Source organism: Phaenicophaeus curvirostris, unplaced genomic scaffold (assembly GCF_032191515.1).
Source record: "Phaenicophaeus curvirostris isolate KB17595 unplaced genomic scaffold, BPBGC_Pcur_1.0 scaffold_259, whole genome shotgun sequence".
In the NCBI taxonomy this organism is placed as follows: domain Eukaryota; kingdom Metazoa; phylum Chordata; class Aves; order Cuculiformes; family Cuculidae; genus Phaenicophaeus; species Phaenicophaeus curvirostris.
Genome location: NW_027206873.1, coordinates 14403 through 86211, shown reverse-complemented (window position 1 = coordinate 86211; position 71809 = coordinate 14403). Strand labels below are relative to the sequence as shown.

Genomic DNA, 71809 nt, shown 5'->3' with positions numbered 1-71809 from the left:
ATCTCCCGCAGGGAAGCTGCTACCATCAAATGTTTGCCCTCATTAGACTCCCCTCTGGAAGCGCTTTCACTGCAAGCTGCAGATTCCCTCCTAACAGCAAGCTTTAGGATAGGGTACTGAATTGTAACTTAACTGCGGCTAATAAGGCGATTTTGGCAAAGAGAGTATCTCCCGCAGGGAAGCTGTTACCATCAAATGTTTGCCATCATTAGACTCCCCTCTGGAAGCGCTTTCACTGCAAGCTGCAGATTCCCTCCTAACAGCAAGCTTTAGGATAGTGTACTGAATTGTATCTTACTTTCGCCTAATAATGCGATTTTGGCAAAGAGAGTATCTCCCGCAGGGAAGCTGCTACCATCAATTGTTTACCCTCGTTAGACTCCCCTCTGGAAGCGCTTTCACTGCAAGCTGCAGATTCCCTCCTAACAGCAAGCTTTAGGATAGGGTACTGAATTGTATCTTAACTGCGGCTAATAAGGCGATTTTGTCAAAGAGAATATCTCCCGCAGGGAAGCTGCTACCATCAAATCTTTCCCCTCATTAGACTCCCCTCTGGAAGCGCTTTCACTGCAAGCTGCAGATTCCCTCCTAACAGCAAGCTTTAGGATAGGGTACTGAATTGTAACTTACTTTCGCCTAATAAGGCGATTTAGTCGAAGAGACTATCTCCGGCAGGGAAGCTGCTACCATCAAATGTTTGCCCTCATTAGACTCCCCTCTGGAAGCGCTTTCACTGCAAGCTGCACATTCCCTCCTAACAGCAAGCTTTAGGATAGTGTACTGAATTGTAACCTACTTCCGCCTAATAATGCGATTTTGGCAAAGAGAGTATCTCCCGCAGGGAAGCTGCTACCATCAAATGTTTGCCTTCATTAGACTCCCCTCTGGAAGCGCTTTCACTGCAAGCTGCAGATTCCCTCCTAACAGCAAGCTTTAGGATAGGGTACTGAATTGTAACTTAACTGCGGCTAATAAGGCGATTTTGTCAAAGAGAGTATCTCCCACAGGGAAGCTGCTACCATCAAATGTTTGCCCTCATTAGACTCCCCTCTGGAAGCGCTTTCACTGCAAGCTGCAGATTCCCTCCTAACAGCAAGCTTTAGGATAGGGTACTGAATTGTAACTTACTTTCGCATAATTATGCGATTTTGGCAAAGAGAGTATCTCCCGCAGGGAAGCTGCTACCATCAAATGTTTGCCCTCATTAGACTCCCCTCTGGAAGCGCTTTCACTGCAAGCTGCAGATTCCCTCCTAACAGCAAGCTTTAGGATAGGGTACTGAATTGTATCTTACTTTCGCCTAATAATGCGATTTTGGCAAAGAGAGTATCTCCCGCAGGGAAGCTGCTACCATCAAATGTTTGCCCTCATTAAACTCCCCTCTGGAAGCGCTTTCACTGCAAGCTGCAGATTCCCTCCTAACAGCAAGCTTTAGGATAGGGTACTGAATTGTAACTTACTTTCGCCTAATAATGCGATTTTGGCAAAGAGAGTATCTCCCGCAGGGAAGCTGCTACCATCAAATGTTTGCCCTCATTAGACTCCCCTCTGGAAGCGCTTTCACTGCAAGCTGCAGATTCCCTCCTAACAGCAAGCTTTAGGATAGGGTACTGAATTGTATCTTACTTTCGCCTAATAATGCGATTTTGGCAAAGAGAGTATCTCCCGCAGGGAAGCTGCTACCATCAAATGTTTGCCCTCATTAGACTCCCCTCTGGAAGCGCTTTCACTGCAAGCTGCAGATTCCCTCCTAACAGCAAGCTTTAGGATAGGGTACTGAATTGTAACTTAACTGCGGCTAATAAGGCGATTTTGTCAAAGAGAGTATCTCCCACAGGGAAGCTGCTACCATCAAATGTTTGCCCTCATTAGACTCCCCTCTGGAAGCGCTTTCACTGCAAGCTGCAGATTCCCTCCTAACAGCAAGCTTTAGGATAGGGTACTGAATTGTAACTTACTTTCGCATAATAATGCGATTTTGTCAAAGAGAGTATCTCCCGCAGGGAAGCTGCTACCATCAAATGTTTGCCCTCATTAGACTCCCCTCTGGAAGCGCTTTCACTGCAAGCTGCAGATTCCCTCCTAACAGCAAGCTTTAGGATAGGGTACTGAATTGTAACTTACTTTCGCCTAATAAGGCGATTTTGGCAAAGAGAGTATCTCCCGCAGGGAAGCTGTTACCATCAAATGTTTGCCATAATTAGACTCCCCTCTGGAAGCGCTTTCACTGCAAGCTGCACATTCCCTCCTAACAGCAAGCTTTAGGATAGGGTACTGAATTGTAACTTACTTTCGCCTAATAATGCGATTTTGTCAAAGAGAGTATCTCCCGCAGGGAAGCTGCTACCATCAAATGTTTGCCCTCATTAGACTCCCCTCTGGAAGCGCTTTCACTGCAAGCTGCAGATTCCCTCCTAACAGCAAGCTTTAGGATAGGGTACTGAATTGTATCTTACTTTCGCCTAATAATGCGATTTTGGCAAAGAGAGTATCTCCCGCAGGGAAGCTGCTACCATCAAATGTTTGCCCTCATTAGACTCCCCTCTGGAAGCGCTTTCACTGCAAGCTGCAGATTCCCTCCTAACAGCAAGCTTTAGGATAGGGTACTGAATTGTAACTTACTTTCGCCTAATAATGCGATTTTGGCAAAGAGAGTATCTCCCGCAGGGAAGCTGCTACCATCAAATGTTTGCCCTCATTAGACTCCCCTCTGGAAGCGCTTTCACTGCAAGCTGCACATTCCCTCCTAACAGCAAGCTTTAGGATAGGGTACTGAATTGTAACTTACTTTCGCCTAATAATGCGATTTTGGCAAAGAGAGTATCTCCCGCAGGGAAGCTGTTACCATCAAATGTTTGCCATAATTAGACTCCCCTCTGGAAGCGCTTTCACTGCAAGCTGCAGATTCCCTCCTAACAGCAAGCTTTAGGATAGGGTACTGAATTGTAACTTACTTTCGCCTAATAAGGCGATTTTGGCAAAGAGAGTATCTCCCGCAGGGAAGCTGCTACCATCAAATGTTTGCCCTCATTAGACTCCCCTCTGGAAGCGATTTCACTGCAAGCTGCACATTCCCTCCTAACAGCAAGCTTTAGGATAGGGTACTGAATTGTAACTTACTTTCGCCTAATAAGGCGATTTTGGCAAAGAGAGTATCTCCCGCAGGGAAGCTGCTACCATCAAATGTTTGCCCTCATTAGACTCCCCTCTGGAAGCGCTTTCACTGCAAGCTGCACATTCCCTCCTAACAGCAAGCTTTAGGATAGGGTACTGAATTGTATCTTACTTTCGCCTAATAAGGCGATTTTGTCAAAGAGAGTATCTCCCGCAGGGAAGCTGCTACCATCAATTGTTTGCCCTCGTTAGACTCCCCTCTGGAAGCGCTTTCACTGCAAGCTGCAGATTCCCTCCTAACAGCAAGCTTTAGGATAGGGTACTGAATTGTATCTTAACTGCGGCTAATAAGGCGAATTTGGCAAAGAGAATATCTCCCGCAGGGAAGCTGCTACCATCAAATGTTTGCCCTCATTAGACTCCCCTCTGGAAGCGCTTTCACTGCAAGCTGCAGATTCCCTCCTAACAGCAAGCTTTAGGATAGGGTACTGAATTGTAACTTACTTTCGCGTAATAATGCGATTTTGTCGAAGAGAGTATCTCCGGCAGGGAGGCTGCTACCATCAAATGTTTGCCCTCATTAGACTCCCCTCTGGAAGCGCTTTCACTGCAAGCTGCAGATTCCCTCCTAACAGCAAGCTTTAGGATAGGGTACTGAATTGTAACCTACTTCCGCCTAATAATGCGATTTTGGCAAAGAGAGTATCTTCCGCAGGAAAGCTGCTACCATCAAATGTTTGCCCTCATTAGACTCCCCTCTGGAAGCGCTTTCACTGCAAGCTGCAGATTCCCTCCTAACAGCAAGCTTTAGGATAGGGTACTGAATTGTAACTTAACTGCGGCTAATAAGACGATTTTGGGAAAGAGAGTATCTCCCGCAGGGAAGCTGCTACCATCAAATGTTTGTCCTCGTTAGACTCCCCTCTGGAAGCGCTTTCACTGCAAGCTGCAGATTCCCTCCTAACAGCAAGCTTTAGGATAGGGTACTGAATTGTAACTTACTTTCACCTAATAATGCGATTTTGGCAAAGAGAGTATCTCCCGCAGGGAAGCTGCTACCATCAAATGTTTGCCCTCATTAGACTCCCCTCTGGAAGCGCTTTCACTGCAAGCTGCAGATTCCCTCCTAACAGCAAGCTTTAGGATAGGGTACTGAATTGTAACTTACCTTCGCCTAATAATGCGATTTTGGCAAAGAGACTATCTCCCGCAGGGAACCTGCTACCATCAAATGTTTGCCCTCATTAGACTCCCCTCTGGAAGCGCTTTCACTGCAAGCTGCAGATTCCCTCCTAACAGCAAGCTTTAGGATAGGGTACTGAATTGTAACTTACTTTCGCCTAATAATGCGATTTTGGCAAAGAGAGTATCTCCCGCAGGGAAGCTGCTACCATCAAATGCTTGCCATCATTAGACTCCCCTCTGGAAGCGCTTTCACTGCAAGCTGCAGATTCCCTCCTAACAGCAAGCTTTAGGATAGGGTACTGAATTGTAACTTACTTTCGCCTAATAATTCGATTTTGTCAAAGAGAGTATCTCCCGCAGGGAAGCTGCTACCATCAAATGTTTGCCCTCATTAGACTCCCCTCTGGAAGCGCTTTCACTGCAAGCTGCAGATTCCCTCCTAACAGCAAGCTTTAGGATAGGGTACTGAATTGTTACTTACTTTCGCCTAATAATGGGATTTTGTCAAAGAGAGTATCTCCCGCAGGGAAGCTGCTACCATCAAATGTTTGCCCTCATTAGACTCCCCTCTGGAAGCGCTTTCACTGCAAGCTGCAGATTCCCTCCTAACAGCAAGCTTTAGGATAGGGTACTGAATTGTAACTTACTTTCGCCTAATAATGCGATTTTGGCAAAGAGAGTATCTCCCGCAGGGAAGCTGATACCATCAAATGTTTGCCCTCATTAGACTCCCCTCTGGAAGCGCTTTCACTGCAAGCTGCAGATTCCCTCCTAACAGCAAGCTTTAGGATAGGGTACTGAATTGTAACTTACTTTCGCCTAATAATGCGATTTTGGCAAAGAGAGTATCTCCCGCAGGGAAGCTGCTACCATCAAATGTTTGCCCTCATTAGACTCCCCTCTGGAAGCGCTTTCACTGCAAGCTGCAGATTCCCTCCTAACAGCAAGCTTTAGGATAGGGTACTGAATTGTAACTTACTTTCGCCTAATAATGCGATTTTGGCAAAGAGAGTATCTCCCGCAGGGAAGCTGCTACCATCAAATGTTTGCCCTCATTAGACTCCCCTCTGGAAGCGCTTTCACTGCAAGCTGCAGATTCCCTCCTAACAGCAAGCTTTAGGATAGGGTACTGAATTGTAACTTACTTTCGCCTAATAAGGCGATTTTGGCAAAGAGAGTATCTCCCGCAGGGAAGCTGCTACCATCAAATGTTTGCCCTCATTAGACTCCCCTCTGGAAGCGCTTTCACTGCAAGCTGCACATTCCCTCCTAACAGCAAGCTTTAGGATAGGGTACTGAATTGTATCTTACTTTCGCCTAATAATGCGATTTTGGCAAAGAGAATATCTCCCGCAGGGAAGCTGCTACGATCAAATATTTGCCCTCATTAGACTCCCCTCTGGAAGCGCTTTCACTGCAAGCTGCAGATTCCCTCCTAACAGCAAGCTTTAGGATAGGGTACTGAATTGTAACTTAACTGCGGCTAATAAGACGATTTTGGGAAAGAGAGTATCTCCCGCAGGGAAGCTGCTACCATCAAATGTTTGTCCTCTTTAGACTCCCCTCTGGAAGCGCTTTCACTGCAAGCTGCAGATTCCCTCCTAACAGCAAGCTTTAGGATAGGGTACTGAATTGTAACTTACTTTCACCTAATAATGCGATTTTGGCAAAGAGAGTATCTCCCGCAGGGAAGCTGCTACCATCAAATGTTTGCCCTCATTAGACTCCCCTCTGGAAGCGCTTTCACTGCAAGCTGCAGATTCCCTCCTAACAGCAAGCTTTAGGATAGGGTACTGAATTGTAACTTACCTTCGCCTAATAATGCGATTTTGGCAAAGAGACTATCTCCCGCAGGGAAGCTGCTACCATCAAATGTTTGCCCTCATTAGACTCCCCTCTGGAAGCGCTTTCACTGCAAGCTGCAGATTCCCTCCTAACAGCAAGCTTTAGGATAGGGTACTGAATTGTAACTTACTTTCGCCTAATAAGGCGATTTTGTCAAAGAGAGTATCTCCCGCAGGGAAGCTGCTACCATCAATTGTTTGCCCTCGTTAGACTCCCCTCTGGAAGCGCTTTCACTGCAAGCTGCAGATTCCCTCCTAACAGCAAGCTTTAGGATAGGGTACTGAATTGTATCTTAACTGCGGCTAATAAGGCGAATTTGGCAAAGAGAATATCTCCCGCAGGGAAGCTGCTACCATCAAATGTTTGCCCTCATTAGACTCCCCTCTGGAAGCGCTTTCACTGCAAGCTGCAGATTCCCTCCTAACAGCAAGCTTTAGGATAGGGTACTGAATTGTAACTTACTTTCGCGTAATAATGCGATTTTGTCGAAGAGAGTATCTCCGGCAGGGAGGCTGCTACCATCAAATGTTTGCCCTCATTAGACTCCCCTCTGGAAGCGCTTTCACTGCAAGCTGCAGATTCCCTCCTAACAGCAAGCTTTAGGATAGGGTACTGAATTGTAACCTACTTCCGCCTAATAATGCGATTTTGGCAAAGAGAGTATCTTCCGCAGGAAAGCTGCTACCATCAAATGTTTGCCCTCATTAGACTCCCCTCTGGAAGCGCTTTCACTGCAAGCTGCAGATTCCCTCCTAACAGCAAGCTTTAGGATAGGGTACTGAATTGTAACTTAACTGCGGCTAATAAGACGATTTTGGGAAAGAGAGTATCTCCCGCAGGGAAGCTGCTACCATCAAATGTTTGTCCTCGTTAGACTCCCCTCTGGAAGCGCTTTCACTGCAAGCTGCAGATTCCCTCCTAACAGCAAGCTTTAGGATAGGGTACTGAATTGTAACTTACTTTCACCTAATAATGCGATTTTGGCAAAGAGAGTATCTCCCGCAGGGAAGCTGCTACCATCAAATGTTTGCCCTCATTAGACTCCCCTCTGGAAGCGCTTTCACTGCAAGCTGCAGATTCCCTCCTAACAGCAAGCTTTAGGATAGGGTACTGAATTGTAACTTACCTTCGCCTAATAATGCGATTTTGGCAAAGAGACTATCTCCCGCAGGGAACCTGCTACCATCAAATGTTTGCCCTCATTAGACTCCCCTCTGGAAGCGCTTTCACTGCAAGCTGCAGATTCCCTCCTAACAGCAAGCTTTAGGATAGGGTACTGAATTGTAACTTACTTTCGCCTAATAATGCGATTATGGCAAAGAGAGTATCTCCCGCAGGGAAGCTGCTACCATCAAATGCTTGCCATCATTAGACTCCCCTCTGGAAGCGCTTTCACTGCAAGCTGCAGATTCCCTCCTAACAGCAAGCTTTAGGATAGGGTACTGAATTGTAACTTACTTTCGCCTAATAATTCGATTTTGTCAAAGAGAGTATCTCCCGCAGGGAAGCTGCTACCATCAAATGTTTGCCCTCATTAGACTCCCCTCTGGAAGCGCTTTCACTGCAAGCTGCAGATTCCCTCCTAACAGCAAGCTTTAGGATAGGGTACTGAATTGTTACTTACTTTCGCCTAATAATGCGATTTTGTCAAAGAGAGTATCTCCCGCAGGGAAGCTGCTACCATCAAATGTTTGCCCTCATTAGACTCCCCTCTGGAAGCGCTTTCACTGCAAGCTGCAGATTCCCTCCTAACAGCAAGCTTTAGGATAGGGTACTGAATTGTAACTTACTTTCGCCTAATAATGCGATTTTGGCAAAGAGAGTATCTCCCGCAGGGAAGCTGATACCATCAAATGTTTGCCCTCATTAGACTCCCCTCTGGAAGCGCTTTCACTGCAAGCTGCAGATTCCCTCCTAACAGCAAGCTTTAGGATAGGGTACTGAATTGTAACTTACTTTCGCCTAATAATGCGATTTTGGCAAAGAGAGTATCTCCCGCAGGGAAGCTGCTACCATCAAATGTTTGCCCTCATTAGACTCCCCTCTGGAAGCGCTTTCACTGCAAGCTGCACATTCCCTCCTAACAGCAAGCTTTAGGATAGGGTACTGAATTGTAACTTACTTTCGCCTAATAATGCGATTTTGGCAAAGAGAGTATCTCCCGCAGGGAAGCTGCTACCATCAAATGTTTGCCCTCATTAGACTCCCCTCTGGAAGCGCTTTCACTGCAAGCTGCAGATTCCCTCCTAACAGCAAGCTTTAGGATAGGGTACTGAATTGTAACTTACTTTCGCCTAATAAGGCGATTTTGGCAAAGAGAGTATCTCCCGCAGGGAAGCTGCTACCATCAAATGTTTGCCCTCATTAGACTCCCCTCTGGAAGCGCTTTCACTGCAAGCTGCACATTCCCTCCTAACAGCAAGCTTTAGGATAGGGTACTGAATTGTATCTTACTTTCGCCTAATAATGCGATTTTGGCAAAGAGAATATCTCCCGCAGGGAAGCTGCTACGATCAAATATTTGCCCTCATTAGACTCCCCTCTGGAAGCGCTTTCACTGCAAGCTGCAGATTCCCTCTTAACAGCAAGCTTTAGGATAGGGTACTGAATTGTAACTTAACTGCGGCTAATAAGACGATTTTGGGAAAGAGAGTATCTCCCGCAGGGAAGCTGCTACCATCAAATGTTTGTCCTCGTTAGACTCCCCTCTGGAAGCGCTTTCACTGCAAGCTGCAGATTCCCTCCTAACAGCAAGCTTTAGGATAGGGTACTGAATTGTAACTTACTTTCACCTAATAATGCGATTTTGGCAAAGAGAGTATCTCCCGCAGGGAAGCTGCTACCATCAAATGTTTGCCCTCATTAGACTCCCCTCTGGAAGCGCTTTCACTGCAAGCTGCAGATTCCCTCCTAACAGCAAGCTTTAGGATAGGGTACTGAATTGTAACTTACCTTCGCCTAATAATGCGATTTTGGCAAAGAGACTATCTCCCGCAGGGAACCTGCTACCATCAAATGTTTGCCCTCATTAGACTCCCCTCTGGAAGCGCTTTCACTGCAAGCTGCAGATTCCCTCCTAACAGCAAGCTTTAGGATAGGGTACTGAATTGTAACTTACTTTCGCCTAATAATGCGATTATGGCAAAGAGAGTATCTCCCGCAGGGAAGCTGCTACCATCAAATGCTTGCCATCATTAGACTCCCCTCTGGAAGCGCTTTCACTGCAAGCTGCAGATTCCCTCCTAACAGCAAGCTTTAGGATAGGGTACTGAATTGTAACTTACTTTCGCCTAATAATTCGATTTTGTCAAAGAGAGTATCTCCCGCAGGGAAGCTGCTACCATCAAATGTTTGCCCTCATTAGACTCCCCTCTGGAAGCGCTTTCACTGCAAGCTGCAGATTCCCTCCTAACAGCAAGCTTTAGGATAGGGTACTGAATTGTTACTTACTTTCGCCTAATAATGCGATTTTGTCAAAGAGAGTATCTCCCGCAGGGAAGCTGCTACCATCAAATGTTTGCCCTCATTAGACTCCCCTCTGGAAGCGCTTTCACTGCAAGCTGCAGATTCCCTCCTAACAGCAAGCTTTAGGATAGGGTACTGAATTGTAACTTACTTTCGCCTAATAATGCGATTTTGGCAAAGAGAGTATCTCCCGCAGGGAAGCTGATACCATCAAATGTTTGCCCTCATTAGACTCCCCTCTGGAAGCGCTTTCACTGCAAGCTGCAGATTCCCTCCTAACAGCAAGCTTTAGGATAGGGTACTGAATTGTAACTTACTTTCGCCTAATAATGCGATTTTGGCAAAGAGAGTATCTCCCGCAGGGAAGCTGCTACCATCAAATGTTTGCCCTCATTAGACTCCCCTCTGGAAGCGCTTTCACTGCAAGCTGCACATTCCCTCCTAACAGCAAGCTTTAGGATAGGGTACTGAATTGTAACTTACTTTCGCCTAATAATGCGATTTTGGCAAAGAGAGTATCTCCCGCAGGGAAGCTGCTACCATCAAATGTTTGCCCTCATTAGACTCCCCTCTGGAAGCGCTTTCACTGCAAGCTGCAGATTCCCTCCTAACAGCAAGCTTTAGGATAGGGTACTGAATTGTATCTTACTTTCGCCTAATAAGGCGATTTTGGCAAAGAGAGTATCTCCCGCAGGGAAGCTGCTACCATCAAATGTTTGCCCTCATTAGACTCCCCTCTGGAAGCGCTTTCACTGCAAGCTGCACATTCCCTCCTAACAGCAAGCTTTAGGATAGGGTACTGAATTGTAACTTACTTTCGCCTAATAAGGCGATTTTGGCAAAGAGAGTATCTCCCGCAGGGAAGCTGCTACCATCAAATGTTTGCCCTCATTAGACTCCCCTCTGGAAGCGCTTTCACTGCAAGCTGCACATTCCCTCCTAACAGCAAGCTTTAGGATAGGGTACTGAATTGTATCTTACTTTCGCCTAATAAGGCGATTTTGGCAAAGAGAGTATCTCCCGCAGGGAAGCTGCTACCATCAATTGTTTGCCCTCGTTAGACTCCCCTCTGGAAGCGCTTTCACTGCAAGCTGCAGATTCCCTCCTAACAGCAAGCTTTAGGATAGGGTACTGAATTGTATCTTAACTGCGGCTAATAAGGCGAATTTGGCAAAGAGAATATCTCCCGCAGGGAAGCTGCTACCATCAAATGTTTGCCCTCATTAGACTCCCCTCTGGAAGCGCTTTCACTGCAAGCTGCAGATTCCCTCCTAACAGCAAGCTTTAGGATAGGGTACTGAATTGTAACTTACTTTCGCCTAATAATGCGATTTTGTCGAAGAGACTATCTCCGGCAGGGAAGCTGCTACCATCAAATGTTTGCCCTCATTAGACTCCCCTCTGGAAGCGCTTTCACTGCAAGCTGCAGATTCCCTCCTAACAGCAAGCTTTAGGATAGTGTACTGAATTGTAACCTACTTCCGCCTAATAATGCGATTTTGGCAAAGAGAGTATCTCCCGCAGGGAAGCTGCTACCATCAAATGTTTGCCCTCATTAGACTCCCCTCTGGAAGCGCTTTCACTGCAAGCTGCAGATTCCCTCCTAACAGCAAGCTTTAGGATAGGGTACTGAATTGTAACTTAACTGCGGCTAATAAGGCGATTTTGTCAAAGAGAGTATCTCCCACAGGGAAGCTGCTACCATCAAATGTTTGCCCTCATTAGACTCCCCTCTGGAAGCGCTTTCACTGCAAGCTGCAGATTCCCTCCTAACAGCAAGCTTTAGGATAGGGTACTGAATTGTAACTTACTTTCGCATAATTATGCGATTTTGGCAAAGAGAGTATCTCCCGCAGGGAAGCTGCTACCATCAAATGTTTGCCCTCATTAGACTCCCCTCTGGAAGCGCTTTCACTGCAAGCTGCAGATTCCCTCCTAACAGCAAGCTTTAGGATAGGGTACTGAATTGTATCTTACTTTCGCCTAATAATGCGATTTTGGCAAAGAGAGTATCTCCCGCAGGGAAGCTGCTACCATCAAATGTTTGCCCTCATTAAACTCCCCTCTGGAAGCGCTTTCACTGCAAGCTGCAGATTCCCTCCTAACAGCAAGCTTTAGGATAGGGTACTGAATTGTAACTTACTTTTGCCTAATAATGCGATTTTGGCAAAGAGAGTATCTCCCGCAGGGAAGCTGCTACCATCAAATGTTTGCCCTCATTAGACTCCCCTCTGGAAGCGCTTTCACTGCAAGCTGCAGATTCCCTCCTAACAGCAAGCTTTAGGATAGGGTACTGAATTGTATCTTACTTTCACCTAATAATGCGATTTTGGCAAAGAGAGTATCTCCCGCAGGGAAGCTGCTACCATCAAATGTTTGCCCTCATTAGACTCCCCTCTGGAAGCGCTTTCACTGCAAGCTGCAGATTCCCTCCTAACAGCAAGCTTTAGGATAGGGTACTGAATTGTAACTTAACTGCGGCTAATAAGGCGATTTTGTCAAAGAGAGTATCTCCCACAGGGAAGCTGCTACCATCAAATGTTTGCCCTCATTAGACTCCCCTCTGGAAGCGCTTTCACTGCAAGCTGCAGATTCCCTCCTAACAGCAAGCTTTAGGATAGGGTACTGAATTGTAACTTACTTTCGCCTAATAATGCGATTTTGGCAAAGAGACTATCTCCCGCAGGGAAGCTGCTACCATCAAATGTTTGCCCTCATTAGACTCCCCTCTGGAAGCGCTTTCACTGCAAGCTGCAGATTCCCTCCTAACAGCAAGCTTTAGGATAGGGTACTGAATTGTAACTTACTTTCGCCTAATAATGCGATTTTGGCAAAGAGAGTATCTCCCGCAGGGAAGCTGTTACCATCAAATGTTTGCCATAATTAGACTCCCCTCTGGAAGCGCTTTCACTGCAAGCTGCACATTCCCTCCTAACAGCAAGCTTTAGGATAGGGTACTGAATTGTAACTTACTTTCGCCTAATAATGCGATTTTGTCAAAGAGAGTATCTCCCGCAGGGAAGCTGCTACCATCAAATGTTTGCCCTCATTAGACTCCCCTCTGGAAGCGCTTTCACTGCAAGCTGCAGATTCCCTCCTAACAGCAAGCTTTAGGATAGGGTACTGAATTGTATCTTACTTTCGCCTAATAATGCGATTTTGGCAAAGAGAGTATCTCCCGCAGGGAAGCTGCTACCATCAAATGTTTGCCCTCATTAGACTCCCCTCTGGAAGCGCTTTCACTGCAAGCTGCAGATTCCCTCCTAACAGCAAGCTTTAGGATAGGGTACTGAATTGTAACTTACTTTCGCCTAATAATGCGATTTTGTCAAAGAGAGTATCTCCCGCAGGGAAGCTGCTACCATCAAATGTTTGCCCTCATTAAACTCCCCTCTGGAAGCGCTTTCACTGCAAGCTGCAGATTCCCTCCTAACAGCAAGCTTTAGGATAGGGTACTGAATTGTAACTTACTTTCGCCTAATAATGCGATTTTGGCAAAGAGAGTATCTCCCGCAGGGAAGCTGTTACCATCAAATGTTTGCCCTCATTAGACTCCCCTCTGGAAGCGCTTTCACTGCAAGCTGCAGATTCCCTCCTAACAGCAAGCTTTAGGATAGGGTACTGAATTGTAACTTACTTTCGCCTAATAATGCGATTTTGGCAAAGAGAGTATCTCCCGCAGGGAACCTGCTACCATCAAATGTTTGCCCTCATTAGACTCCCCTCTGGAAGCGCTTTCACTGCAAGCTGCAGATTCCCTCCTAACAGCAAGCTTTAGGATAGGGTACTGAATTGTAACTTACCTTCGCCTAATAATGCGATTTTGGCAAAGAGACTATCTCCCGCAGGGAACCTGCTACCATCAAATGTTTGCCCTCATTAGACTCCCCTCTGGAAGCGCTTTCACTGCAAGCTGCAGATTCCCTCCTAACAGCAAGCTTTAGGATAGGGTACTGAATTGTAACTTACTTTCGCCTAATAATGCGATTTTGGCAAAGAGAGTATCTCCCGCAGGGAAGCTGCTACCATCAAATGTTTGCCCTCATTAGACTCCCCTCTGGAAGCGCTTTCACTGCAAGCTGCAGATTCCCTCCTAACAGCAAGCTTTAGGATAGGGTACTGAATTGTATCTTACTTTCACCTAATAATGCGATTTTGGCAAAGAGAGTATCTCCCGCAGGGAAGCTGCTACCATCAAATGTTTGCCCTCATTAGACTCCCCTCTGGAAGCGCTTTCACTGCAAGCTGCAGATTCCCTCCTAACAGCAAGCTTTAGGATAGGGTACTGAATTGTAACTTAACTGCGGCTAATAAGGCGATTTTGTCAAAGAGAGTATCTCCCACAGGGAAGCTGCTACCATCAAATGTTTGCCCTCATTAGACTCCCCTCTGGAAGCGCTTTCACTGCAAGCTGCAGATTCCCTCCTAACAGCAAGCTTTAGGATAGGGTACTGAATTGTAACTTACTTTCGCCTAATAATGCGATTTTGGCAAAGAGACTATCTCCCGCAGGGAAGCTGCTACCATCAAATGTTTGCCCTCATTAGACTCCCCTCTGGAAGCGCTTTCACTGCAAGCTGCAGATTCCCTCCTAACAGCAAGCTTTAGGATAGGGTACTGAATTGTAACTTACTTTCGCCTAATAATGCGATTTTGGCAAAGAGAGTATCTCCCGCAGGGAAGCTGTTACCATCAAATGTTTGCCATAATTAGACTCCCCTCTGGAAGCGCTTTCACTGCAAGCTGCACATTCCCTCCTAACAGCAAGCTTTAGGATAGGGTACTGAATTGTAACTTACTTTCGCCTAATAATGCGATTTTGTCAAAGAGAGTATCTCCCGCAGGGAAGCTGCTACCATCAAATGTTTGCCCTCATTAGACTCCCCTCTGGAAGCGCTTTCACTGCAAGCTGCAGATTCCCTCCTAACAGCAAGCTTTAGGATAGGGTACTGAATTGTATCTTACTTTCGCCTAATAATGCGATTTTGGCAAAGAGAGTATCTCCCGCAGGGAAGCTGCTACCATCAAATGTTTGCCCTCATTAGACTCCCCTCTGGAAGCGCTTTCACTGCAAGCTGCAGATTCCCTCCTAACAGCAAGCTTTAGGATAGGGTACTGAATTGTAACTTACTTTCGCCTAATAATGCGATTTTGTCAAAGAGAGTATCTCCCGCAGGGAAGCTGCTACCATCAAATGTTTGCCCTCATTAAACTCCCCTCTGGAAGCGCTTTCACTGCAAGCTGCAGATTCCCTCCTAACAGCAAGCTTTAGGATAGGGTACTGAATTGTAACTTACTTTCGCCTAATAATGCGATTTTGGCAAAGAGAGTATCTCCCGCAGGGAAGCTGTTACCATCAAATGTTTGCCCTCATTAGACTCCCCTCTGGAAGCGCTTTCACTGCAAGCTGCAGATTCCCTCCTAACAGCAAGCTTTAGGATAGGGTACTGAATTGTAACTTACTTTCGCCTAATAATGCGATTTTGGCAAAGAGAGTATCTCCCGCAGGGAAGCTGCTACCATCAAATGTTTGCCCTCATTAGACTCCCCTCTGGAAGCGCTTTCACTGCAAGCTGCAGATTCCCTCCTAACAGCAAGCTTTAGGATAGGGTACTGAATTGTAACTTACCTTCGCCTAATAATGCGATTTTGGCAAAGAGACTATCTCCCGCAGGGAACCTGCTACCATCAAATGTTTGCCCTCATTAGACTCCCCTCTGGAAGCGCTTTCACTGCAAGCTGCAGATTCCCTCCTAACAGCAAGCTTTAGGATAGGGTACTGAATTGTAACTTACTTTCGCCTAATAATGCGATTATGGCAAAGAGAGTATCTCCCGCAGGGAAGCTGCTACCATCAAATGCTTGCCATCATTAGACTCCCCTCTGGAAGCGCTTTCACTGCAAGCTGCAGATTCCCTCCTAACAGCAAGCTTTAGGATAGGGTACTGAATTGTAACTTAACTGCGGCTAATAAGGCGATTTTGTCAAAGAGAGTATCTCCCACAGGGAAGCTGCTACCATCAAATGTTTGCCCTCATTAGACTCCCCTCTGGAAGCGCTTTCACTGCAAGCTGCAGATTCCCTCCTAACAGCAAGCTTTAGGATAGGGTACTGAATTGTAACTTACTTTCGCATAATAATGCGATTTTGTCAAAGAGAGTATCTCCCGCAGGGAAGCTGCTACCATCAAATGTTTGCCCTCATTAGACTCCCCTCTGGAAGCGCTTTCACTGCAAGCTGCAGATTCCCTCCTAACAGCAAGCTTTAGGATAGGGTACTGAATTGTAACTTACTTTCGCCTAATAAGGCGATTTTGGCAAAGAGAGTATCTCCCGCAGGGAAGCTGTTACCATCAAATGTTTGCCATAATTAGACTCCCCTCTGGAAGCGCTTTCACTGCAAGCTGCACATTCCCTCCTAACAGCAAGCTTTAGGATAGGGTACTGAATTGTAACTTACTTTCGCCTAATAATGCGATTTTGGCAAAGAGAGTATCTCCCGCAGGGAAGCTGCTACCATCAAATGTTTGCCCTCATTAGACTCCCCTCTGGAAGCGCTTTCACTGCAAGCTGCAGATTCCCTCCTAACAGCAAGCTTTAGGATAGGGTACTGAATTGTATCTTACTTTCGCCTAATAATGCGATTTTGGCAAAGAGAGTATCTCCCGCAGGGAAGCTGCTACCATCAAATGTTTGCCCTCATTAGACTCCCCTCTGGAAGCGCTTTCACTGCAAGCTGCAGATTCCCTCCTAACAGGAAGCTTTAGGATAGGGTACTGAATTGTAACTTACTTTCGCCTAATAATGCGATTTTGGCAAAGAGAGTATCTCCCGCAGGGAAGCTGCTACCATCAAATGTTTGCCCTCATTAGACTCCCCTCTGGAAGCGCTTTCACTGCAAGCTGCAGATTCCCTCCTAACAGCAAGCTTTAGGATAGGGTACTGAATTGTATCTTACTTTCGCCTAATAATGCGATTTTGGCAAAGAGAATATCTCCCGCAGGGAAGCTGCTACCATCAAATGTTTGCCCTCATTAGACTCCCCTCTGGAAGCGCTTTCACTGCAAGCTGCAGATTCCCTCCTAACAGCAAGCTTTAGGATAGGGTACTGAATTGTAACTTACTTTCGCCTAATAATGCGATTTTGTCAAAGAGAGTATCTCCCGCAGGGAAGCTGCTACCATCAAATGTTTGCCCTCATTAGACTCCCCTCTGGAAGCGCTTTCACTGCAAGCTGCAGATTCCCTCCTAACAGCAAGCTTTAGGATAGGGTACTGAATTGTAACTTACTTTCGCCTAATAATGCGATTTTGGCAAAGAGAGTATCTCCCGCAGGGAAGCTGCTACCATCAAATGTTTGCCCTCATTAGACTCCCCTCTGGAAGCGCTTTCACTGCAAGCTGCAGATTCCCTCCTAACAGCAAGCTTTAGGATAGGGTACTGAATTGTATCTTACTTTCGCCTAATAAAGCGATTTTGGCAAAGAGAGTATCTCCCGCAGGGAAGCTGCTACCATCAAATGTTTGCCCTCATTAGACTCCCCTCTGGAACCGCTTTCACTGCAAGCTGCAGATTCCCTCCTAACAGCAAGCTTTAGGATAGGGTACTGAATTGTAACTTACTTTCGCTTAATAATGCGATTTTGTCAAAGAGACTATCTCCCGCAGGGAAGCTGCTACCATCAAATGTTTGCCCTCATTAGACTCCCCTCTGGAAGCGCTTTCACTGCAAGCTGCAGATTCCCTCCTAACAGCAAGCTTTAGGATAGGGTACTGAATTGTAACTTACTTTCGCCTAATAATGCGATTTTGGCAAAGAGAGTATCTCCCGCAGGGAAGCTGCTACCATCAAATGTTTGCCCTCATTAGACTCCCCTCTGGAAGCGCTTTCACTGCAAGCTGCAGATTCCCTCCTAACAGCAAGCTTTAGGATAGGGTACTGAATTGTATCTTACTTTCGCCTAATAATGCGATTTTGGCAAAGAGACTATCTCCTGCAGGGAAGCTGCTACCATCAAATGTTTGCCCTCATTAGACTCCCCTCTGGAAGCGCTTTCACTGCAAGCTGCAGATGCCCTCCTAACAGCAAGCTTTAGGATAGGGTACTGAATTGTAACTTAACTGAGGCTAATAAGGCGATTTTGGCAAAGAGAATATCTCCCGCAGGGAAGCTGCTACCATCAAATGTTTGCCCTCATTAGACTCCCCTCTGGAAGCGCTTTCACTGCAAGCTGCAGATTCCCTCCTAACAGCAAGCTTTAGGATAGGGTACTGAATTGTATCTTACTTTCGCGTAATAATGCGATTTTGTCGAAGAGAGTATCTCCGGCAGGGAAGCTGCTACCATCAAATGTTTGCCCTCATTAGACTCCCCTCTGGAAGCGCTTTCACTGCAAGCTGCAGATTCCCTCCTAACAGCAAGCTTTAGGATAGTGTACTGAATTGTAACTTAACTGCGGCTAATAAGGCGAAATTTGCAAAGAGAATATCTCCCGCAGGGAAGCAGCTACCATCAAATCTTTGCCCTCATTAGACTCCCCTCTGGAAGCGCTTTCACTGCAAGCTGCAGATTCCCTCCTAACAGCAAGCTTTAGGATAGGGTACTGAATTGTAACTTAACTGCGGCTAATAAGGCGATTTTGGCAAAGAGAGTATCTCCCACAGGGAAGCTGCTACCATCAAATGTTTGCCCTCATTAGACTCCCCTCTGGAAGCGCTTTCACTGCAAGCTGCAGATTCCCTCCTAACAGCAAGCTTTAGGATAGGGTACTGAATTGTAACTTACTTTCGCCTAATAATGCGATTTTGGCAAAGAGAGTATCTCCCGCAGGGAAGCTGCTACCATCAAATATTTGCCCTCGTTAGACTCCCCTCTGGAAGCGCTTTCACTGCAAGCTGCAGATTCCCTCCTAACAGCAAGCTTTAGGATAGGGTACTGAATTGTAACTTACTTTCGCCTAATAATGCGATTTTGGCAAAGAGAGTATCTCCCGCAGGGAAGCTGCTACCATCAAATGTTTGCCCTCATTAGACTCCCCTCTGGAAGCGCTTTCACTGCAACCTGCAGATTCCCTCCTAACAGCAAGCTTTAGGATAGGGTACTGAATTGTATCTTACTTTCGCCTAATAATGCGATTTTGGCAAAGAGAATATCTCCCGCAGGGAAGCTGCTACGATCAAATATTTGCCCTCATTAGACTCCTCTCTGGAAGCGCTTTCACTGCAAGCTGCAGATGCCCTCCTAACAGCAAGCTTTAGGATAGGGTACTGAATTGTAACTTAACTGAGGCTAATAAGGCGATTTTGGCAAAGAGAATATCTCCCGCAGGGAAGCTGCTACCATCAAATCTTTGCCATCGTTAGACTCCCCTCCGGAAGCGCTTTCACTGCAAGCTGCAGATTCCCTCCTAACAACAAGCTTTAGGATAGGGTACTGAATTGTAACTTAACTGAGGCTAATAAGGCGATTTTGGCAAAGAGAATATCTCCCGCAGGGAAGCTGCTACCATCAAATGTTTGCCCTCATTAAACTCCCCTCTGGAAGCGCTTTCACTGCAAGCTGCAGATTCCCTCCTAACAGCAAGCTTTAGGATAGGGTACTGAATTGTAACTTACTTTCGCCTAATAATGCGATTTTGGCAAAGAGAGTATCTCCCGCAGGGAAGCTGCTACCATCAAATGTTTGCCCTCCTTAGACTCCCCTCTGGAAGCGCTTTCACTGCAAGCTGCAGATTCCCTCCTAACAGCAAGCTTTAGGATAGGGTACTGAATTGTAACTTACTTTCGCCTAATAATGCGATTTTGGCAAAGAGAGTATCTCCCGCAGGGAAGCTGCTACCATCAAATGTTTGCCCTCCTTAGACTCCCCTCTGGAAGCGCTTTCACTGCAAGCTGCAGATTCCCTCCTAACAGCAAGCTTTAGGATAGGGTACTGAATTGTTACTTACTTTCGCCTAATAATGCGATTTTGGCAAAGAGACTATCTCCCGCAGGGAAGCTGCTACCATCAAATGTTTGCCCTCATTAGACTCCCCTCTGGAAGCGCTTTCACTGCAAGCTGCAGATTCCCTCTTAACAGCAAGCTTTAGGATAGGGTACTGAATTGTTACTTACTTTCGCCTAATAATGCGATTTTGGCAAAGAGAGTATCTCCCGCAGGGAAGCTGCTACCATCAAATGTTTGCCCTCATTAGACTCCCCTCTGGAAGCGCTTTCACTGCAAGCTGCAGATTCCCTCCTAACAGCAAGCTTTAGGATAGGGTACTGAATTGTAACTTACTTTCGCCTAATAATGCGATTTTGGCAAAGAGAGTATCTCCCGCAGGGAAGCTGCTACCATCAAATGTTTGCCCTCATTAGACTCCCCTCTGGAAGCGCTTTCACTGCAAGCTGCAGATTCCCTCCTAACAGCAAGCTTTAGGATAGGGTACTGAATTGTATCTTACTTTCGCCTAATAATGCGATTTTGGCAAAGAGAATATCTCCCGCAGGGAAGCTGCTACGATCAAATATTTGCCCTCATTAGACTCCCCTCTGGAAGCGCTTTCACTGCAAGCTGCCGATGCCCTCCTAACAGCAAGCTTTAGGATAGGGTACTGAATTGTAACTTAACTGAGGCTAATAAGGCGATTTTGGCAAAGAGAATATCTCCCGCAGGGAAGCTGCTACCATCAAATGTTTTCCCTCATTAGACTCCCCTCTGGAAGCGCTTTCACTGCAAGCTGCAGATTCCCTCCTAACAGCAAGCTTTAGGATAGGGTACTGAATTGTAACTTACTTTCGCCTAATAATGCGATTTTGGCAAAGAGAGTATCTCCCGCAGGGAAGCTGCTACCATCAAATGTTTGCCCTCATTAGACTCCCCTCTGGAAGCGCTTTCACTGCAAGCTGCAGATTCCCTCCTAACAGCAAGCTTTAGGATAGGGTACTGAATTGTAACTTACTTTCGCCTAATAATGCGATTTTGGCAAAGAGAGTATCTCCCGCAGGGAAGCTGCTACCATCAAATGTTTGCCCTCCTTAGACTCCCCTCTGGAAGCGCTTTCACTGCAAGCTGCAGATTCCCTCCTAACAGCAAGCTTTAGGATAGGGTACTGAATTCTAACTTACTTTCGCCTAATAAAGCGATTTTGGCAAAGAGAGTATCTCCCGCAGGGAAGCTGCTACCATCAAATGTTTGCCCTCATTAGACTCCCCTCTGGAAGCGCTTTCACTGCAAGCTGCAGATTCCCTCCTAACAGCAAGCTTTAGGATAGGGTACTGAATTGTAACTTACTTTCGCCTAATAATGCGATTTTGGCAAAGAGAGTATCTCCCGCAGGGAAGCTGCTACCATCAAATGTTTGCCCTCATTAGACTCCCCTCTCGAAGCGCTTTCACTGCAAGCTGCAGATTCCCTCCTAACAGCAAGCTTTAGGATAGGGTACTGAATTGTTACTTACTTTCGCCTAATAATGCGATTTTAGCAAAGAGACTATCTCCCGCAGGGAAGCTGCTACCATCAAATGTTTGCCCTCATTAGACTCCCCTCTGGAAGCGCTTTCACTGCAAGCTGCAGATTCCCTCCTAACAGCAAGCTTTAGGATAGGGTACTGAATTGTATCTTACTTTCGCGTAATAATGCGATTATGTCGAAGAGAGTATCTCCGGTAGGGAAGCTGCTACCATCAAATGTTTGCCCTCATTAGACTCCCCTCTGGAAGCGCTTTCACTGCAAGCTGCAGATTCCCTCCTAACAGCAAGCTTTAGGATAGGGTACTGAATTGTAACTTAACTGCGGCTAATAAGGCGAAATTTGCAAAGAGAATATCTCCCGCAGGGAAGCTGCTACCATCAAATCTTTGCCCTCATTAGACTCCCCTCTGGAAGCGCTTTCACTGCAAGCTGCAGATTCCCTCCTAACAGCAAGCTTTAGGATAGGGTACTGAATTGTAACTTACTTTCGCCTAATAAGGCGATTTTTGCAAAGAGACTATCTCCGGCAGGGAAGCTGCTACCATCAAATGTTTGCCCTCATTAGACTCCCCTCTGGAAGCGCTTTCACTGCAAGCTGCAGATTCCCTCCTAACAGCAAGCTTTAGGATAGTGTACTGAATTGTAACCTACTTCCGCCTAATAATGCGATTTTGGCAAAGAGAGTATCTCCCGCAGGGAAGCTGCTACCATCAAATGTTTGCCCTCATTAGACTCCCCTCTGGAAGCGCTTTCACTGCAAGCTGCAGATTCCCTCCTAACAGCAAGCTTTAGGATAGGGTACTGAATTGTAACTTAACTGCGGCTAATAAGGCGATTTTGGCAAAGAGAGTATCTCCCACAGGGAAGCTGCTACCATCAAATGTTTGCCCTCATTAGACTCCCCTCTGGAAGCGCTTTCACTGCAAGCTGCAGATTCCCTCCTAACAGCAAGCTTTAGGATAGGGTACTGAATTGTAACTTACTTTCGCCTAATAATGCGATTTTGGCAAAGAGAGTATCTCCCGCAGGGAAGCTGCTACCATCAAATGTTTGCCCTCCTTAGACTCCCCTCTGGAAGCGCTTTCACTGCAAGCTGCAGATTCCCTCCTAACAGCAAGCTTTAGGATAGGGTACTGAATTGTATCTTACTTTCGCCTAATAATGCGATTTTGGCAAAGAGAATATCTCCCGCAGGGAAGCTGCTACGATCAAATATTTGCCCTCATTAGACTCCTCTCTGGAAGCGCTTTCACTGCAAGCTGCAGATGCCCTCCTAACAGCAAGCTTTAGGATAGGGTACTGAATTGTAACTTAACTGAGGCTAATAAGGCGATTTTGGCAAAGAGAATATCTCCCGCAGGGAAGCTGCTACCATCAAATCTTTGCCATCGTTAGACTCCCCTCCGGAAGCGCTTTCACTGCAAGCTGCAGATTCCCTCCTAACAACAAGCTTTAGGATAGGGTACTGAATTGTAACTTAACTGAGGCTAATAAGGCGATTTTGGCAAAGAGAATATCTCCCGCAGGGAAGCTGCTACCATCAAATGTTTGACCTCATTAAACTCCCCTCTGGAAGCGCTTTCACTGCAAGCTGCAGATTCCCTCCTAACAGCAAGCTTTAGGATAGGGTACTGAATTGTAACTTACTTTCGCCTAATAATGCGATTTTGGCAAAGAGAGTATCTCCCGCAGGGAAGCTGCTACCATCAAATGTTTGCCCTCCTTAGACTCCCCTCTGGAAGCGCTTTCACTGCAAGCTGCAGATTCCCTCCTAACAGCAAGCTTTAGGATAGGGTACTGAATTGTAACTTACTTTCGCCTAATAATGCGATTTTGGCAAAGAGAGTATCTCCCGCAGGGAAGCTGCTACCATCAAATGTTTGCCCTCCTTAGACTCCCCTCTGGAAGCGCTTTCACTGCAAGCTGCAGATTCCCTCCTAACAGCAAGCTTTAGGATAGGGTACTGAATTGTATCTTACTTTCGCCTAATAATGCGATTTTAGCAAAGAGACTATCTCCCGCAGGGAAGCTGCTACCATCAAATGTTTGCCCTCATTAGACTCCCCTCTGGAAGCGCTTTCACTGCAAGCTGCAGATTCCCTCCTAACAGCAAGCTTTAGGATAGGGTACTGAATTGTTACTTACTTTCGCCTAATAATGCGATTTTGGCAAAGAGAGTATCTCCCGCAGGGAAGCTGCTACCATCAAATGTTTGCCCTCATTAGACTCCCCTCTGGAAGCGCTTTCACTGCAAGCTGCAGATTCCCTCCTAACAGCAAGCTTTAGGATAGGGTACTGAATTGTAACTTACTTTCGCCTAATAATGCGATTTTGGCAAAGAGAGTATCTCCCGCAGGGAAGCTGCTACCATCAAATGTTTGCCCTCATTAGACTCCCCTCTGGAAGCGCTTTCACTGCAAGCTGCAGATTCCCTCCTAACAGCAAGCTTTAGGATAGGGTACTGAATTGTATCTTACTTTCGCCTAATAATGCGATTTTGGCAAAGAGAATATCTCCCGCAGGGAAGCTGCTACGATCAAATATTTGCCCTCATTAGACTCCCCTCTGGAAGCGCTTTCACTGCAAGCTGCAGATGCCCTCCTAACAGCAAGCTTTAGGATAGGGTACTGAATTGTAACTTAACTGAGGCTAATAAGGCGATTTTGGCAAAGAGAATATCTCCCGCAGGGAAGCTGCTACCATCAAATGTTTGCCCTCATTAGACTCCCCTCTGGAAGCGCTTTCACTGCAAGCTGCAGATTCCCTCCTAACAGCAAGCTTTAGGATAGGGTACTGAATTGTAACTTACTTTCGCCTAATAATGCGATTTTGGCAAAGAGAGTATCTCCCGCAGGGAAGCTGCTACCATCAAATGTTTGCCCTCATTAGACTCCCCTCTGGAAGCGCTTTCACTGCAAGCTGCAGATTCCCTCCTAACAGCAAGCTTTAGGATAGGGTACTGAATTGTAACTTACTTTCGCCTAATAATGCGATTTTGGCAAAGAGAGTATCTCCCGCAGGGAAGCTGCTACCATCAAATGTTTGCCCTCATTAGACTCCCCTCTGGAAGCGCTTTCACTGCAAGCTGCAGATTCCCTCCTAACAGCAAGATTTAGGATAGGGTACTGAATTGTTACTTACTTTCGCCTAATAATGCGATTTTAGCAAAGAGACTATCTCCCGCAGGGAAGCTGCTACCATCAAATGTTTGCCCTCATTAGACTCCCCTCTGGAAGCGCTTTCACTGCAAGCTGCAGATTCCCTCCTAACAGCAAGCTTTAGGATAGGGTACTGAATTGTAACTTACTTTCGCCTAATAATGCGATTTTGGCAAAGAGAGTATCTCCCGCAGGGAAGCTGCTACCATCAAATGTTTGCCCTCATTAGACTCCCCTCTGGAAGCGCTTTCACTGCAAGCTGCAGATTCCCTCCTAACAGCAAGCTTTAGGATAGGGTACTGAATTGTAACTTACTTTCGCCTAATAATGCGATTTTGGCAAAGAGAGTATCTCCCGCAGGGAAGCTGCTACCATCAAATGTTTGCCCTCATTAGACTCCCCTCTGGAAGCGCTTTCACTGCAAGCTGCAGATTCCCTCCTAACAGCAAGCTTTAGGATAGGGTACTGAATTGTATCTTACTTTCGCCTAATAATGCGATTTTGGCAAAGAGAATATCTCCCGCAGGGAAGCTACTACCATCAAATGTTTGCCCTCATTAAACTCCCCTCTGGAAGCGCTTTCACTGCAAGCTGCAGATTCCCTCCTAACAGCAAGCTTTAGGATAGGGTACTGAATTGTAACTTACTTTCGCCTAATAATGCGATTTTGTCAAAGAGAGTATCTCCCGCAGGGAAGCTGCTACCATCAAATGTTTGCCCTCCTTAGACTCCCCTCTGGAAGCGCTTTCACTGCAAGCTGCAGATTCCCTTCTAACAGCAAGCTTTAGGATAGGGTACTGAATTGTTACTTACTTTCGCCTAATACTGCGATTTTAGCAAAGAGACTATCTCCCGCAGGGAAGCTGCTACCATCAAATGTTTGCCCTCATTAGACTCCCCTCTGGAAGCGCTTTCACTGCAAGCTGCAGATTCCCTCCTAACAGCAAGCTTTAGGATAGGGTACTGAATTGTTACTTACTTTCGCCTAATAATGCGATTTTGGCAAAGAGAGTATCTCCCGCAGGGAAGCTGCTACCATCAAATGTTTGCCCTCATTAGACTCCCCTCTGGAAGCGCTTTCACTGCAAGCTGCAGATTCCCTCCTAACAGCAAGCTTTAGGATAGGGTACTGAATTGTAACTTACTTTCGCCTAATAATGCGATTTTGGCAAAGAGAGTATCTCCCGCAGGGAAGCTGCTACCATCAAATGTTTGCCCTCATTAGACTCCCCTCTGGAAGCGCTTTCACTGCAAGCTGCAGATTCCCTCCTAACAGCAAGCTTTAGGATAGGGTACTGAATTGTATCTTACTTTCGCCTAATAATGCGATTTTGGCAAAGAGAATATCTCCCGCAGGGAAGCTGCTACGATCAAATATTTGCCCTCATTAGACTCCCCTCTGGAAGCGCTTTCACTGCAAGCTGCAGATGCCCTCCTAACAGCAAGCTTTAGGATAGGGTACTGAATTGTAACTTAACTGAGGCTAATAAGGCGATTTTGGCAAAGAGAATATCTCCCGCAGGGAAGCTGCTACCATCAAATGTTTGCCCTCATTAGACTCCCCTCTGGAAGCGCTTTCACTGCAAGCTGCAGATTCCCTCCTAACAGCAAGCTTTAGGATAGGGTACTGAATTGTAACTTACTTTCGCCTAATAATGCGATTTTGGCAAAGAGAGTATCTCCCGCAGGGAAGCTGCTACCATCAAATGTTTGCCCTCATTAGACTCCCCTCTGGAAGCGCTTTCACTGCAAGCTGCAGATTCCCTCCTAACAGCAAGCTTTAGGATAGGGTACTGAATTGTAACTTACTTTCGCCTAATAATGCGATTTTGGCAAAGAGAGTATCTCCCGCAGGGAAGCTGCTACCATCAAATGTTTGCCCTCATTAGACTCCCCTCTGGAAGCGCTTTCACTGCAAGCTGCAGATTCCCTCCTAACAGCAAGCTTTAGGATAGGGTACTGAATTGTTACTTACTTTCGCCTAATAATGCGATTTTAGCAAAGAGACTATCTCCCGCAGGGAAGCTGCTACCATCAAATGTTTGCCCTCATTAGACTCCCCTCTGGAAGCGCTTTCACTGCAAGCTGCAGATTCCCTCCTAACAGCAAGCTTTAGGATAGGGTACTGAATTGTAACTTACTTTCGCCTAATAATGCGATTTTGGAAAAGAGAGTATCTCCCGCAGGGAAGCTGCTACCATCAAATGTTTGCCCTCATTAGACTCCCCTCTGGAAGCGCTTTCACTGCAAGCTGCAGATTCCCTCCTAACAGCAAGCTTTAGGATAGGGTACTGAATTGTAACTTACTTTCGCCTAATAATGCGATTTTGGCAAAGAGAGTATCTCCCGCAGGGAAGCTGCTACCATCAAATGTTTGCCCTCCTTAGACTCCCCTCTGGAAGCGCTTTCACTGCAAGCTGCAGATTCCCTCCTAACAGCAAGCTTTAGGATAGGGTACTGAATTGTATCTTACTTTCGCCTAATAATGCGATTTTGGCAAAGAGAATATCTCCCGCAGGGAAGCTGCTACCATCAAATGTTTGCCCTCATTAAACTCCCCTCTGGAAGCGCTTTCACTGCAAGCTGCAGATTCCCTCCTAACAGCAAGCTTTAGGATAGGGTACTGAATTGTAACTTACTTTCGCCTAATAATGCGATTTTGTCAAAGAGAGTATCTCCCGCAGGGAAGCTGCTACCATCAAATGTTTGCCCTCCTTAGACTCCCCTCTGGAAGCGCTTTCACTGCAAGCTGCAGATTCCCTTCTAACAGCAAGCTTTAGGATAGGGTACTGAATTGTTACTTACTTTCGCCTAATAATGCGATTTTAGCAAAGAGACTATCTCCCGCAGGGAAGCTGCTACCATCAAATGTTTGCCCTCATTAGACTCCCCTCTGGAAGCGCTTTCACTGCAAGCTGCAGATTCCCTCCTAACAGCAAGCTTTAGGATAGGGTACTGAATTGTTACTTACTTTCGCCTAATAATGCGATTTTGGCAAAGAGAGTATCTCCCGCAGGGAAGCTGCTACCATCAAATGTTTGCCCTCATTAGACTCCCCTCTGGAAGCGCTTTCACTGCAAGCTGCAGATTCCCTCCTAACAGGAAGCTTTAGGATAGGGTACTGAATTGTAACTTACTTTCGCCTAATAATGCGATTTTGGCAAAGAGAGTATCTCCCGCAGGGAAGCTGCTACCATCAAATGTTTGCCCTCATTAGACTCCCCTCTGGAAGCGCTTTCACTGCAAGCTGCAGATTCCCTCCTAACAGCAAGCTTTAGGATAGGGTACTGAATTGTATCTTACTTTCGCCTAATAATGCGATTTTGGCAAAGAGAATATCTCCCGCAGGGAAGCTGCTACGATCAAATATTTGCCCTCATTAGACTCCCCTCTGGAAGCGCTTTCACTGCAAGCTGCAGATGCCCTCCTAACAGCAAGCTTTAGGATAGGGTACTGAATTGTAACTTACTTTCGCCTAATAATGCGATTTTGGCAAAGAGAGTATCTCCCGCAGGGAAGCTGCTACCATCAAATGTTTGCCCTCATTAGACTCCCCTCTGGAAGCGCTTTCACTGCAAGCTGCAGATTCCCTCCTAACAGCAAGCTTTAGGATAGGGTACTGAATTGTAACTTACTTTCGCCTAATAAAGCGATTTTGGCAAAGAGAGTATCTCCCGCAGGGAAGCTGCTACCATCAAATGTTTGCCCTCATTAGACTCCCCTCTGGAAGCGCTTTCACTGCAAGCTGCAGATTCCCTCCTAACAGCAAGCTTTAGGATAGGGTACTGAATTGTAACTTACTTTCGCCTAATAATGCGATTTTGGCAAAGAGACTATCTCCCGCAGGGAAGCTGCTACCATCAAATGTTTGCCCTCATTAGACTCCCCTCTCGAAGCGCTTTCACTGCAAGCTGCAGATTCCCTCCTAACAGCAAGCTTTAGGATAGGGTACTGAATTGTTACTTACTTTCGCCTAATAATGCGATTTTAGCAAAGTGACTATCTCCCGCAGGGAAGCTGCTACCATCAAATGTTTGCCCTCATTAGACTCCCCTCTGGAAGCGCTTTCACTGCAAGCTGCAGATTCCCTCCTAACAGCAAGCTTTAGGATAGGGTACTGAATTGTAACTTACTTTCGCCTAATAATGCGATTTTGGAAAAGAGAGTATCTCCCGCAGGGAAGCTGCTACCATCAAATGTTTGCCCTCATTAGACTCCCCTCTGGAAGCGCTTTCACTGCAAGCTGCAGATTCCCTCCTAACAGCAAGCTTTAGGATAGGGTACTGAATTGTAACTTACTTTCGCCTAATAATGCGATTTTGGCAAAGAGAGTATCTCCCGCAGGGAAGCTGCTACCATCAAATGTTTGCCCTCATTAGACTCCCCTCTGGAAGCGCTTTCACTGCAAGCTGCAGATTCCCTCCTAACAGCAAGCTTTAGGATAGGGTACTGAATTGTATCTTACTTTCGCCTAATAATGCGATTTTGGCAAAGAGAATATCTCCCGCAGGGAAGCTGCTACCATCAAATGTTTGCCCTCATTAAACTCCCCTCTGGAAGCGCTTTCACTGCAAGCTGCAGATTCCCTCCTAACAGCAAGCTTTAGGATAGGGTACTGAATTGTAACTTACTTTCGCCTAATAATGCGATTTTGGCAAAGAGAGTATCTCCCGCAGGGAAGCTGCTACCATCAAATGTTTGCCCTCCTTAGACTCCCCTCTGGAAGCGCTTTCACTGCAAGCTGCAGATTCCCTTCTAACAGCAAGCTTTAGGATAGGGTACTGAATTGTTACTTACTTTCGCCTAATAATGCGATTTTAGCAAAGAGACTATCTCCCGCAGGGAAGCTGCTACCATCAAATGTTTGCCCTCATTAGACTCCCCTCTGGAAGCGCTTTCACTGCAAGCTGCAGATTCCCTCCTAACAGCAAGCTTTAGGATAGGGTACTGAATTGTAACTTACTTTCGCCTAATAATGCGATTTTGGCAAAGAGAGTATCTCCCGCAGGGAAGCTGCTACCATCAAATGTTTGCCCTCATTAGACTCCCCTCTGGAAGCGCTTTCACTGCAAGCTGCAGATTCCCTCCTAACAGCAAGCTTTAGGATAGGGTACTGAATTGTAACTTACTTTCGCCTAGTAATGCGATTTTGGCAAAGAGACTATCTCCCGCAGGGAAGCTGCTACCATCAAATGTTTGCCCTCATTAGACTCCCCTCTGGAAGCGCTTTCACTGCAAGCTGCAGATTCCCTCCTAACAGCAAGCTTTAGGATAGGGTACTGAATTGTATCTTACTTTCGCCTAATAATGCGATTTTGGCAAAGAGAATATCTCCCGCAGGGAAGCTGCTACGATCAAATATTTGCCCTCATTAGACTCCCCTCTGGAAGCGCTTTCACTGCAAGCTGCAGATGCCCTCCTAACAGCAAGCTTTAGGATAGGGTACTGAATTGTAACTTACTTTCGCCTAATAATGCGATTTTGGCAAAGAGAGTATCTCCCGCAGGGAAGCTGCTACCATCAAATGTTTGCCCTCATTAGACTCCCCTCTGGAAGCGCTTTCACTGCAAGCTGCAGATTCCCTCCTAACAGCAAGCTTTAGGATAGGGTACTGAATTGTAACTTACTTTCGCCTAATAAAGCGATTTTGGCAAAGAGAGTATCTCCCGCAGGGAAGCTGCTACCATCAAATGTTTGCCCTCATTAGACTCCCCTCTGGAAGCGCTTTCACTGCAAGCTGCAGATTCCCTCCTAACAGCAAGCTTTAGGATAGGGTACTGAATTGTAACTTACTTTCGCCTAATAATGCGATTTTGGCAAAGAGACTATCTCCCGCAGGGAAGCTGCTACCATCAAATGTTTGCCCTCATTAGACTCCCCTCTCGAAGCGCTTTCACTGCAAGCTGCAGATTCCCTCCTAACAGCAAGCTTTAGGATAGGGTACTGAATTGTTACTTACTTTCGCCTAATAATGCGATTTTAGCAAAGTGACTATCTCCCGCAGGGAAGCTGCTACCATCAAATGTTTGCCCTCATTAGACTCCCCTCTGGAAGCGCTTTCACTGCAAGCTGCAGATTCCCTCCTAACAGCAAGCTTTAGGATAGGGTACTGAATTGTAACTTACTTTCGCCTAATAATGCGATTTTGTAAAAGAGAGTATCTCCCGCAGGGAAGCTGCTACCATCAAATGTTTGCCCTCATTAGACTCCCCTCTGGAAGCGCTTTCACTGCAAGCTGCAGATTCCCTCCTAACAGCAAGCTTTAGGATAGGGTACTGAATTGTAACTTACTTTCGCCTAATAATGCGATTTTGGCAAAGAGAGTATCTCCCGCAGGGAAGCTGCTACCATCAAATGTTTGCCCTCATTAGACTCCCCTCTGGAAGCGCTTTCACTGCAAGCTGCAGATTCCCTCCTAACAGCAAGCTTTAGGATAGGGTACTGAATTGTATCTTACTTTCGCCTAATAATGCGATTTTGGCAAAGAGAATATCTCCCGCAGGGAAGCTGCTACCATCAAATGTTTGCCCTCATTAAACTCCCCTCTGGAAGCGCTTTCACTGCAAGCTGCAGATTCCCTCCTAACAGCAAGCTTTAGGATAGGGTACTGAATTGTAACTTACTTTCGCCTAATAATGCGATTTTGGCAAAGAGAGTATCTCCCGCAGGGAAGCTGCTACCATCAAATGTTTGCCCTCCTTAGACTCCCCTCTGGAAGCGCTTTCACTGCAAGCTGCAGATTCCCTTCTAACAGCAAGCTTTAGGATAGGGTACTGAATTGTTACTTACTTTCGCCTAATAATGCGATTTTAGCAAAGAGACTATCTCCCGCAGGGAAGCTGCTACCATCAAATGTTTGCCCTCATTAGACTCCCCTCTGGAAGCGCTTTCACTGCAAGCTGCAGATTCCCTCCTAACAGCAAGCTTTAGGATAGGGTACTGAATTGTAACTTACTTTCGCCTAATAATGCGATTTTGGCAAAGAGAGTATCTCCCGCAGGGAAGCTGCTACCATCAAATGTTTGCCCTCATTAGACTCCCCTCTGGAAGCGCTTTCACTGCAAGCTGCAGATTCCCTCCTAACAGCAAGCTTTAGGATAGGGTACTGAATTGTAACTTACTTTCGCCTAGTAATGCGATTTTGGCAAAGAGACTATCTCCCGCAGGGAAGCTGCTACCATCAAATGTTTGCCCTCATTAGACTCCCCTCTGGAAGCGCTTTCACTGCAAGCTGCAGATTCCCTCCTAACAGCAAGCTTTAGGATAGGGTACTGAATTGTATCTTACTTTCGCCTAATAATGCGATTTTGGCAAAGAGAATATCTCCCGCAGGGAAGCTGCTACGATCAAATATTTGCCCTCATTAGACTCCCCTCTGGAAGCGCTTTCACTGCAAGCTGCAGATTCCCTCCTAACAGCAAGCTTTAGGATAGGGTACTGAATTGTAACTTACTTTCGCCTAATAAGGCGATTTTGGCAAAGAGACTATCTCCCGCAGGGAAGCTGCTACCATCAAATATTTGCCCTCATTAGACTCCCCTCTGGAAGCGCTTTCACTGCAAGCTGCAGATGCCCTCCTAACAGCAAGCTTTAGGATAGGGTACTGAATTGTATCTTACTTTCGCCTAATAATGCGATTTTGGCAAAGAGAGTATCTCCCGCAGTGAAGCTGCTACCATCAAATGTTTGCCCTCATTAAACTCCCCTCTGGAAGCGCTTTCACTGCAAGCTGCAGATTCCCTCCTAACAGCAAACTTTAGGATAGGGTACTGAATTGTAACTTACTTTCGCCTAATAATGCGATTTTGGCAAAGAGAATATCTCCCGCAAGGAAGCTGCTACCATCAAATCTTTGCCCTCGTTAGACTCCCCTCCGGAAGCGCTTTCACTGCAAGCTGCAGATTCCCTCCTAACAGCAAGCTTTAGGATAGGGTACTGAATTGTAACTTTCTTTCGCCTAATAAAGCGATATTGGCAAAGAGAATATCTCCCGCAGGGAAGCTGCTACCATCAAATCTTTGCCCTCGTTAGACTCCCCTCTGGAAGCGCTTTCACTGCAAGCTGCAGATTCCCTCCTAACAGCAAGCTTTAGGATAGGGTACTGAATTGTAACTTTCTTTCGCCTAATAAAGCGATATTGGCAAAGAGAATATCTCCCGCAGGGAAGCTGCTACCATCAAATATTTGCCCTCGTTAGACTCCCCTCTGGAAGCGCTTTCACTGCAAGCTGCAGATTCCCTCCTAACAGCAAGCTTTAGGATAGGGTACTGAATTGTAACTTACTTTCGCCTAATAATGCGATTTTGGCAAAGAGAGTATCTCCCGCAGGGAAGCTGCTACCATCAAATGTTTGCCCTCATTAGACTCCCCTCTGGAAGCGCTTTCACTGCAAGCTGCAGATTCCCTCCTAACAGCAAGCTTTAGGATAGGGTACTGAATTGTATCTTACTTTCGCCTAATAATGCGATTTTGGCAAAGAGAATATCTCCCGCAGGGAAGCTGCTACGATCAAATATTTGCCCTCATTAGACTCCTCTCTGGAAGCGCTTTCACTGCAAGCTGCAGATGCCCTCCTAACAGCAAGCTTTAGGATAGGGTACTGAATTGTAACTTAACTGAGGCTAATAAGGCGATTTTGGCAAAGAGACTATATCCCGCAGGGAAGCTGCTACCATCAAATCTTTGCCATCGTTAGACTCCCCTCCGGAAGCGCTTTCACTGCAAGCTGCAGATTCCCTCCTAACAACAAGCTTTAGGATAGGGTACTGAATTGTAACTTAACTGAGGCTAATAAGGCGATTTTGGCAAAGAGAATATCTCCCGCAGGGAAGCTGCTACCATCAAATGTTTGCCCTCATTAAACTCCCCTCTGGAAGCGCTTTCACTGCAAGCTGCAGATTCCCTCCTAACAGCAAGCTTTAGGATAGGGTACTGAATTGTAACTTACTTTCGCCTAATAATGCGATTTTGGCAAAGAGAGTATCTCCCGCAGGGAAGCTGCTACCATCAAATGTTTGCCCTCATTAGACTCCCCTCTGGAAGCGCTTTCACTGCAAGCTGCAGATTCCCTCCTAACAGCAAGCTTTAGGATAGGGTACTGAATTGTAACTTTCTTTCGCCTAATAAAGCGATATTGGCAAAGAGAATATCTCCCGCAGGGAAGCTGCTACCATCAAATGTTTGCCCTCGTTAGACTCCCCTCTGGAAGCGCTTTCACTGCAAGCTGCAGATTCCCTCCTAACAGCAAGCTTTAGGATAGGGTACTGAATTGTAACTTTCTTTCGCCTAATAAAGCGATATTGGCAAAGAGAATATCTCCCGCAGGGAAGCTGCAACCATCAAATATTTGCCCTCGTTAGACTCCCCTCTGGAAGCGCTTTCACTGCAAGCTGCAGATTCCCTCCTAACAGCAAGCTTTAGGATAGGGTACTGAATTGTAACTTACTTTCGCCTAATAATGCGATTTTGGCAAAGAGAGTATCTCCCGCAGGGAAGCTGCTACCATCAAATGTTTGCCCTCATTAGACTCCCCTCTGGAAGCGCTTTCACTGCAAGCTGCAGATTCCCTCCTAACAGCAAGCTTTAGGATAGGGTACTGAATTGTATCTTACTTTCGCCTAATAATGCGATTTTGGCAAAGAGAATATCTCCCGCAGGGAAGCTGCTACGATCAAATATTTCCCCTCATTAGACTCCCCTCTGGAAGCGCTTTCACTGCAAGCTGCAGATGCCCTCCTAACAGCAAGCTTTAGGATAGGGTACTGAATTGTAACTTAACTGAGGCTAATAAGGCGATTTTGGCAAAGAGACTATCTCCCGCAGGGAAGCTGCTACCATCAAATCTTTGCCATCGTTAGACTCCCCTCCGGAAGTGCTTTCACTGCAAGCTGCAGATTCCCTCCTAACAACAAGCTTTAGGATAGGGTACTGAATTGTAACTTAACTGAGGCTAATAAGGCGATTTTGGCAAAGAGAATATCTCCCGCAGGGAAGCTGCTACCATCAAATGTTTGCCCTCATTAAACTCCCCTCTGGAAGCGCTTTCACTGCAAGCTGCAGATTCCCTCCTAACAGCAAGCTTTAGGATAGGGTACTGAATTGTAACTTACTTTCGCCTAATAATGCGATTTTGGCAAAGAGAGTATCTCCCGCAGGGAAGCTGCTACCATCAAATGTTTGCCCTCCTTAGACTCCCCTCTGGAAGCGCTTTCACTGCAAGCTGCAGATTCCCTCCTAACAGCAAGCTTTAGGATAGGGTACTGAATTGTAACTTACTTTCGCCTAATAATGCGATTTTGGCAAAGAGAGTATCTCCCGCAGGGAAGCTGCTACCATCAAATGTTTGCCCTCATTAGACTCCCCTCTGGAAGCGCTTTCACTGCAAGCTGCAGATTCCCTCCTAACAGCAAGCTTTAGGATAGGGTACTGAATTGTTACTTACTTTCGCCTAATAATGCGATTTTAGCAAAGAGACTATCTCCCGCAGGGAAGCTGCTACCATCAAATGTTTGCCCTCATTAGACTCCCCTCTGGAAGCGCTTTCACTGCAAGCTGCAGATTCCCTCCTAACAGCAAGCTTTAGGATAGGGTACTGAATTGTTACTTACTTTCGCCTAATAATGCGATTTTAGCAAAGAGACTATCTCCCGCAGGGAAGCTGCTACCATCAAATGTTTGCCCTCATTAGACTCCCCTCTGGAAGCGCTTTCACTGCAAGCTGCAGATTCCCTCCTAACAGCAAGCTTTAGGATAGGGTACTGAATTGTAACTTACTTTCGCCTAATAATGCGATTTTGGCAAAGAGAGTATCTCCCGCAGGGAAGCTGCTACCATCAAATGTTTGCCCTCATTAGACTCCCCTCTGGAAGCGCTTTCACTGCAAGCTGCAGATTCCCTCCTAACAGCAAGCTTTAGGATAGGGTACTGAATTGTAACTTACTTTCGCCTAATAATGCGATTTTGGCAAAGAGAGTATCTCCCGCAGGGAAGCTGCTACCATCAAATGTTTGCCCTCATTAGACTCCCCTCTGGAAGCGCTTTCACTGCAAGCTGCAGATTCCCTCCTAACAGCAAGCTTTAGGATAGGGTACTGAATTCTAACTTACTTTCGCCTAATAAAGCGATTTTGGCAAAGAGAGTATCTCCCGCAGGGAAGCTGCTACCATCAAATGTTTGCCCTCATTAGACTCCCCTCTGGAAGCGCTTTCACTGCAAGCTGCAGATTCCCTCCTAACAGCAAGCTTTAGGATAGGGTACTGAATTGTAACTTACTTTCGCCTAATAAGGCGATTTTGGCAAAGAGAGTATCTCCCGCAGGGAAGCTGCTACCATCAAATGTTTGCCCTCATTATGTTAGCAGAATGACAAACACATAACCACACTAGGAGGTTATATGTGGTGCTTTATTTCGAGGCCCCGGGAACCAGGGGTACGCACCCAAATCTGGTTCCAAAGACCGTCACATCGCGTCCGCTTTTTATTCTCTAAAAGTTTCGCAATCTATTGTATATTCAACAGGTTACTTCATTATCTAATACATATGCATAGGTAGGTTACTTCATCGCCTTATTGCGACATCAGTCTCTATTGCGCCTGCGTAGCCCCCTCTGGTGGTCGTCCTGATGAAGTAAGTAGTCTTCCTCAGATGAAGTAAGTAGTCTTCCTCGCATTGTCTTTATTACATCTTGTTCTTTTGGCAAACTCGTCGGTTTTTCTTGGCTGGACCCGCACTTATCTCCACTTGACCGCTCAGGTATATCTTTCTTGCCTCCTGAAACCTATTCTTCTGTCCTTCACAAGATTTATGACGGTCTTTTGGCTGTTGCAGGTGTATGTTCTACTTGGGTAGGGTAGCTAGTACGTACTTTTCCTAAGCATACCTGGATCCTATTTGTTACGTGAGGTCCTTTGAGCAAGTACCTCGGGTCTGTTGCTAGGATACGTTAAGAATCAACAGAATCATGAAATTTTACATTCAGTCTTAGTTCCTGATTAGTCGATGATCAGTGTTTTATCCTACTTTAAGTGTAACTTTCCTAGCATTTCCCCCCTTTGAAAATACTTCACCTTAGCAAGTATTTTCATTTCATGTAACTGTTTCTTGGTAAGTTGATGGGGGTATTGGGTGCTGTGGATATTCTCGTGTCACTGCTCCAATAATTTTGTGTGTCCAGTTTTGTTTGCGAGTAATTTCTCTCCGGATACACAAATACATCAGATAGATTGTAAGGAATATAAGCAAAAGTGTGAATAACGTTTGAATGAGAGAGTGTATCCAGCCAGTAAGATGGATGCCTAATCTATCAAATAATGCCCCAACCCAATTTTGACCAATTTCTTCTTTCTCTTTTTCAGCTTTTTCTTCTATTTTTCCCAATTGCGAGATATCATATTCCACATCGGCTGTGACATTAGGTATATGCACACAGCAGTGATCAGTTCGATCTTTGAGATATCCACAGACACCATGTTCTTTTAACAAGAGCATGTCTAATGCCATTCTGTTCTGCAAAGTCATTTTCGTTGTCGCCTGTGGTTGCAAGTTTAAATCTCGAAATTCCTTCTTTGTTATCTTTGCCAATCTTTCAGTTTGTCCAATTAGTTTGTAAATCATTTCTCTATTACGATACGTCGCTATTTGGGCAAAAAGGGATTCTAATGCCCATCCCACTTTAACTCCTGTCTCAGGCTCCTGTCAAGTGTCATCTATGTCTTTAATATCATTTTCTATGTCTCTTTTAGCACGAATTTGTAAAGTTTCCAATTTACCTCTGAAGGGGGATCGCTTCCAAATTGGGCACAGGGTAGGCAACCCCAGAGTTATTTCTTTAACTGGACCCTCCATTGATAAATGTGTAGTCCAAGTTCCATCATTAGATGCCCAAATAAAATTACCCATACTGCGTACTGTCGAATATTTACAGTCTATTCCATTAACTGGTACTTGTATTACTTTTCCCCCGACCTTAAATCCCCGACAGGCACACTCTACTATTAGAGCCATTTTAACTGGAGGTATGGTGATCTCTTCAGGGTCTAGGTCACAATCTAAAATTTTAGAACAATTCCACCATGGAACGCTATCAATAGGATTTCTACTGATCCGGCCATTTACTGGTAATTTGTCACTACTTTGTTTTCCTGTCTATTTAAAATATTAAGATGTTTCTCCTCCATATTGGAATTTTTGTAAAATACTTGTTGACCAAACTGTGTCCCAATTTTGTTCTGTATCATTTCTTTTCTGGCACACCCATTCCATTGTATTTCTTTTCCTCATTATTTCTTTTATTTCATCATATGAACACCATCCTACATCTTTAAATCATCCGATACGTGTGAACTTATAGTTTGGTAATTTTTCACAATCACTTCGACTTCCTGCAGTTCTCCACTCCCTTCTTATACTTATTTTCTGTTTTTCCTGTATGGGTGTTATTATTTGTTTACATTCGGTTTTATTTTCTTTTACCTCTGGGAGTGGGAAAGTCAATATTCCCCAGCTTATTGGTTCTCCAGCCGTTTTTGGTAAAGGCAAGCATGCTGTAATCTTACTTGTATTTTGTATTCTAGCAAAATCCTTGATTAACCCAATCATCAAATTTTTCAGCATCTTTCTTTTGAACATAAATCTCTTGGGGTGCCTGGGTCAGTTCTATGGCTCGTTTCACTCTGGATTCAGTAATATTGATTTCGCTATATCCAAAGGTAGTAGCATTTTGATACTGGCATCTGTAAGTTCTCAAGTCGGATCTTTTTATCCCTTTAATAATCTGGACTAATATTCCTCCCAGTCTCAATTCTATTGAGTGTCTTTTATCACTTAGAACTGTTTTTCCTTCTTTTATTCATCCAAATTCCTCAGGCTGGGGGTCCTCTAGGAGGCAGTAAATAAGTGCCTCACTACCCAGAGGAGCCGAATAATGTGTATGCCCTGCTTTTATTCCATGGTCTTGAAGGGGATCTATTATTAGTGTTCTTTCTCCATAGTCTACATTACTTCCTGCTCCCACAAAACACCTATATTTTCCTTGGTCAGTCAAAGTTAAATTCGTCAGCTCCAGTTTTGTCTCACCTCGTATGGGATTTCGCGGATAAAACTTGTTCGATACTTTCCCTTTATGTTTCCATGTCCCTTGTAGTTCTTGTTTGTAACCATCTAACCCCAAATTTTTGCTATCGTAGATTGTTTCAGGTGTTCCACAAGTTCCAGACACCTTTTCCCAAAAAAAATCTGAATTAATTCCCTTTTCATTGGGATATGACTTTGAAACCTGCAAGACAGAATGGCATTTTGTCCAATGGTATACTTGCTTGTTTCTCTCTTACATGGAATTTCTAGAGATGTGACACCTATTATAGGTATCAAGGACCAAACTATAATCAAAGTCCCGTACTCGAAGTACGACATTTTACTTGCTTTTCAGCTTCAGTCTCGTTGGTCCGACTACTTCGACTCTCCAGTCCTTGGGTGCCTTCTTTACTCGTGTGTAGTGGATCTAAGAGTCTATTCTTTTTACCTTTACCGCAGTGAAAGTTGTTAGCAGCACCAGGTACGGTCCATTCCACCGTTCCTTCAGTGGCTCTTCACTCCAATCGCGGACGTAGACCTGGTCTCCCGGTTCAATTTCATGTACTGAATTCTCTAATGACACCGGACGGTTCCAGATCAAGGCTCTTCGTAGCTGTGTCAAAGTTCTACCAAGAGATAACATATAGTTGTACACATCTTGGTGTCCTTTAATATGCATGTTTGGGTTTGGTTGTGGCGACTCATATGGTTTCCCAAAGAGGATTTCATAAGGACTCAGTCCTATTCCACTCCTAGGCTTTATCCTTATTCTTAGAAGGGCTATTGGTAATACATGGGGCCATTGAATTTTAGCTTCTTGGCATATTTTACTGACTTGTCTTTTTATCGTCTGATTCATCTTTTCTACTTGTCCACTAGATTGTGGTCTCCATGGGGTATGGAGACTCCAGGAAATTCCCAATGCTTTACTTACTTCTTGTACAATTGTGGCTACAAAGTGTGGTCCCCTATCAGACGATAGACCTAAGGGAACCCCAAATCTAGGGATAATTTCCCTCAACAACCATTTCACTGTTTCTTTGGCTTGATTGGTGCGACAGGGAAAGGCTTCTGGCCATCCAGAAAAAGTGTCGACCCCAACTAACAAATATTTGTACCCTTGAGCTTTAGGTAATTCTACAAAGTCTATTTGCCAATAATCTCCTGGTTCCATGCCTACTCTGATGTGTCCCATTTCTACTCTCCTCCTAACCACAGGATTATTCTTCAAGCAAAGTTCACATTTTGAATTTACAGATTTTGCCATTGTTAACATCTGTGCCGAAATTATGCTTCGTTTCAGATAAGTCACTAATGCTTCTGCTCCCCAATGGCACTTTTGATGTTCTGCCTGTAGAATTGCCCGCATAATGACAGGAGGTACAATTATTTGTCCAGTTGTAGTTACGTACCATCCTTCAGAATTTAGGTTTGCCTTCATTAAATTGGCCAATTTCTTGTCCTCTTCCGAGTATTTCGGTTTCTGTGTCAGGTAATCTTGTAGAGGGCTTACCTTGGTAGGTATCAAGGCCATCATCGTCTGTACCTGTCGTGCTATCCGCCGAGCTGTTCGATCTGCCAATGCGTTTCCTTCGGCCACCTTAGAGTCTCCTCCTTGATGTGCCTTGCAATGCATGATCGCTACCTGCTCCGGTAATTGCACAGCAGATATCAAGTTTAAAATTTCCTTTTGGTATTTTATATTGGTTCCCTGCGAGGATAATAATCCTCGTTCTTTCCATAAAGCTCCGTGTACATGAACTACTCCAAAGGCATATTTTGAATCTGTCCATATGTTTACTCATTTATCTTTGCTTAATTTTAATGCCTTTGTGAGGGCTATTATTTCTGCCCGTTGTGCTGAGGTCCCCACCGGTAGGGCCTGTGCTTCTATTACCATGCTCTGTGTGGTCACGGCATATCCTGCATACCGCGTTCCATTCTCCACGAAGCTACTCCCGTCTGTGAAGAGCTCTTGATCAGGCTGTTCGATTGGAGTATCTTTCAAGTCTGCTCTCGTTGCATATGTGTGTTCTATGACTTCTATGCAATCATGTTCCAAAGGACCATCTTCTGTTGCTGCACCTAAAAAGGCTGCTGGGTTTAACAGGTTAGTTGTTTTCAAACTTACATCATCCTGTTCAGTGAGTATGGCTTGGAACTTCATCATTCGGCTAGGGGAAAGCCAATGCCCCCCTTTTTGTTCTAAGACTGTTAACACCATGTGAGGTATATAAACTTCAATGTTTTTTTCCTAGAGTCAATTTTCTGCCTTCTTGTATCAGAATTATAGTTGCTGCTACGGCTCTCAGGCAGGATGGCCAACCTGCACTAACGGGGTCCAACTGTTTAGAAAAGTATCCCACTGGTCGTTTCCAGCTTCCTAATTTTTGTGTTAAGACACCCAGTGCTAATCGTTGTCTTTCGTGAACAAACAATTGCAAAGTCTTTGTTAAATCCGGTAAGCCCAATGCTGGTGCCTTAGTCAAGGCCTCTTTTAGTTTCCTAAAGGCCTCCTTTTGAGGTCCCTCCCAAATGAGATTAGGCAATTTTTGTGCCTCATACAGAGGTTTTGCTATAAGTCCATAGTCCATTATCCACAGCCTACACCACTCTGCCATTCCCAAGAATGTCCTCAGTTCATGCAAGTTCCGGGGTTCTGGAATTGCACAAATTGCTCTAACATGATCCGTTCTTAACCTTCGTTGTCCCTGTGTTATCTCACATCTAAGATACAATACAGTTGTGCATGCAATTTGAGCTTTTTCTCTTGAAACCTTGTATCCATTTAGACCCAGTTGGTTTAAAATCTCAATAGTCACTTGTATGCATAATGATTCTTGTTCTGTTGCAAGGAATATGTCATCTACATATTGTAACAAAAGATACTGTGTTCTTGGTACCTGAATTTTATCTTGCGTAGTCCATATCTCCAATTCTTTCGCCAGTTGGTTTCCAAAAAGAGTTGGGCTATTCTTGAATCCTTGTGGGAGCCTCGTCCACGTGAGTTGCGTTTTTCGTCCATTATATGGGTTTTCCCACTCAAAAGCAAAAAGTTTCCTACTATCTTTGTCAAGGGGAATGCAGAAGAAGGCATCTTTTAAATCAATTACTGTAAACCATTCATATTTTTCTTTCACAGATGTCAACAATGTATATGGGTTAGCTACGACTGGATGTATATCTTTCGTAATATTGTTGATGGCCCTCAAATCTTGTACTAACCTATACTCCCCATTTGGTTTTTTTTTTTTTTTTTTTACTGGAAAGATTGGAGTATTATATTCTGACTTACATTCCTCCAATATTCCAAATTTTAAAAATTTTTCAATGATTTCTACTATTCCGTATCGAGCTTCCATTTTTATGGGATACTGTTTTATTCGTACTGGCCTTGCTCCCTCTTTTAACTCCACTATTACCGGTTGAGCAGTTTTTGATTTTCCTGGTATACTTGTTTCCCAAACTGTAGGGATTACTGCCTCTTCTACCTTCTTGGGTATCTGAGGTTTGGGATTTTCCTTCACTACTAAAATCTTTCCTACGTTCGATTCTGGGACTTGCATAATCAATTCTCCATTTTCAAAGCTGATTTTTGCATTTAGTTTAGATAACAAATCCCGTCCCAGAAGAGGAACCGGGCAGTCGGGTACATATAAGAATTCATGTGTTAATTCCTTTCCCCCAAATCGTAACTCTAAGGGTCGCATGAATGGCCGTATTTCCTCTTTCCCTGTGGCCCCCACTATTGTAGTAGTTTTGTTTCCTATTTTTCCATATAAATCATTTAAAACTGAATATGTTGCGCCAGTATCCACCAAAAATTGCACCTCTTCCCCTCCTAATTTTATTTTCACTAGGGGTTCACTGCTTTCTAAATCTAGTCAGCTTTGGTTTCCATAATTTCCCAGAACCATCATTTTTGCTGCCTCTGCATTTTTAAATGAACTCCCTGTCTGTCTTATGCTTTGTGGACATTCATTTTTCCAGTGTCCTTCCTGCTTGCAGTACGCGCACTGGTTGAGCCCTAATCTGGCCGGATAATTGAGCCCAAATCCTCTTCCCCGTCCGCGCACCATTCCTCTTCCCCTACCTCGGTTCCCAAATTCATTCTGACCTCTACCTTGCATCACCGCCAATAGGTGCCGTTGCTGCCTTTGTGCACTATCTTTTTCACGATTGTTGTACACCTTCCAGGCAACTTCCAGCAATCTATCTAAGTCTCGCAACTCCGCACCCTCTAATTTTTGCAGTTTCTTTCTAATATCATCTTGCGACTGTCCTAAGAAAATCAAAGCTAACTGGGCTTTAGCCTGTTCTGTCTCCACGTCCAAATCAGTGAATTTCCTAGCCACTTCTTTCAACCGCTCTAAAAATGCAGAGGGAGACTCCGTCTTCTCCTGTTTAACACTATACAGCTTTGACCAATTAATTGTTTTGGGCATAGCATTCTGTATTCCAACAACTACCCATTCCTGGTACCTTCTCAAATTCCTCATTCCTCCCATAGTATTATAATCCCACATGGGATCTTCAAGAGGAAAGTTCTGATCAACCGTCCCAGTGACAACACCCTGTCTAATATCTTCCCTGACCCGCTCACGGGCAGTTCTCAACACCATCTCCTTTTCTGTAGAATCCATCAAAGTGTCCAATAACACCTGAATATCATCCCAATCAGGATTCTGAGTCTTTAGAATCATTTTTACTACCCTTGCTACCTTATCTGGGTTTTCTCGATAAACTCCAGCAGACTGTTTCCAAAGCATCAAATCTCCTGGCGTAAAAGGCACTTTAACATATACTGGACCCTCCGCTCCAACCCCCTGACGCAGTGGTGCTAGTAATGCCTTAGATGGCTGACGTCCAGCCTCCCTCCCCTGGATTTCTCTTTGCCGCGTTCGATGAGAGATCGGAGTACCTGGATAAACCTGTTCCTCCTCATATTCGCATTTTCTATCCTCCCCCTTTCTGTCCCTCCCCTCATTACCCGATCCCCCCTCCCTGGGGTCTGGGGCTGAGGGGGTTATCAATAAATCAAAATCATCATCTTGCTGATGTCGTGAAGCATTTTCTACTGCTAAACATTTTATGCACTTTTTCTCAGCCACACAACCATCACATTGCCCATTTGATTTTACACTGACAACCATTAGTCCGCATGCTCTTTTCCATTCATCATTCCGCCTTAAAATAAAAAACAGTTCTACATATGGTACTTCATCCCATTTTCCCTCTCGTCTACAAAACAACATTAACTGAAAAATCGTATTATAATCTAGAGTCCCGTTTTCTGGCCAATGAACCTGGTCTTCTAATTCATATTGTGTCCACCAGACATTACAATATTCAATCAACTTTCCTTTTTGCATATCCTGCCCAAATCCTCCCTCCTTCCAGTGACTCAAAATACATCCTAATGGAGATGACTTAGGTATTGACATTGTGGTTGAGGTTTTGTTTTTTTGTTTTTTTTTTTTTTTTCTGTTTTTTTTTAGTTTTTTTTTTCTTCCTTTTTCTCTTTTTTTTTTCTCTTTTTACCACAAACAGCTTAGAATGGATTAACTAGACAGGAAAGTATAAATTACTGAGAGCAGAACAAAACTACAAAGTACCAGAAATACCAGAATTCCGGAATTACCAGACCAGACCACTGATGCCGAACCTGCAGAGCTTTCGCCGCTGTCTTACGGACGGCGCCTAGGCTTCCCGTCGGAGCTCCTGAGCCCAACCAAGCGCAGCTTTCGCCGCGTCTAACAGGCAGGCTTTACCAGACCCTTGAGCCCAACCAAGCGCAGCTTTCGCCGCGTCTGACAGGCAGGCTTTACCAGACCCTTGAGCCCAACCAAGCGCAGCTTTCGCCGCGTCTGACAGGCAGGCTTTACCAGACCCCTGAGCCCAACCAAGCGCAGCTTTCGCCGCGTCTGACAGGCAGGCTTTACCAGACCCCAAATGGTACCATTCCAGATAAAGCACCGTGTCTTACCAATATCCCTGGTCCGTCGGGAGCAGCGGAGGTCGGTCGCGGTCGATGGCTCCCCGAGAATCACTCGGTGCCGGCTGGAGCAGAATCGATGCGCGAGCCGCCTCAACAATGCCCGCGAGGTCCCACCTGGGTCGCCAAAAACTGTTAGCAGAATGACAAACACATAACCACACTAGGAGGTTATATGTGGTGCTTTATTTCGAGGCCCCGGGAACCAGGGGTACGCACCCAAATCTGGTTCCAAAGACCGTCACATCGCGTCCGCTTTTTATTCTCTAAAAGTTTCGCAATCTATTGTATATTCAACAGGTTACTTCATTATCTAATACATATGCATAGGTAGGTTACTTCATCGCCTTATTGCGACATCAGTCTCTATTGCGCCTGCGTAGCCCCCTCTGGTGGTCGTCCTGATGAAGTAAGTAGTCTTCCTCAGATGAAGTAAGTAGTCTTCCTCGCATTGTCTTTATTACATCTTGTTCTTTTGGCAAACTCGTCGGTTTTTCTTGGCTGGACCCGCACTTATCTCCACTTGACCGCTCAGGTATATCTTTCTTGCCTCCTGAAACCTATTCTTCTGTCCTTCACAAGATTTATGACGGTCTTTTGGCTGTTGCAGGTGTATGTTCTACTTGGGTAGGGTAGCTAGTACGTACTTTTCCTAAGCATACCTGGATCCTATTTGTTACGTGAGGTCCTTTGAGCAAGTACCTCGGGTCTGTTGCTAGGATACGTTAAGAATCAACAGAATCATGAAATTTTACATTCAGTCTTAGTTCCTGATTAGTCGATGATCAGTGTTTTATCCTACTTTAAGTGTAACTTTCCTAGCAATTAGACTCCCCTCTGGAAGCGCTTTCACTGCAAGCTGCAGATTCCCTCCTAACAGCAAGCTTTAGGATAGGGTACTGAATTGTAACTTAACTGCGGCTAATAAGGCGATTTTGGCAAAGAGAGTATCTCCCACAGGGAAGCTGCTACCATCAAATGTTTGCCCTCATTAGACTCCCCTCTGGAAGCGCTTTCACTGCAAGCTGCAGATTCCCTCCTAACAGCAAGCTTTAGGATAGGGTACTGAATTGTAACTTACTTTCGCCTAATAATGCGATTTTGGCAAAGAGAGTATCTCCCGCAGGGAAGCTGCTACCATCAAATGTTTGCCCTCATTAGACTCCCCTCTGGAAGCGCTTTCACTGCAAGCTGCAGATTCCCTCCTAACAGCAAGCTTTAGGATAGGGTACTGAATTGTATCTTACTTTCGCCTAATAATGCGATTTTGGCAAAGAGAATATCTCCCGCAGGGAAGCTGCTACGATCAAATATTTGCCCTCATTAGACTCCTCTCTGGAAGCGCTTTCACTGCAAGCTGCAGATTCCCTCCTAACAGCAAGCTTTAGGATAGGGTACTGAATTGTAACTTACTTTCGCCTAATAATGCGATTTTGGCAAAGAGAGTATCTCCCGCAGGGAAGCTGCTACCATCAAATGTTTGCCCTCATTAGACTCCCCTCTGGAAGCGCTTTCACTGCAAGCTGCAGATTCCCTCCTAACAGCAAGCTTTAGGATAGGGTACTGAATTGTAACTTAACTGAGGCAAATAAGGCGATTTTGGCAAAGAGAATATCTCCCGCAGGGAAGCTGCTACCATCAAATGTTTGCCCTCATTAAACTCCCCTCTGGAAGCGCTTTCACTGCAAGCTGCAGATTCCCTCCTATCAGCAAGCTTTAGGATAGGGTACTGAATTGTAACTTACTTTCGCCTAATAATGCGATTTTGGCAAAGAGAGTATCTCCCGCAGGGAAGCTGCTACCATCAAATGTTTGCCCTCCTTAGACTCCCCTCTGGAAGCGCTTTCACTGCAAGCTGCAGATTCCCTCCTAACAGCAAGCTTTAGGATAGGGTACTGAATTGTAACTTACTTTCGCCTAATAATGCGATTTTGGCAAAGAGAGTATCTCCCGCAGGGAAGCTGCTACCATCAAATGTTTGCCCTCCTTAGACTCCCCTCTGGAAGCGCTTTCACTGCAAGCTGCAGATTCCCTCCTAACAGCAAGCTTTAGGATAGGGTACTGAATTGTAACTTACTTTCGCCTAATAATGCGATTTTGGCAAAGAGAGTATCTCCCGCAGGGAAGCTGCTACCATCAAATGTTTGCCCTCATTAGACTCCCCTCTGGAAGCGCTTTCACTGCAAGCTGCAGATTCCCTCCTAACAGCAAGCTTTAGGATAGGGTACTGAATTGTTACTTACTTTCGCCTAATAATGCGATTTTAGCAAAGAGACTATCTCCCGCAGGGAAGCTGCTACCATCAAATGTTTGCCCTCATTAGACTCCCCTCTGGAAGCGCTTTCACTGCAAGCTGCAGATTCCCTCCTAACAGCAAGCTTTAGGATAGGGTACTGAATTCTAACTTACTTTCGCCTAATAATGCGATTTTGGCAAAGAGAGTATCTCCCGCAGGGAAGCTGCTACCATCAAATGTTTGCCCTCATTAAACTCCCCTCTGGAAGCGCTTTCACTGCAAGCTGCAGATTCCCTCCTAACAGCAAGCTTTAGGATAGGGTACTGAATTGTATCTTACTTTCCCCTAATAATGCGATTTTGGGAAAGAGAATATCTCCCGCAGGGAAGCTGCTACGATCAAATATTTGCCCTCATTAGACTCCCCTCTGGAAGCGCTTTCACTGCAAGCTGCAGATTCCCTCCTAACAGCAAGCTTTAGGATAGGGTACTGAATTGTAACTTAACTGAGGCTAATAAGGCGATTTTGGCAAAGAGAATATCTCCCGCAGGGAAGCTGCTACCATCAAATCTTTGCCCTCGTTAGACTCCCCTCCGGAAGCGCTTTCACTGCAAGCTGCAGATTCCCTCCTAACAGCAAGCTTTAGGATAGGGTACTGAATTGTAACTTACTTTCGCCTAATAATGCGATTTTAGCAAAGAGACTATCTCCCGCAGGGAAGCTGCTACCATCAAATGTTTGCCCTCCTTAGACTCCCCTCTGGAAGCGCTTTCACTGCAAGCTGCAGATTCCCTCCTAACAGCAAGCTTTAGGATAGGGTACTGAATTGTAACTTACTTTCGCCTAATAATGCGATTTTGGCAAAGAGAATATCTCCCGCAGGGAAGCTGCTACCATCAAATATTTGCCCTCATTAGACTCCCCTCTGGAAGCGCTTTCACTGCAAGCTGCAGATTCCCTCCTAACAGCAAGCTTTAGGATAGGGTACTGAATTGTAACTTAACTGAGGCTAATAAGGCGATTTTGGCAAAGAGAATATCTCCCGCAGGGAAGCTGCTACCATCAAATCTTTGCCATCGTTAGACTCCCCTCCGGAAGCGCTTTCACTGCAAGCTGCAGATTCCCTCCTAACAACAAGCTTTAGGATAGGGTACTGAATTGTAACTTAACTGAGGCAAATAAGGCGATTTTGGCAAAGAGAATATCTCCCGCAGGGAAGCTGCTACCATCAAATGTTTGCCCTCATTAAACTCCCCTCTGGAAGCGCTTTCACTGCAAGCTGCAGATTCCCTCCTAACAGCAAGCTTTAGGATAGGGTACTGAATTGTAACTTACTTTCGCCTAATAATGCGATTTTGGCAAAGAGAGTATCTCCCGCAGGGAAGCTGCTACCATCAAATGTTTGCCCTCCTTAGACTCCCCTCTGGAAGCGCTTTCACTGCAAGCTGCAGATTCCCTCCTAACAGCAAGCTTTAGGATAGGGTACTGAATTGTAACTTACTTTCGCCTAATAATGCGATTTTGGCAAAGAGAGTATCTCCCGCAGGGAAGCTGCTACCATCAAATGTTTGCCCTCCTTAGACTCCCCTCTGGAAGCGCTTTCACTGCAAGCTGCAGATTCCCTCCTAACAGCAAGCTTTAGGATAGGGTACTGAATTGTAACTTACTTTCGCCTAATAATGCGATTTTGGCAAAGAGAGTATCTCCCGCAGGGAAGCTGCTACCATCAAATGTTTGCCCTCATTAGACTCCCCTCTGGAAGCGCTTTCACTGCAAGCTGCAGATTCCCTCCTAACAGCAAGCTTTAGGATAGGGTACTGAATTGTTACTTACTTTCGCCTAATAATGCGATTTTAGCAAAGAGACTATCTCCCGCAGGGAAGCTGCTACCATCAAATGTTTGCCCTCATTAGACTCCCCTCTGGAAGCGCTTTCACTGCAAGCTGCAGATTCCCTCCTAACAGCAAGCTTTAGGATAGGGTACTGAATTGTAACTTACTTTCGCCTAATAATGCGATTTTGGCAAAGAGAGTATCTCCCGCAGGGAAGCTGCTACCATCAAATGTTTGCCCTCCTTAGACTCCCCTCTGGAAGCGCTTTCACTGCAAGCTGCAGATTCCCTCCTAACAGCAAGCTTTAGGATAGGGTACTGAATTGTAACTTACTTTCGCCTAATAATGCGATTTTGGCAAAGAGAGTATCTCCCGCAGGGAAGCTGCTACCATCAAATGTTTGCCCTCATTAGACTCCCCTCTGGAAGCGCTTTCACTGCAAGCTGCAGATTCCCTCCTAACAGCAAGCTTTAGGATAGGGTACTGAATTCTAACTTACTTTCGCCTAATAAAGCGATTTTGGCAAAGAGAGTATCTCCCGCAGGGAAGCTGCTACCATCAAATGTTTGCCCTCATTAGACTCCCCTCTGGAAGCGCTTTCACTGCAAGCTGCAGATTCCCTCCTAACAGCAAGCTTTAGGATAGGGTACTGAATTGTAACTTACTTTCGCCTAATAATGCGATTTTGGCAAAGAGAGTATCTCCCGCAGGGAAGCTGCTACCATCAAATGTTTGCCCTCATTAGACTCCCCTCTGGAAGCGCTTTCACTGCAAGCTGCAGATTCCCTCCTAACAGCAAGCTTTAGGATAGGGTACTGAATTGTTACTTACTTTCGCCTAATAATGCGATTTTGGCAAAGAGACTATCTCCCGCAGGGAAGCTGCTACCATCAAATGTTTGCCCTCATTAGACTCCCCTCTGGAAGCGCTTTCACTGCAAGCTGCAGATTCCCTCCTAACAGCAAGCTTTAGGATAGGGTACTGAATTGTAACTTACTTTCGCCTAATAATGCGATTTTGGCAAAGAGAGTATCTCCCGCAGGGAAGCTGCTACCATCAAATGTTTGCCCTCATTAGACTCCCCTCTGGAAGCGCTTTCACTGCAAGCTGCAGATTCCCTCCTAACAGCAAGCTTTAGGATAGGGTACTGAATTGTAACTTACTTTCGCCTAATAATGCGATTTTGGCAAAGAGAGTATCTCCCGCAGGGAAGCTGCTACCATCAAATGTTTGCCCTCATTAGACTCCCCTCTGGAAGCGCTTTCACTGCAAGCTGCAGATTCCCTCCTAACAGCAAGCTTTAGGATAGGGTACTGAATTGTATCTTACTTTCGCCTAATAATGCGATTTTGGCAAAGAGAATATCTCCCGCAGGGAAGCTGCTACCATCAAATGTTTGCCCTCATTAGACTCCCCTCTGGAAGCGCTTTCACTGCAAGCTGCAGATTCCCTCCTAACAGCAAGCTTTAGGATAGGGTACTGAATTGTAACTTACTTTCGCCTAATAATGCGATTTTGGCAAAGAGAGTATCTCCCGCAGGGAAGCTGCTACCATCAAATGTTTGCCCTCCTTAGACTCCCCTGTGGAAGCGCTTTCACTGCAAGCTGCAGATTCCCTTCTAACAGCAAGCTTTAGGATAGGGTACTGAATTGTTACTTACTTTCGCCTAATAATGCGATTTTGGCAAAGAGAGTATCTCCCGCAGGGAAGCTGCTACCATCAAATGTTTGCCCTCATTAGACTCCCCTCTGGAAGCGCTTTCACTGCAAGCTGCAGATTCCCTCCTAACAGCAAGCTTTAGGATAGGGTACTGAATTGTAACTTAACTGAGGCTAATAAGGCGATTTTGGCAAAGAGAATATCTCCCGCAGGGAAGCTGCTACCATCAAATCTTTGCCCTCGTTAGACTCCCCTCCGGAAGCGCTTTCACTGCAAGCTGCAGATTCCCTCCTAACAGCAAGCTTTAGGATAGGGTACTGAATTGTAACTTACTTTCGCCTAATAATGCGATTTTAGCAAAGAGACTATCTCCCGCAGGGAAGCTGCTACCATCAAATGTTTGCCCTCCTTAGACTCCCCTCTGGAAGCGCTTTCACTGCAAGCTGCAGATTCCCTCCTAACAGCAAGCTTTAGGATAGGGTACTGAATTGTAACTTACTTTCGCCTAATAATGCGATTTTGGCAAAGAGAATATCTCCCGCAGGGAAGCTGCTACCATCAAATATTTGCCCTCATTAGACTCCCCTCTGGAAGCGCTTTCACTGCAAGCTGCAGATTCCCTCCTAACAGCAAGCTTTAGGATAGGGTACTGAATTGTAACTTAACTGAGGCTAATAAGGCGATTTTGGCAAAGAGAATATCTCCCGCAGGGAAGCTGCTACCATCAAATCTTTGCCATCGTTAGACTCCCCTCCGGAAGCGCTTTCACTGCAAGCTGCAGATTCCCTCCTAACAACAAGCTTTAGGATAGGGTACTGAATTGTAACTTAACTGAGGCAAATAAGGCGATTTTGGCAAAGAGAATATCTCCCGCAGGGAAGCTGCTACCATCAAATGTTTGCCCTCATTAAACTCCCCTCTGGAAGCGCTTTCACTGCAAGCTGCAGATTCCCTCCTAACAGCAAGCTTTAGGATAGGGTACTGAATTGTAACTTACTTTCGCCTAATAATGCGATTTTGGCAAAGAGAGTATCTCCCGCAGGGAAGCTGCTACCATCAAATGTTTGCCCTCCTTAGACTCCCCTCTGGAAGCGCTTTCACTGCAAGCTGCAGATTCCCTCCTAACAGCAAGCTTTAGGATAGGGTACTGAATTGTAACTTACTTTCGCCTAATAATGCGATTTTGGCAAAGAGAGTATCTCCCGCAGGGAAGCTGCTACCATCAAATGTTTGCCCTCCTTAGACTCCCCTCTGGAAGCGCTTTCACTGCAAGCTGCAGATTCCCTCCTAACAGCAAGCTTTAGGATAGGGTACTGAATTGTAACTTACTTTCGCCTAATAATGCGATTTTGGCAAAGAGAGTATCTCCCGCAGGGAAGCTGCTACCATCAAATGTTTGCCCTCATTAGACTCCCCTCTGGAAGCGCTTTCACTGCAAGCTGCAGATTCCCTCCTAACAGCAAGCTTTAGGATAGGGTACTGAATTGTTACTTACTTTCGCCTAATAATGCGATTTTAGCAAAGAGACTATCTCCCGCAGGGAAGCTGCTACCATCAAATGTTTGCCCTCATTAGACTCCCCTCTGGAAGCGCTTTCACTGCAAGCTGCAGATTCCCTCCTAACAGCAAGCTTTAGGATAGGGTACTGAATTGTAACTTACTTTCGCCTAATAATGCGATTTTGGCAAAGAGAGTATCTCCCGCAGGGAAGCTGCTACCATCAAATGTTTGCCCTCCTTAGACTCCCCTCTGGAAGCGCTTTCACTGCAAGCTGCAGATTCCCTCCTAACAGCAAGCTTTAGGATAGGGTACTGAATTGTAACTTACTTTCGCCTAATAATGCGATTTTGGCAAAGAGAGTATCTCCCGCAGGGAAGCTGCTACCATCAAATGTTTGCCCTCATTAGACTCCCCTCTGGAAGCGCTTTCACTGCAAGCTGCAGATTCCCTCCTAACAGCAAGCTTTAGGATAGGGTACTGAATTCTAACTTACTTTCGCCTAATAAAGCGATTTTGGCAAAGAGAGTATCTCCCGCAGGGAAGCTGCTACCATCAAATGTTTGCCCTCATTAGACTCCCCTCTGGAAGCGCTTTCACTGCAAGCTGCAGATTCCCTCCTAACAGCAAGCTTTAGGATAGGGTACTGAATTGTAACTTACTTTCGCCTAATAATGCGATTTTGGCAAAGAGAGTATCTCCCGCAGGGAAGCTGCTACCATCAAATGTTTGCCCTCATTAGACTCCCCTCTGGAAGCGCTTTCACTGCAAGCTGCAGATTCCCTCCTAACAGCAAGCTTTAGGATAGGGTACTGAATTGTTACTTACTTTCGCCTAATAATGCGATTTTGGCAAAGAGACTATCTCCCGCAGGGAAGCTGCTACCATCAAATGTTTGCCCTCATTAGACTCCCCTCTGGAAGCGCTTTCACTGCAAGCTGCAGATTCCCTCCTAACAGCAAGCTTTAGGATAGGGTACTGAATTGTAACTTACTTTCGCCTAATAATGCGATTTTGGCAAAGAGAGTATCTCCCGCAGGGAAGCTGCTACCATCAAATGTTTGCCCTCATTAGACTCCCCTCTGGAAGCGCTTTCACTGCAAGCTGCAGATTCCCTCCTAACAGCAAGCTTTAGGATAGGGTACTGAATTGTAACTTACTTTCGCCTAATAATGCGATTTTGGCAAAGAGAGTATCTCCCGCAGGGAAGCTGCTACCATCAAATGTTTGCCCTCATTAGACTCCCCTCTGGAAGCGCTTTCACTGCAAGCTGCAGATTCCCTCCTAACAGCAAGCTTTAGGATAGGGTACTGAATTGTATCTTACTTTCGCCTAATAATGCGATTTTGGCAAAGAGAATATCTCCCGCAGGGAAGCTGCTACCATCAAATGTTTGCCCTCATTAGACTCCCCTCTGGAAGCGCTTTCACTGCAAGCTGCAGATTCCCTCCTAACAGCAAGCTTTAGGATAGGGTACTGAATTGTAACTTACTTTCGCCTAATAATGCGATTTTGGCAAAGAGAGTATCTCCCGCAGGGAAGCTGCTACCATCAAATGTTTGCCCTCCTTAGACTCCCCTGTGGAAGCGCTTTCACTGCAAGCTGCAGATTCCCTTCTAACAGCAAGCTTTAGGATAGGGTACTGAATTGTTACTTACTTTCGCCTAATAATGCGATTTTGGCAAAGAGAGTATCTCCCGCAGGGAAGCTGCTACCATCAAATGTTTGCCCTCATTAGACTCCCCTCTGGAAGCGCTTTCACTGCAAGCTGCAGATTCCCTCCTAACAGCAAGCTTTAGGATAGTGTACTGAATTGTAACTTACTTTCGCCTAATAATGCGATTTTGGCAAAGAGAGTATCTCCCGCAGGGAAGCTGCTACCATCAAATGTTTGCCCTCATTAGACTCCCCTCTGGAAGCGCTTTCACTGCAAGCTGCAGATTCCCTCCTAACAGCAAGCTTTAGGATAGGGTACTGAATTGTAACTTACTTTCGCCTAATAATGCGATTTTGGCAAAGAGACTATCTCCCGCAGGGAAGCTGCTACCATCAAATGTTTGCCCTCATTAGACTCCCCTCTGGAAGCGCTTTCACTGCAAGCTGCAGATTCCCTCCTAACAGCAAGCTTTAGGATAGGGTACTGAATTGTATCTTACTTTCGCCTAATAATGCGATTTTGGCAAAGAGAATATCTCCCGCAGGGAAGCTGCTACGATCAAATATTTGCCCTCATTAGACTCCCCTCTGGAAGCGCTTTCACTGCAAGCTGCAGATTCCCTCCTAACAGCAAGCTTTAGGATAGGGTACTGAATTGTAACTTACTTTCGCCTAATAATGCGATTTTGGCAAAGAGAGTATCTCCCGCAGGGAAGCTGCTACCATCAAATGTTTGCCCTCCTTAGACTCCCCTCTGGAAGCGCTTTCACTGCAAGCTGCAGATTCCCTCCTAACAGCAAGCTTTAGGATAGGGTACTGAATTGTAACTTAACTGCGGCTAATAAGGCGATTTTGGCAAAGAGAGTATCTCCCACAGGGAAGCTGCTACCATCAAATGTTTGCCCTCATTAGACTCCCCTCTGGAAGCGCTTTCACTGCAAGCTGCAGATTCCCTCCTAACAGCAAGCTTTAGGATAGGGTACTGAATTGTTACTTACTTTCGCCTAATAATGCGATTTTAGCAAAGAGAGTATCTCCCGCAGGGAAGCTGCTACCATCAAATGTTTGCCCTCATTAGACTCCCCTCTGGAAGCGCTTTCACTGCAAGCTGCAGATTCCCTCCTAACAGCAAGCTTTAGGATAGGGTACTGAATTGTAACTTACTTTCGCCTAATAATGCGATTTTGGCAAAGAGAGTATCTCCCGCAGGGAAGCTGCTACCATCAAATGTTTGCCCTCATTAGACTCCCCTCTGGAAGCGCTTTCACTGCAAGCTGCAGATTCCCTCCTAACAGCAAGCTTTAGGATAGGGTACTGAATTCTAACTTACTTTCGCCTAATAAAGCGATTTTGGCAAAGAGAGTATCTCCCGCAGGGAAGCTGCTACCATCAAATGTTTGCCCTCATTAGACTCCCCTCTGGAAGCGCTTTCACTGCAAGCTGCAGATTCCCTCCTAACAGCAAGCTTTAGGATAGGGTACTGAATTGTAACTTACTTTCGCCTAATAATGCGATTTTGGCAAAGAGAGTATCTCCCGCAGGGAAGCTGCTACCATCAAATGTTTGCCCTCATTAGACTCCCCTCTGGAAGCGCTTTCACTGCAAGCTGCAGATTCCCTCCTAACAGCAAGCTTTAGGATAGGGTACTGAATTGTTACTTACTTTCGCCTAATAATGCGATTTTGGCAAAGAGACTATCTCCCGCAGGGAAGCTGCTACCATCAAATGTTTGCCCTCATTAGACTCCCCTCTGGAAGCGCTTTCACTGCAAGCTGCAGATTCCCTCCTAACAGCAAGCTTTAGGATAGGGTACTGAATTGTAACTTACTTTCGCCTAATAATGCGATTTTGGCAAAGAGAGTATCTCCCGCAGGGAAGCTGCTACCATCAAATGTTTGCCCTCCTTAGACTCCCCTCTGGAAGCGCTTTCACTGCAAGCTGCAGATTCCCTCCTAACAGCAAGCTTTAGGATAGGGTACTGAATTGTAACTTACTTTCGCCTAATAATGCGATTTTGGCAAAGAGAGTATCTCCCGCAGGGAAGCTGCTACCATCAAATGTTTGCCCTCATTAGACTCCCCTCTGGAAGCGCTTTCACTGCAAGCTGCAGATTCCCTCCTAACAGCAAGCTTTAGGATAGGGTACTGAATTGTATCTTACTTTCCCCTAATAATGCGATTTTGGGAAAGAGAATATCTGCCGCAGGGAAGCTGCTACGATCAAATATTTGCCCTCATTAGACTCCCCTCTGGAAGCGCTTTCACTGCAAGCTGCAGATTCCCTCCTAACAGCAAGCTTTAGGATAGGGTACTGAATTGTAACTTAACTGAGGCTAATAAGGCGATTTTGGCAAAGAGAATATCTCCCGCAGGGAAGCTGCTACCATCAAATCTTTGCCCTCGTTAGACTCCCCTCCGGAAGCGCTTTCACTGCAAGCTGCAGATTCCCTCCTAACAGCAAGCTTTAGGATAGGGTACTGAATTGTAACTTACTTTCGCCTAATAATGCGATTTTAGCAAAGAGACTATCTCCCGCAGGGAAGCTGCTACCATCAAATGTTTGCCCTCCTTAGACTCCCCTCTGGAAGCGCTTTCACTGCAAGCTGCAGATTCCCTCCTAACAGCAAGCTTTAGGATAGGGTACTGAATTGTAACTTACTTTCGCCTAATAATGCGATTTTGGCAAAGAGAATATCTCCCGCAGGGAAGCTGCTACCATCAAATATTTGCCCTCATTAGACTCCCCTCTGGAAGCGCTTTCACTGCAAGCTGCAGATTCCCTCCTAACAGCAAGCTTTAGGATAGGGTACTGAATTGTAACTTAACTGAGGCTAATAAGGCGATTTTGGCAAAGAGAATATCTCCCGCAGGGAAGCTGCTACCATCAAATCTTTGCCATCGTTAGACTCCCCTCTTGAAGCGCTTTCACTGCAAGCTGCAGATTCCCTCCTAACAGCAAGCTTTAGGATAGGGTACTGAATTGTAACTTAACTGAGGCAAATAAGGCGATTTTGGCAAAGAGAATATCTCCCGCAGGGAAGCTGCTACCATCAAATGTTTGCCCTCATTAAACTCCCCTCTTGAAGCGCTTTCACTGCAAGCTGCAGATTCCCTCCTAACAGCAAGCTTTAGGATAGGGTACTGAATTGTAACTTACTTTCGCCTAATAATGCGATTTTGGCAAAGAGAGTATCTCCCACAGGGAAGCTGCTACCATCAAATGTTTGCCCTCCTTAGACTCCCCTCTGGAAGCGCTTTCACTGCAAGCTGCAGATTCCCTCCTAACAGCAAGCTTTAGGATAGGGTACTGAATTGTAACTTACTTTCGCCTAATAATGCGATTTTGGCAAAGAGAGTATCTCCCGCAGGGAAGCTGCTACCATCAAATGTTTGCCCTCCTTAGACTCCCCTCTGGAAGCGCTTTCACTGCAAGCTGCAGATTCCCTCCTAACAGCAAGCTTTAGGATAGGGTACTGAATTGTAACTTACTTTCGCCTAATAATGCGATTTTGGCAAAGAGAGTATCTCCCGCAGGGAAGCTGCTACCATCAAATGTTTGCCCTCATTAGACTCCCCTCTGGAAGCGCTTTCACTGCAAGCTGCAGATTCCCTCCTAACAGCAAGCTTTAGGATAGGGTACTGAATAGTTACTTACTTTCGCCTAATAATGCGATTTTAGCAAAGAGACTATCTCCCGCAGGGAAGCTGCTACCATCAAATGTTTGCCCTCATTAGACTCCCCTCTGGAAGCGCTTTCACTGCAAGCTGCAGATTCCCTCCTAACAGCAAGCTTTAGGATAGGGTACTGAATTGTAACTTACTTTCGCCTAATAATGCGATTTTGGCAAAGAGAGTATCTCCCGCAGGGAAGCTGCTACCATCAAATGTTTGCCCTCATTAGACTCCCCTCTGGAAGCGCTTTCACTGCAAGCTGCAGATTCCCTCCTAACAGCAAGCTTTAGGATAGGGTACTGAATTGTAACTTACTTTCGCCTAATAATGCGATTTTGGCAAAGAGAGTATCTCCCGCAGGGAAGCTGCTACCATCAAATGTTTGCCCTCATTAGACTCCCCTCTGGAAGCGCTTTCACTGCAAGCTGCAGATTCCCTCCTAACAGCAAGCTTTAGGATAGGGTACTGAATTCTAACTTACTTTCGCCTAATAATGCGATTTTGGCAAAGAGAGTATCTCCCGCAGGGAAGCTGCTACCATCAAATGTTTGCCCTCATTAGACTCCCCTCTGGAAGCGCTTTCACTGCAAGCTGCAGATTCCCTCCTAACAGCAAGCTTTAGGATAGGGTACTGAATTGTATCTTACTTTCCCCTAATAATGCGATTTTGGGAAAGAGAATATCTCCCGCAGGGAAGCTGCTACGATCAAATATTTGCCCTCATTAGACTCCCCTCTGGAAGCGCTTTCACTGCAAGCTGCAGATTCCCTCCTAACAGCAAGCTTTAGGATAGGGTACTGAATTGTAACTTAACTGAGGCTAATAAGGCGATTTTGGCAAAGAGAATATCTCCCGCAGGGAAGCTGCTACCATCAAATCTTTGCCCTCGTTAGACTCCCCTCCGGAAGCGCTTTCACTGCAAGCTGCAGATTCCCTCCTAACAGCAAGCTTTAGGATAGGGTACTGAATTGTAACTTACTTTCGCCTAATAATGCGATTTTAGCAAAGAGACTATCTCCCGCAGGGAAGCTGCTACCATCAAATGTTTGCCCTCCTTAGACTCCCCTCTGGAAGCGCTTTCACTGCAAGCTGCAGATTCCCTCCTAACAGCAAGCTTTAGGATAGGGTACTGAATTGTAACTTACTTTCGCCTAATAATGCGATTTTGGCAAAGAGAATATCTCCCGCAGGGAAGCTGCTACCATCAAATATTTGCCCTCATTAGACTCCCCTCTGGAAGCGCTTTCACTGCAAGCTGCAGATTCCCTCCTAACAGCAAGCTTTAGGATAGGGTACTGAATTGTAACTTAACTGAGGCTAATAAGGCGATTTTGGCAAAGAGAATATCTCCCGCAGGGAAGCTGCTACCATCAAATCTTTGCCATCGTTAGACTCCCCTCCGGAAGCGCTTTCACTGCAAGCTGCAGATTCCCTCCTAACAACAAGCTTTAGGATAGGGTACTGAATTGTAACTTAACTGAGGCAAATAAGGCGATTTTGGCAAAGAGAATATCTCCCGCAGGGAAGCTGCTACCATCAAATGTTTGCCCTCATTAAACTCCCCTCTGGAAGCGCTTTCACTGCAAGCTGCAGATTCCCTCCTAACAGCAAGCTTTAGGATAGGGTACTGAATTGTAACTTACTTTCGCCTAATAATGCGATTTTGGCAAAGAGAGTATCTCCCACAGGGAAGCTGCTACCATCAAATGTTTGCCCTCCTTAGACTCCCCTCTGGAAGCGCTTTCACTGCAAGCTGCAGATTCCCTCCTAACAGCAAGCTTTAGGATAGGGTACTGAATTGTAACTTACTTTCGCCTAATAATGCGATTTTGGCAAAGAGAGTATCTCCCGCAGGGAAGCTGCTACCATCAAATGTTTGCCCTCCTTAGACTCCCCTCTGGAAGCGCTTTCACTGCAAGCTGCAGATTCCCTCCTAACAGCAAGCTTTAGGATAGGGTACTGAATTGTAACTTACTTTCGCCTAATAATGCGATTTTGGCAAAGAGAGTATCTCCCGCAGGGAAGCTGCTACCATCAAATGTTTGCCCTCATTAGACTCCCCTCTGGAAGCGCTTTCACTGCAAGCTGCAGATTCCCTCCTAACAGCAAGCTTTAGGATAGGGTACTGAATTGTTACTTACTTTCGCCTAATAATGCGATTTTAGCAAAGAGACTATCTCCCGCAGGGAAGCTGCTACCATCAAATGTTTGCCCTCATTAGACTCCCCTCTGGAAGCGCTTTCACTGCAAGCTGCAGATTCCCTCCTAACAGCAAGCTTTAGGATAGGGTACTGAATTGTAACTTACTTTCGCCTAATAATGCGATTTTGGCAAAGAGAGTATCTCCCGCAGGGAAGCTGCTACCATCAAATGTTTGCCCTCATTAGACTCCCCTCTGGAAGCGCTTTCACTGCAAGCTGCAGATTCCCTCCTAACAGCAAGCTTTAGGATAGGGTACTGAATTGTAACTTACTTTCGCCTAATAATGCGATTTTGGCAAAGAGAGTATCTCCCGCAGGGAAGCTGCTACCATCAAATGTTTGCCCTCATTAGACTCCCCTCTGGAAGCGCTTTCACTGCAAGCTGCAGATTCCCTCCTAACAGCAAGCTTTAGGATAGGGTACTGAATTCTAACTTACTTTCGCCTAATAAAGCGATTTTGGCAAAGAGAGTATCTCCCGCAGGGAAGCTGCTACCATCAAATGTTTGCCCTCATTAGACTCCCCTCTGGAAGCGCTTTCACTGCAAGCTGCAGATTCCCTCCTAACAGCAAGCTTTAGGATAGGGTACTGAATTGTAACTTACTTTCGCCTAATAATGCGATTTTGGCAAAGAGAGTATCTCCCGCAGGGAAGCTGCTACCATCAAATGTTTGCCCTCATTAGACTCCCCTCTGGAAGCGCTTTCACTGCAAGCTGCAGATTCCCTCCTAACAGCAAGCTTTAGGATAGGGTACTGAATTGTTACTTACTTTCGCCTAATAATGCGATTTTGGCAAAGAGACTATCTCCCGCAGGGAAGCTGCTACCATCAAATGTTTGCCCTCATTAGACTCCCCTCTGGAAGCGCTTTCACTGCAAGCTGCAGATTCCCTCCTAACAGCAAGCTTTAGGATAGGGTACTGAATTGTAACTTACTTTCGCCTAATAATGCGATTTTGGCAAAGAGAGTATCTCCCGCAGGGAAGCTGCTACCATCAAATGTTTGCCCTCATTAGACTCCCCTCTGGAAGCGCTTTCACTGCAAGCTGCAGATTCCCTCCTAACAGCAAGCTTTAGGATAGGGTACTGAATTGTAACTTACTTTCGCCTAATAATGCGATTTTAGCAAAGAGACTATCTCCCGCAGGGAAGCTGCTACCATCAAATGTTTGCCCTCCTTAGACTCCCCTCTGGAAGCGCTTTCACTGCAAGCTGCAGATTCCCTCCTAACAGCAAGCTTTAGGATAGGGTACTGAATTGTAACTTACTTTCGCCTAATAATGCGATTTTGGCAAAGAGAGTATCTCCCGCAGGGAAGCTGCTACCATCAAATGTTTGCCCTCATTAGACTCCCCTCTGGAAGCGCTTTCACTGCAAGCTGCAGATTCCCTCCTAACAGCAAGCTTTAGGATAGGGTACTGAATTGTAACTTACTTTCGCCTAATAATGCGATTTTGGCAAAGAGAGTATCTCCCGCAGGGAAGCTGCTACCATCAAATGTTTGCCCTCATTAGACTCCCCTCTGGAAGCGCTTTCACTGCAAGCTGCAGATTCCCTCCTAACAGCAAGCTTTAGGATAGGGTACTGAATTCTAACTTACTTTCGCCTAATAAAGCGATTTTGGCAAAGAGAGTATCTCCCGCAGGGAAGCTGCTACCATCAAATGTTTGCCCTCATTAGACTCCCCTCTGGAAGCGCTTTCACTGCAAGCTGCAGATTCCCTCCTAACAGCAAGCTTTAGGATAGGGTACTGAATTGTAACTTACTTTCGCCTAATAATGCGATTTTGGCAAAGAGAGTATCTCCCGCAGGGAAGCTGCTACCATCAAATGTTTGCCCTCATTAGACTCCCCTCTGGAAGCGCTTTCACTGCAAGCTGCAGATTCCCTCCTAACAGCAAGCTTTAGGATAGGGTACTGAATTGTTACTTACTTTCGCCTAATAATGCGATTTTGGCAAAGAGACTATCTCCCGCAGGGAAGCTGCTACCATCAAATGTTTGCCCTCATTAGACTCCCCTCTGGAAGCGCTTTCACTGCAAGCTGCAGATTCCCTCCTAACAGCAAGCTTTAGGATAGGGTACTGAATTGTAACTTACTTTCGCCTAATAATGCGATTTTGGCAAAGAGAGTATCTCCCGCAGGGAAGCTGCTACCATCAAATGTTTGCCCTCATTAGACTCCCCTCTGGAAGCGCTTTCACTGCAAGCTGCAGATTCCCTCCTAACAGCAAGCTTTAGGATAGGGTACTGAATTGTAACTTACTTTCGCCTAATAATGCGATTTTGGCAAAGAGAGTATCTCCCGCAGGGAAGCTGCTACCATCAAATGTTTGCCCTCATTAGACTCCCCTCTGGAAGCGCTTTCACTGCAAGCTGCAGATTCCCTCCTAACAGCAAGCTTTAGGATAGGGTACTGAATTGTATCTTACTTTCGCCTAATAATGCGATTTTGGCAAAGAGAATATCTCCCGCAGGGAAGCTGCTACCATCAAATGTTTGCCCTCATTAGACTCCCCTCTGGAAGCGCTTTCACTGCAAGCTGCAGATTCCCTCCTAACAGCAAGCTTTAGGATAGGGTACTGAATTGTAACTTACTTTCGCCTAATAATGCGATTTTGGCAAAGAGAGTATCTCCCGCAGGGAAGCTGCTACCATCAAATGTTTGCCCTCCTTAGACTCCCCTGTGGAAGCGCTTTCACTGCAAGCTGCAGATTCCCTCCTAACAGCAAACTTTAGGATAGTGTACTGAATTGTAACTTACTTTCGCCTAATAATGCGATTTTGGCAAAGAGAGTATCTCCCGCAGGGAAGCTGCTACCATCAAATGTTTGCCCTCATTAGACTCCCCTCTGGAAGCGCTTTCACTGCAAGCTGCAGATTCCCTCCTAACAGCAAGCTTTAGGATAGGGTACTGAATTGTAACTTACTTTCGCCTAATAATGCGATTTTGGCAAAGAGACTATCTCCCGCAGGGAAGCTGCTACCATCAAATGTTTGCCCTCATTAGACTCCCCTCTGGAAGCGCTTTCACTGCAAGCTGCAGATTCCCTCCTAACAGCAAGCTTTAGGATAGGGTACTGAATTGTATCTTACTTTCGCCTAATAATGCGATTTTGGCAAAGAGAATATCTCCCGCAGGGAAGCTGCTACGATCAAATATTTGCCCTCATTAGACTCCCCTCTGGAAGCGCTTTCACTGCAAGCTGCAGATTCCCTCCTAACAGCAAGCTTTAGGATAGGGTACTGAATTGTAACTTACTTTCGCCTAATAATGCGATTTTGGCAAAGAGAGTATCTCCCGCAGGGAAGCTGCTACCATCAAATGTTTGCCCTCCTTAGACTCCCCTCTGGAAGCGCTTTCACTGCAAGCTGCAGATTCCCTCCTAACAGCAAGCTTTAGGATAGGGTACTGAATTGTATCTTACTTTCGCCTAATAATGCGATTTTGGCAAAGAGAGTATCTCCCGCAGGGAAGCTGCTACCATCAAATATTTGCCCTCATTAGACTCCCCTCTGGAAGCGCTTTCACTGCAAGCTGCAGATTCCCTCCTAACAGCAAACTTTAGGATAGGGTACTGAATTGTAACTTACTTTCGCCTAATAAGGCGATTTTGTCAAAGAGAGTATCTCCTGCAGGGAAGCTGCTACCATCAAATCTTTGCCCTCGTTAGACTCCCCTCCGGAAGCGCTTTCTCTGCAAGCTGCAGATTCCCTCCTAACAGCAAGCTTTAGGATAGGGTACTGAATTGTAACTTTCTTTCGCCTAATAAAGCGATATTGGCAAAGAGAATATCTCCCGCAGGGAAGCTGCTACCATCAAATATTTGCCCTCATTAGACTCCCCTCTGGAAGCGCTTTCACTGCAAGCTGCAGATTCCCTCCTAACAGCAAGCTTTAGGATAGGGTACTGAATTGTAACTTACTTTCGCCTAATAATGCGATTTTGGCAAAGAGAGTATCTCCCGCAGGGAAGCTGCTACCATCAAATGTTTGCCCTCATTAGACTCCCCTCTGGAAGCGCTTTCACTGCAAGCTGCAGATTCCCTCCTAACAGTAAGCTTTAGGATAGGGTACTGAATTGTCTCTTACTTTCGCCTAATAATGCGATTTTGGCAAAGAGACTATCTCCCGCAGGGAAGCTGCTACGATCAAATGTTTGCCCTCATTAGTCTCCCCTCTGGAAGCGCTTTCACTGCAAGCTGCAGATGCCCTCCTAACAGCAAGCTTTAGGATAGGGTACTGAATTGTAACTTAACTGAGGCTAATAAGGCGATTTTGGCAAAGAGAATATCTCCCGCAGGGAAGCTGCTACCATCAAATATTTGCCCTCATTAGACTCCCCTCTGGAAGCGCTTTCACTGCAAGCTGCAGATTCCCTCCTAACAGCAAGCTTTAGGATAGGGTACTGAATTGTAACTTACTTTCGACTAATAATGCGATTTTGGCAAAGAGAGTATCTCCCGCAGGGAAGCTGCTACCATCAAATGTTTGCCTTCATTAGACTCCCCTCTGGAAGCGCTTTCACTGCAAGCTTCAGATTCCCTCCTAACAGCAAGCTTTAGGATAGGGTACTGAATTGTAACTTTCTTTCGCCTAATAATGCGATTTTGGCAAAGAGAGTATCTCCCGCAGGGAAGCTGCTACCATCAAATGTTTGCCCTCATTAGACTCCCCTCTGGAAGCGCTTTCACTGCAAGCTGCAGATTCCCTCCTAACAGCAAGCTTTAGGATAGGGTACTGAATTGTTACTTACTTTCGCCTAATAAAGCGATTTTGGCAAAGAGAGTATCTCCCGCAGGGAAGCTGCTACCATCAAATGTTTGCCCTCATTAGACTCCCCTCTGGAAGCGCTTTCACTGCAAGCTGCAGATTCCCTCCTAACAGCAAGCTTTAGGATAGGGTACTGAATTGTAACTTACTTTCGCCTAATAATGCGATTTTGGCAAAGAGAGTATCTCCCACAGGGAAGCTGCTACCATCAAATGTTTGCCCTCATTAGACTCCCCTCTGGAAGCGCTTTCACTGCAAGCTGCAGATTCCCTCCTAACAGCAAGCTTTAGGATAGGGTACTGAATTGTTACTTACTTTCGCCTAATAATGCGATTTTAGCAAAGAGACTATCTCCCGCAGGGAAGCTGCTACCATCAAATGTTTGCCCTCATTAGACTCCCCTCTGGAAGCGCTTTCACTGCAAGCTGCAGATTCCCTCCTAACAGCAAGCTTTAGGATAGGGTACTGAATTGTAACTTACTTTCGACTAATAATGCGATTTTGGCAAAGAGAGTATCTCCCGCAGGGAAGCTGCTACCATCAAATGTTTGCCCTCATTAGACTCCCCTCTGGAAGCGCTTTCACTGCAAGCTGCAGATTCCCTCCTAACAGCAAGCTTTAGGATAGGGTACTGAATTGTAACTTACTTTCGCCTAATAATGCGATTTTGGCAAAGAGAGTATCTCCCGCAGGGAAGCTGCTACCATCAAATGTTTGCCCTCCTTAGACTCCCCTCTGGAAGCGCTTTCACTGCAAGCTGCAGATTCCCTCCTAACAGCAAGCTTTAGGATAGGGTACTGAATTGTAACTTACTTTCGCCTAATAATGCGATTTTGGCAAAGAGACTATCTCCCGCAGGGAAGCTGCTACCATCAAATGTTTGCCCTCCTTAGACTCCCCTCTGGAAGCGCTTTCACTGCAAGCTGCAGATTCCCTCCTAACAGCAAGCTTTAGGATAGGGTACTGAATTGTATCTTACTTTCGCCTAATAATGCGATTTTGGCAAAGAGAATATCTCCCGCAGGGAAGCTGCTACGATCAAATATTTGCCCTCCTTAGACTCCCCTCTGGAAGCGCTTTCACTGCAAGCTGCAGATTCCCTCCTAACAGCAAGCTTTAGGATAGGGTACTGAATTGTAACTTACTTTCGCCTAATAATGCGATTTTGTCAAAGAGAATATCTCCCGCAGGGAAGCTGCTACCATCAAATGTTTGCCCTCATTAAACTCCCTCTGGAAGCGCTTTCACTGCAAGCTGCAGATTCCCTCCTAACAGCAAGCTTTAGGATAGGGTACTGAATTCTAACTTAACTGAGGCTAATAATGCGATTTTGGCAAACAGAGTATCTCCCGCAGGGAAGCTGCTACCATCAAATGTTTGCCCTCATTAAACTCCCTTTGGAAGCGCTTTCACTGCAAGCTGCAGATTCCCTCCTAACAGCAAGCTTTAGGATAGGGTACTGAATTGTATCTTACTTTCGCCTAATAATGCGATTTTGGCAAAGAGAATATCTCCCGCAGGGAAGCTGCTACGATCAAATATTTGCCCTCATTAGACTCCCCTCTGGAAGCGCTTTCACTGCAAGCTGCAGATGCCCTCCTAACAGCAAGCTTTAGGATAGGGTACTGAATTCTAACTTAACTGAGGCTAATAAGGCGATTTTGGCAAAGAGAATATCTCCCGCAGGGAAGCTGCTACCATCAAATGTTTGCCATCGTTAGACTCCCCTCCGGAAGCGCTTTCACTGCAAGCTGCAGATTCCCTCCTAACAACAAGCTTTAGGATAGGGTACTGAATTGTAACTTACTTTCGCCTAATAATGCGATTTTGGCAAAGAGAGTATCTCCCGCAGGGAAGCTGCTACCATCAAATGTTTGCCCTCATTAGACTCCCCTCTGGAAGCGCTTTCACTGCAAGCTGCAGATTCCCTCCTAACAGCAAGCTTTAGGATAGGGTACTGAATTGTTACTTACTTTCGCCTAATAATGCGATTTTAGCAAATAGACTATCTCCCGCAGGGAAGCTGCTACCATCAAATGTTTGCCCTCATTAGACTCCCCTCTGGAAGCGCTTTCACTGCAAGCTGCAGATTCCCTCCTAACAGCAAGCTTTAGGATAGGGTACTGAATTGTAACTTACTTTCGCCTAATAATGCGATTTTGGCAAAGAGAGTATCTCCCGCAGGGAAGCTGCTACCATCAAATGTTTGCCCTCATTAGACTCCCCTCTGGAAGCGCTTTCACTGCAAGCTGCAGATTCCCTCCTAACAGCAAGCTTTAGGATAGGGTACTGAATTGTATCTTACTTTCGCCTAATAATGCGATTTTGGCAAAGAGAATATCTCCCGCAGGGAAGCTGCTACGATCAAATATTTGCCCTCATTAGACTCCCCTCTGGAAGCGCTTTCACTGCAAGCTGCAGATGCCCTCCTAACAGCAAGCTTTAGGATAGGGTACTGAATTGTTACTTACTTTCGCCTAATAAAGCGATTTTAGCAAAGAGACTATCTCCCGCAGGGAAGCTGCTACCATCAAATGTTTGCCCTCATTAGACTCCCCTCTGGAAGCGCTTTCACTGCAAGCTGCAGATTCCCTCCTAACAGCAAGCTTTAGGATAGGGTACTGAATTGTAACTTACTTTCGCCTAATAATGCGATTTTGGCAAAGAGAGTATCTCCCGCAGGGAAGCTGCTACCATCAAATGTTTGCCCTCCTTAGACTCCCCTCTGGAAGCGCTTTCACTGCAAGCTGCAGATTCCCTCCTAACAGCAAACTTTAGGATAGGGTACTGAATTGTAACTTACTTTCGCCTAATAATGCGATTTTGGCAAAGAGAGTATCTCCCGCAGGGAAGCTGCTACCATCAAATGTTTGCCCTCATTAGACTCCCCTCTGGAAGCGCTTTCACTGCAAGCTGCAGATTCCCTCCTAACAGCAAGCTTTAGGATAGGGTACTGAATTCTAACTTACTTTCGCCTAATAAAGCGATTTTGGCAAAGAGAGTATCTCCCGCAGGGAAGCTGCTACCATCAAATGTTTGCCCTCATTAGACTCCCCTCTGGAAGCGCTTTCACTGCAAGCTGCAGATTCCCTCCTAACAGCAAGCTTTAGGATAGGGTACTGAATTGTAACTTACTTTCGCCTAATAAAGCGATTTTGGCAAAGAGAGTATCTCCCGCAGGGAAGCTGCTACCATCAAATGTTTGCCCTCATTAGACTCCCCTCTCGAAGCGCTTTCACTGCAAGCTGCAGATTCCCTCCTAACAGCAAGCTTTAGGATAGGGTACTGAATTGTATCTTACTTTCGCCTAATAATGCGATTTTGGCAAAGAGAATATCTCCCGCAGGGAAGCTGCTACGATCAAATATTTGCCCTCATTAGACTCCCCTCTGGAAGCGCTTTCACTGCAAGCTGCAGATGCCCTCCTAACAGCAAGCTTTAGGATAGGGTACTGAATTGTAACTTAACTGAGGCTAATAAGGCGATTTTGGCAAAGAGAATATCTCCCGCAGGGAAGCTGCTACCATCAAATGTTTGCCCTCATTAGACTCCCCTCTGGAAGCGCTTTCACTGCAAGCTGCAGATTCCCTCCTAACAGCAAGCTTTAGGATAGGGTACTGAATTGTTACTTACTTTCGCCTAATAATGCGATTTTAGCAAAGAGACTATCTCCCGCAGGGAAGCTGCTACCATCAAATGTTTGCCCTCATTAGACTCCCCTCTAGAAGCGCTTTCACTGCAAGCTGCAGATTCCCTCCTAACAGCAAGCTTTAGGATAGGGTACTGAATTGTAACTTACTTTCGCCTAATAATGCGATTTTGGCAAAGAGAGTATCTCCCGCAGGGAAGCTGCTACCATCAAATGTTTGCCCTCATTAGACTCCCCTCTGGAAGCGCTTTCTCTGCAAGCTGCAGATTCCCTCCTAACAGCTAGCTTTACGATAGGGTACTGAATTGTATCTTAACTGCGGCTAAAAAGGTGATTTTGGAAAAGAGAATATCTCCCGCAGGGAAGCTGCTACCATCAAATGTTTGCCCTCATTAGACTCCCCTCTGGAAGCGCTTTCACTGCAAGCTGCAGATTCCCTCCTAACAGCAAGCTTTCGGATAGGGTACTGAATTCTAACTTACTTTCGCCTAATAAAGCGATTTTGGCAAAGAGAGTATCTCCCGCAGGGAAGCTGCTACCATCAAATGTTTGCCCTCATTAGACTCCCCTCTGGAAGCGCTTTCACTGCAAGCTGCAGATTCCCTCCTAACAGCAAGCTTTAGGATAGGGTACTGAATTGTAACTTACTTTCGACTAATAATGCGATTTTGGCAAAGAGAGTATCTCCCGCAGGGAAGCTGCTACCATCAAATGTTTGCCCTCATTAGACTCCCCTCTCGAAGCGCTTTCACTGCAAGCTGCAGATTCCCTCCTAACAGCAAGCTTTAGGATAGGGTACTGAATTGTATCTTACTTTCGCCTAATAATGCGATTTTGGCAAAGAGAATATCTCCCGCAGGGAAGCTGCTACGATCAAATATTTGCCCTCATTAGACTCCCCTCTGGAAGCGCTTTCACTGCAAGCTGCAGATGCCCTCCTAACAGCAAGCTTTAGGATAGGGTACTGAATTGTTACTTACTTTCGCCTAATAAAGCGATTTTAGCAAAGAGACTATCTCCCGCAGGGAAGCTGCTACCATCAAATGTTTGCCCTCATTAGACTCCCCTCTGGAAGCGCTTTCACTGCAAGCTGCAGATTCCCTCCTAACAGCAAGCTTTAGGATAGGGTACTGAATTGTAACTTACTTTCGCCTAATAATGCGATTTTGGCAAAGAGAGTATCTCCCGCAGGGAAGCTGCTACCATCAAATGTTTGCCCTCATTAGACTCCCCTCTGGAAGCGCTTTCACTGCAAGCTGCAGATTCCCTCCTAACAGCAAACTTTAGGATAGGGTACTGAATTGTAACTTACTTTCGCCTAATAATGCGATTTTGGCAAAGAGAGTATCTCCCGCAGGGAAGCTGCTACCATCAAATGTTTGCCCTCATTAGACTCCCCTCTGGAAGCGCTTTCACTGCAAGCTGCAGATTCCCTCCTAACAGCAAGCTTTAGGATAGGGTACTGAATTCTAACTTACTTTCGCCTAATAAAGCGATTTTGGCAAAGAGAGTATCTCCCGCAGGGAAGCTGCTACCATCAAATGTTTGCCCTCATTAGACTCCCCTCTGGAAGCGCTTTCACTGCAAGCTGCAGATTCCCTCCTAACAGCAAGCTTTAGGATAGGGTACTGAATTGTAACTTACTTTCGCCTAATAAAGCGATTTTGGCAAAGAGAGTATCTCCCGCAGGGAAGCTGCTACCATCAAATGTTTGCCCTCATTAGACTCCCCTCTCGAAGCGCTTTCACTGCAAGCTGCAGATTCCCTCCTAACAGCAAGCTTTAGGATAGGGTACTGAATTGTATCTTACTTTCGCCTAATAATGCGATTTTGGCAAAGAGAATATCTCCCGCAGGGAAGCTGCTACGATCAAATATTTGCCCTCATTAGACTCCCCTCTGGAAGCGCTTTCACTGCAAGCTGCAGATGCCCTCCTAACAGCAAGCTTTAGGATAGGGTACTGAATTGTAACTTAACTGAGGCTAATAAGGCGATTTTGGCAAAGAGAATATCTCCCGCAGGGAAGCTGCTACCATCAAATGTTTGCCCTCATTAGACTCCCCTCTGGAAGCGCTTTCACTGCAAGCTGCAGATTCCCTCCTAACAGCAAGCTTTAGGATAGGGTACTGAATTGTTACTTACTTTCGCCTAATAATGCGATTTTAGCAAAGAGACTATCTCCCGCAGGGAAGCTGCTACCATCAAATGTTTGCCCTCATTAGACTCCCCTCTAGAAGCGCTTTCACTGCAAGCTGCAGATTCCCTCCTAACAGCAAGCTTTAGGATAGGGTACTGAATTGTAACTTACTTTCGCCTAATAATGCGATTTTGGCAAAGAGAGTATCTCCCGCAGGGAAGCTGCTACCATCAAATGTTTGCCCTCATTAGACTCCCCTCTGGAAGCGCTTTCACTGCAAGCTGCAGATTCCCTCCTAACAGCAAACTTTAGGATAGGGTACTGAATTGTAACTTACTTTCGCCTAATAATGCGATTTTGGCAAAGAGACTATCTCCCGCAGGGAAGCTGCTACCATCAAATGTTTGCCCTCATTAGACTCCCCTCTGGAAGCGCTTTCACTGCAAGCTGCAGATTCCCTCCTAACAGCAAGCTTTCGGATAGGGTACTGAATTCTAACTTACTTTCGCCTAATAATGCGATTTTGGCAAAGAGAGTATCTCCCGCAGGGAAGCTGCTACCATCAAATGTTTGCCCTCATTAGACTCCCCTCTGGAAGCGCTTTCACTGCAAGCTGCAGATTCCCTCCTAACAGCAAGCTTTAGGATAGGGTACTGAATTGTAACTTACTTTCGCCTAATAATGCGATTTTGGCAAAGAGAGTATCTCCCGCAGGGAAGCTGCTACCATCAAATGTTTGCCCTCATTAGACTCCCCTCTGGAAGCGCTTTCACTGCAAGCTGCAGATTCCCTTCTAACAGCAAGCTTTAGGATAGGGTACTGAATTGTAACTTACTTTCGCCTAATAATGCGATTTTGGCAAAGAGAGTATCTCCCGCAGGGAAGCTGCTACCATCAAATGTTTGCCCTCATTAGACTCCCCTCTGGAAGCGCTTTCACTGCAAGCTGCAGATTCCCTCCTAACAGCAAGCTTTAGGATAGGGTACTGAATTGTAACTTACTTTCGCCTAATAATGCGATTTTTGCAAAGAGACTATCTCCCGCAGGGAAGCTGCTACCATCAAATGTTTGCCCTCATTAGACTCCCCTCTGGAAGCGCTTTCACTGCAAGCTGCAGATTCCCTCCTAACAGCAAGCTTTAGGATAGGGTACTGAATTGTATCTTACTTTCGCCTAATAATGCGATTTTGGCAAAGAGAATATCTCCCGCAGGGAAGCTGCTACGATCAAATATTTGCCCTCATTAGACTCCCCTCTGGAAGCGCTTTCACTGCAAGCTGCAGATGCCCTCCTAACAGCAAGCTTTAGGATAGGGTACTGAATTGTAACTTAACTGAGGCTAATAAGGCGATTTTGGCAAAGAGAATATCTCCCGCAGGGAAGCTGCTACCATCAAATGTTTGCCCTCATTAGACTCCCCTCTGGAAGCGCTTTCACTGCAAGCTGCAGATTCCCTCCTAACAGCAAGCTTTAGGATAGGGTACTGAATTGTAACTTACTTTCGCCTAATAATGCGATTTTGGCAAAGAGACTATCTCCCGCAGGGAAGCTGCTACCATCAAATGTTTGCCCTCATTAGACTCCCCTCTGGAAGCGCTTTCACTGCAAGCTGCAGATTCCCTCCTAACAGCAAGCTTTAGGATAGGGTACTGAATTGTATCTTACTTTCGCCTAATAATGCGATTTTGGCAAAGAGAATATCTCCCGCAGGGAAGCTGCTACGATCAAATATTTGCCCTCATTAGACTCCCCTCTGGAAGCGCTTTCACTGCAAGCTGCAGATGCCCTCCTAACAGCAAGCTTTAGGATAGGGTACTGAATTGTAACTTAACTGAGGCTAATAAGGCGATTTTGGCAAAGAGAATATCTCCCGCAGGGAAGCTGCTACCATCAAATCTTTGCCCTCGTTAGACTCCCCTCCGGAAGCGCTTTCACTGCAAGCTGCAGATTCCCTCCTAACAGCAAGCTTTAGGATAGGGTACTGAATTGTAACTTACTTTCGCCTAATAATGCGATTTTAGCAAAGAGACTATCTCCCGCAGGGAAGCTGCTACCATCAAATGTTTGCCCTCATTAGACTCCCCTCTGGAAGCGCTTTCACTGCAAGCTGCAGATTCCCTCCTAACAGCAAGCTTTAGGATAGGGTACTGAATTGTAACTTAACTGAGGCTAATAAGGCGATTTTGGCAAAGAGAATATCTCCCGCAGGGAAGC

General features: G+C 45.6%; 1 protein-coding gene across 1 annotated transcript; it reads right to left on the bottom strand.

Annotated features, from left to right (window-relative positions):
- Nucleotides 1–39224: 39224 nt before the first annotated feature.
- LOC138734827 (uncharacterized) lies at nucleotides 39225–40884 on the bottom strand (the record flags this gene model as incomplete). The annotated part of the gene is given in 2 exon segments (XM_069882645.1): nucleotides 39225–40541; nucleotides 40543–40884. Coding segments are annotated over 2 exon segments (1659 nt in total), but the record flags the coding sequence as incomplete, so codon positions are not given.
- Between the last annotated feature and the right edge of the window lie 30925 nt (nucleotides 40885–71809).